The sequence below is a fragment of the Emys orbicularis genome, chromosome 1, assembly GCF_028017835.1.
Source record: "Emys orbicularis isolate rEmyOrb1 chromosome 1, rEmyOrb1.hap1, whole genome shotgun sequence".
NCBI lineage: Eukaryota > Metazoa > Chordata > Testudines > Emydidae > Emys > Emys orbicularis.
In genome coordinates, this window is record NC_088683.1 from 99,834,039 (window position 1) to 99,903,864 (window position 69,826).

The 69,826-nt window shown below is 47.8% G+C and overlaps 3 protein-coding genes across 6 annotated transcripts; all 3 read left to right on the top strand.

Moving 5' to 3' along the window:
• Positions 1–3,576: 3,576 nt before the first annotated feature.
• EIF3D (eukaryotic translation initiation factor 3 subunit D) lies at positions 3,577–14,044 on the top strand. 2 transcript variants are annotated; one of them, XM_065400349.1, is made up of 15 exons: positions 3,577–3,691; positions 4,716–4,849; positions 5,289–5,334; positions 5,760–5,896; positions 5,998–6,083; positions 6,580–6,652; positions 6,847–6,962; positions 7,176–7,308; positions 8,066–8,213; positions 8,459–8,589; positions 9,519–9,604; positions 9,924–10,053; positions 10,501–10,643; positions 12,469–12,749; positions 13,888–14,044. In XM_065400349.1, exons 2-15 carry the CDS (start codon positions 4,727–4,729, stop codon positions 13,899–13,901), a joined length of 1,647 nt encoding a protein of 548 aa, XP_065256421.1. In that variant the 5' UTR covers positions 3,577–3,691; positions 4,716–4,726; the 3' UTR covers positions 13,902–14,044. The 2 variants fall into 2 exon arrangements, with proteins under 2 accessions (XP_065256421.1, XP_065256429.1); XM_065400357.1 differs by having other exon boundaries at positions 6,850–6,962.
• A 4,038-nt stretch (positions 14,045–18,082) lies between these two features.
• FOXRED2 (FAD dependent oxidoreductase domain containing 2) lies at positions 18,083–28,816 on the top strand. Its single transcript, XM_065421254.1, has 9 exons — positions 18,083–18,242; positions 18,853–19,410; positions 20,615–20,866; positions 21,740–22,009; positions 22,657–22,823; positions 23,548–23,713; positions 24,251–24,492; positions 27,617–27,787; positions 28,554–28,816. The coding sequence occupies exons 2-9, from the start codon at positions 18,872–18,874 to the stop codon at positions 28,814–28,816; spliced, it is 2,070 nt and encodes a 689-aa protein (XP_065277326.1). The 5' UTR covers positions 18,083–18,242; positions 18,853–18,871.
• Positions 28,817–34,290: 5,474 nt separating this feature from the next.
• On the top strand, positions 34,291–47,236 carry TXN2 (thioredoxin 2). 3 transcript variants are annotated; one of them, XM_065413616.1, is made up of 4 exons: positions 34,291–34,325; positions 35,080–35,348; positions 40,375–40,498; positions 46,578–47,236. In XM_065413616.1, the coding sequence occupies exons 2-4, from the start codon at positions 35,080–35,082 to the stop codon at positions 46,692–46,694; spliced, it is 510 nt and encodes a 169-aa protein (XP_065269688.1). In that variant the 5' UTR covers positions 34,291–34,325; the 3' UTR covers positions 46,695–47,236. The 3 variants fall into 3 exon arrangements, with proteins under 3 accessions (XP_065269688.1, XP_065269680.1, XP_065269671.1); XM_065413608.1 differs by lacking the exon at positions 34,291–34,325 and adding an exon at positions 34,338–34,378; XM_065413599.1 differs by lacking the exon at positions 34,291–34,325 and having other exon boundaries at positions 35,035–35,348.
• The last annotated feature ends 22,590 nt before the right edge of the window (positions 47,237–69,826 follow it).

A 69,826-nucleotide genomic window follows, 5' to 3' on the forward strand; every position in this document is an offset into this window, starting at 1 on the left:
CCCCATGGAGAGGCGTGGCAATTGGCTGTCAACCAGAGCAGGGGAGCATGTAAGATGCCCCCATACTTCCACCCAGGCTGGGAGGTAAACTCTGCAGATGAACTTCTGAACTCTGGGGGCTGCACTGATGAAGGACAGAAACTGTGGGAGGGTGACTTTTGGGTTGCTGGCCTCAAGAACCCCTCTGGGGCTGCACTGACCAATGTCAGAAACTGTGGGTGGGGTGACTGTTGGGTTGCTGGACTTAAGACCCTGAGGAGAGAAGGACACTGCCAAACTTACTTGGGGGTGGGTCTTTTGCTCATGGTTTGTGTTATGAATCCTGTTTGTGGTGTTTCCCCAACATAATGTTGCATTGTTTCCCTTCTTTATTAAAAAGCTTTTGCTACACTCAGACTCTGTGCTTGAGAGAGAGGAAGTATTGCCTTTTAGAGGCGCCCAGGGGGTGGTATGTAATTGTCCCAGGTCATTGGATGGGGGCTCGAGTCGGTTTTGCATTGTGTTACTGAAATGGAACCCCTAGATACTGAACCCAGCCTTTGTTGCTGCCAACTCTGATGGGCAGAAGGGTTACACAAGTGTGAATATTTATTTTATTAAGCAGAGTGGATCAGCATTCTTTGTTCTGTTTGATTTTAAACAGAAAAGGGTGCCCTGGGTACTATCAAGAAAAGCCTCAGTGCAAAAAGCAATCTTCTTGAGATCAGAGGGTAAGCTGAGTGCTGATCAGGTAGAGTGCCCAACACCTTAGAGATAATAAAGAATATATGGGACTAATTTACTACTAGAGCACCAGTCAAAAGCCAGACCCCCACATATTTTCCTTCAAGTAGCTAAGAGGAGAGGGAAAGAATGATTTAAATTAAATAAACTTTATTGCTATGACAAGGGATACAAAAATAGCAGAATAAAATAGAGCATAATCCCAAGTGCCTGCACAACATAAACAATGGGTTTTTATACCATGTGGAGATTCTCCCCTCCTTTCAGCAGGTAAGACTGGGAGGAGAAAGGAGATCCACACATGTCCTCTAAAGTACTGGAAGAACTGCTCTGAAGAATTCAGTAGTGTAGGTAGTGGGAAGAATAATTAGAAAATTAAGGAAAACCCAGATATTGCAGGAAGTTGATGGAGGAAAGGTCATTGATAATAAGCTCTTATTAAGCACTTTTCATCAGTGCATCTCAAAACTCTTTACAAAGGAGGTAAATATCTACTAACTGTGGTATGTAACCTATTGCTTAAATCAGCCTCCGTACTAGATGACTGGAAGATTAACTTTTTTAATAAGACTTCAGAGGCAATCCTGTCTATTGCAGACCGGTAAACCTAACTTCAGTACCAAGCAAACTGGTTGAAACTATAGTAAAGAACAGAATGATCAGACACATGGATAAACACAATATGTAGGGAAAGCATCCACGTGCCTTTTGTAAAGGGAAATCATGCCTCACCAATCTATTAGAATTTTTTGAGGGTGTCAACAAGCATGTGGACAGGGCTAATCTAGTGTATATAGTGTACTTGGACTTTCAGAAAGCCTTTGACAAGGTCTCTCACCAAAGGCTGTTAAGCAAACTAAGCAGTTATGGGATAAAAGGGAAGGTGCTCTCATGGATCAGTAACTGGTTCAAAGACAGGAAACAAAGGGTAGGAATAAAAGGTCAGTTGTCAGAAGGGAGAGAGGTAAACAGTAGGGTCCCCCAAGGATCTGTAGTGGGGCCAGTGCTGTTCAACATAACTGTAAATGATCTGAAAAAGAGGGTGAACAGAAAGGTGCCAAAATTTGCAGATGATACAAAATTATTCAAGAAAGCCAAGACCAAAGCTGACTGCAAAGCGTTACACAGGGATCTCACTAAACTGGGTGACTGGGCAACAAAATGGCAGATGAAATTCAGTGATGATAAGTGCAAAGTAATGTACATTAGAAAAAATAATCCCAACTATACATACAAAATGATGGGGTCTAAATTACCTGTTACCATTCAAGAAACAGATCTTGGAGTCATTGTGGATAGTTCTCTGAAAATATCTGCTCAATGTGCAGTGGCAGTCAAAAGAGTTAATGTTAGGAACCATTACAAAAGGGATAGAAAATAAAACAGAAGATACTATAATACCACCATATAACTCCATGATACGCCCACACCTTAAATACTGTGTGCAGTTCTGGTCACATCTCAAAAAAGATATATTAAAATTGGAAAAGGTACAGAGAATGGCAATCAAAATTATTAGAAATATGGAACCATTTCCATATAAGGAGAGATTTAAAAGACGGGGACTGTTCAGCTGAGAATTGGCAACTAAGGTGGGAAATGATAGAGGTCTATAAAATCATTAATGATGTGAAGAAATTCAATAAGGAAGTGTTATTTATCCCTTCACAGAACACAACTAGGGTATGAAATTAATAGGCGGCAGGTTTAAAACAAACATAAGGAAGTACTTCTTCACACAATGTACAGACAACCTATGGAATTTATTGCCATGGGATTTTGTGAAAGCCAAAAGTACAACTGGGTTCAAAAAAGAATTAGATAAGTTCATGGAGGATAGGTCCATCAATGGCTATTAGCCAAGATGCTCCAGGTATCCCTAAATGTCCAACTGCTAGAAGGTGGGACTGGACTGGGGGACAAGAGATGGATCACTCAAAATTGCCCTGTTCATTCCCCCTGAAGCATCTGGCATTGGCACCTGCAGACGACAGGATACTGGGCTAGATGGACCATTGGTCTGACCCAGTATGGCCATTCTTACCAATATCTCCACTTTATAGATGAGAAACTAAGAGGCCACCCATCACCCACCCCAATGAACTAATTCCTGTGGCAATTCATGTTCCAGCATGGTACCAGCAAAAGAGATGCACTACTGGAGTTCAGTTTTAAATAAATAACATCCCCCCCTTCTTTTCTTCAGATGATGCTCTCCATGTTTCCTGCCCCCCTATGAAGCCCACAGCACATAGGTGGGGTGAGGAATATTTGTTGTCCTGAGCAATGCCCTACAGGAACAATGCATACAGGTGGTAAGGCCTAGCTCTGAGACACAAGGATGTGGTGGCACCACACTTATGGGTCCCATCATGGGGCCTTAGATTAGGCCCTCACTCCCACAGCTTGGGTCCTAGCTCAGCCTTCCAAGGGCACATGGGCCCCAAGCAGCCTCAACCCCCTCCAGCTACCCCGCATTGCAGGACTAGCCTGGGCAGGTGTAAGGGAAGCAATGCATTATGGGACACTGGGGGATATGCTGGGCGCAGGGCAGGGCTCGGTGCATTGTGGGAATGGATGGTGATGACACGCAGTGCACTGTGGGAAATTGGGGGACTGACTGCGCTCTCGCTCTCTCTCCCCCACTTGGAGTCAGCCTCGAGACTAGGGTGGTCTTCCTAGCCTGGCTCGTGGCGAGCTCTCGGCGCTCTTTGACGTCCTACAATGACGTGTGCTCTTTTCGTTTACGACAGCCCTGGCGGGCTTTTGTGCTTTACGGTAACACTGTCTCCCCACCGAGCGGGAGCGGAACCGCCCTGTCTGCTTTTACGACAGTTCGTCCGGGGGCGGGCGTGGGGTGATGACGTGTGTGACTGTGTGCGCGTTGCCCAAGCCCAGTCTTTCCGGCAACCGGCACCCCCGGCCCGCTCGCATCTGCCTCCATCGGGACCCGGCCGGGCCCCCGCAGGTGAGGGGGGCGCGCAGGGCTCCGGCCGGGACAGGCGCGCGAGGCCCCACGCGCGGCTCGGAGGCTGCCGGGCCCGGATCCGCCCCGGACACGGGACCCCCGGCCCAGAGGCCGCCTCCCGCGGGGAGCCCAGGCCTCGCCGGGCCTGCTGGGGCCTCAGCCCGCGGGACGGGACCGGCCCGCGCGGCTTCTGCCCTGGCTGGGACAGAGGCCCGGCCTCCCCGCTGGGCTGCTCGGCTGGACCCTGGTTCCCGGGCACGGCTCCCGCACACGCAGAGCCGGGCCCTGCCGCTCCGCTGAGCCGAGTGACCATGTGCGGTGCGGGGCTGCTGGCTCGTCGCTTGTCACTAACCAGCGGGACTCGCTGCTGCGGGACCTACCCATGACCCAACATGTAGGCCCATATCCTCGAAGGTGTTTAGGTGCTTAGCTCCCGCTGATTTGAGTGAGCGTTAGGTGTCTAAATACCTTTGAGGATCTGGGTTTTAGTGACACAGGATTAGGTGTTTCTGTGAATAAGGATAGCTGCTTCAATGACACTAGCTAGGACAATAAATAACTATAAGGACAGTAGATCCCCAAGCATAAAGGCATAACGTGATCTCCAGCTGTGGTCAGAAAGAAACATCCATCAGGGGAAATAATTGTGCTATTATGCACAGTAAAGATAGAAATTAAACCTTTTTTTGGTTACTTGACTATTGATCAGTTTTATCTAACAGTTCAGTTCAGGTGATAAGATTCTTACACAGGGAAGTAATTATTACATTACATACTGACAATGCTGTCAGCTCCTGAGACCTTCATCTTTTCCTTAACCCCAGAAATTCTGGGCAATGACCCTAACCCTGGAAACTTTTCTGTGTGTGTGGCCTCATTAAAAATCTTATCACCTACTCTTGTCTTTTGAATGGGCATCATTGCTCAGTCAGTGTCAGATTAAGTTTCCCAGCAGCCTCATCTTCAGTCTTGTAGGGTTAAAATGTTCCTAACACTTGACCATCCCCACCCCATTTTTTTAAAGGATTTTAGAAGATGGCTAAATTCATGACACCCGTGATCCAGGATAATCCCTCGGGCTGGGGTCCATGTGCTGTTCCAGAGCAGTTCAAAGATATGCCATATCAGCCCTTCAGCAAAGGAGATCGTCTGGGAAAGGTACCTGTGCTAATGCTGCTAAATGAATCACTGGAGCAATCAGTTAATGCCCATGGCAATTCCTGTTAGCTGTTCTTGACATGTTGGCGGTCTGAGTCCTGTACTGTTCCTTACAGTGCCCCTACACACACACTCACACACATCATTGGTGCTCTGCCCCTTATAGCTTCATTATCCTCTATTGCAGTTGCTACAAGAAGTGGTATATGAACCGTGACCTCTTGATAGTGTGTGTAAGCAGAGTGGGGAATTTGAAAGAATATTGATAGTCATAAAATGATTGTAAGTTATGTTCTGGAACATAAAGCACTAACTGCTCTCGCTGAGTGGCATCCATCTGCATTAAGAGATTATGAGATTGTGGGGAGAGTGTTTAAAATGTTGGTTGACACACACTCATCAACTTTGTTTCCTGTTGTCTTTTTTTTTTTTAAATTAGGTTGCAGACTGGACAGGAGCCACTTATCAGGACAAGAGATACACGAGTAAGTGCTATTTTGGTGGCTGCTCTTGTCTGAGATACTTCATATGAGGTTTCTTCAGTCATCATCCCTGCTTCCCTCTCTCATCACTGTCTTTAGTGGTGTCTACGAAATCTGTGTCCTACAAATCTCCATAAAGTGAGAGAAGTTTTTTGAACTCAGAAGTGTGCCCTACCCTTGGAGAGAGGCACTTGGGGCTGTCTCCATCCTTCGGTGTTGCTCCTGGCTTTGAGCTTCCTTGTGAAAGGGAACTTGTCTGGGAGGATGGGGGACCCTCCCCCATTGGGCTGCTCTAAGAGAAAAGCCCTACCTCTGGTTTCAAGATCGGGTGAGCCAAGTGACAGGGCAGGAGTGCTAACTCTGAGTTCTTCTCATGAAGCTTGGTTTGCAGACGGGCAGCAAGATAATTTGGGTCATTGTGTCCTCAGATAAGTACTCATCGCAGTTTGGTGGGGGAAGCCAGTATGCGTATTTTCATGAGGAGGATGAGACCAGCTTCCAGCTTGTGGACACAGCACGTACACAGAAGACGGCATACCAAAGGAATCGTATGAGATTTGCACAGGTATCTGGCACATTTCCTGAAACCTTTCTGAAACAGTGGAATTGCTGTAAAGATCTCATTTATAACCTGAACATCCGTTCCCTTCTCTTCCTCATTCTCAGAGGAATCTTCGGCGAGACAAGGACCGCCGGAACATGCTTCAGTTCAACATGCAGACCCTGCCTAAGAGCGCCAAACAGAAGGAAAGGTGAGGGCCCCAAACCTGAACTCGCTGCTGGTATTGGAGTCTATGATCGGGTGTCTAGATTTGCTAATTGGCTTCTGTCAATTGAGTTATTGTAACAAAAACCCAAGACTTCAAGACAGGTCTTTTGCTAGGCTCTGCTGTGGTTTGAAGTGCTGGTTTCATGTGATGATTGTGGAACCAACAGGGTTTTCTAAGCCAAACTCAGGAAAAGAAATTACTGTTGTAAAAGTAGCATGCGCACCTTCTGAATGCTGTGGTGCAATCTTCAAAGGCTGGGTTGTCCCACTGAAGTTGCCATTTTCAAAGAGTCATTGAGAGCAGAGTTCCTAGTTACAGTGCCTCAGCCAGCTGTGGGGTCCAATCGTTCAGCAGATGCTCTCAGTGGCTTGGGACCTGAGAGCCCAGTGGTTTCAGCAGTGACTTGGGAAGGTGGGAGTGCTGGGGACGCGCCGTTGGGACTATTTCTCATGAGGTTGTCACATTCCTCTATTTACAGAGACCGTCTACGTCTACAAAAGAAATTTCAGAAGCAGTTTGGGGTGAGGCAGAAATGGGACCAAAAATCACAGGTAAAGTAAACTGATTTTTAACTATACTGTTTGATCAGTTCCTCTGGCTGCTCTTATTATACAGACCTCGGTGTGCCCTGTTCTCTGTGGTAGCATTCCTCTAACCTGCTCCTCCTGCTGCTGTTCTCACACAAATCCTGATGTGCTGTGTCTCTCTATTTCTTTGTCCATCTGTCCTTCCTCTGGCCACACAGCAGAAGCCTCGCGATTCTTCTGTTGAAGTTCGCAGTGACTGGGAGGTGAAGGAGGAGATGGATTTCCCGCGGCTGATGAAGATGCGCTATCTGGAGGTGTCAGAGCCACAGGACATGTGAGTTAAAGACAGCTAGGGCCCCTGTGGGTATTTCTTTTGGCGTAATCTGTGTGGAAAGGGATGGGTACTGGCTTGTGATCCAGTTTCATGAAGTTCCTTTTGGAGGAGGTCCACAAAGTCAGTAGAAATACTCCTGCCCAGTCACTGTTGTCCCTTGACACTCCGAGATGGGGTTATTTGTGCTAGTGTCTCATCCCATTATGTCTTCAGAGAGTGCTGTGGCGCCTTGGAATATTATGACAAAGCCTTTGACCGCATTACCACAAGGAATGAAAAGTCCCTGCGGAGCATCAAGCGCATCTTTCACACTGTCACCACTACTGATGACCCAGTCATTCGCAAGGTATAATTGTCCTTCCTGCCCATCGGCTCACAAGATACACTAGTATGTATCTTACTGTGTGATATTCTTTGGACCCTGCGGTTCCCAGTCTGTTGTAAGCCAAGGGGTCCAAGATGGTCCTGCTTTCTGGAGCGAGAAGAGATTAACAGAAATAACCCAGGACCCAGCTCTTTAGACAACAGAAATTTGTGATCTCCATAGCAAAGGGAATGGTATTGGCCAAGGCAGGAACTCATTAACACATGGATAGATATCAGCCAAAGGAAAGCTCTGTTCTGGAAGGGCAGATAGGCAGACCTACAGGCAAGAAGTATGATGGAGAAGAAAAATGTCAGGGTCACAGATCTCATTCCCAAGATTTCTGGTCTTGAGAGGAAAGGATAACTCTTGAGAGTGTTGATGAAGTCAGGGACAGAGGATAAAGAACTTATTCTCGTCCTTGCAGATGCAGGTCTCCCTTCTGCTCTAAGTTCTGTCTTTTCTCCCCAACTTGCTTGGGCATTTTCAGGGCTGGATTTTCTGGGCAGCATTTGGCTGCCCAACTTGTTGAATGAGTTCAGATAGGATCAGTAGCATTTGACATGTTTGTGTCCAGATCTCATTGGTGTGCGTCAGAGTCTTGTATCAGCCCAGCCTCCAGAGTCCAGAAGAAAGGAATCCGTGTCTGGTTTGCTAAGGCTGCAGTTTACTTTTGGGTGGTGGGGGGAAGAATGTATGCTGTCTTTGCTCACACTCTTCCCTCTGTCTCCGTCTGCAGCTGGCGAAGACCCAGGGGAATGTGTTTGCCACAGACGCCATCCTGGCCACACTGATGAGCTGTACTCGGTCTGTGTATTCCTGGGACATCATTGTCCAGAGAGTTGGATCCAAGCTCTTCTTTGACAAGAGGGACAATTCTGACTTTGGTGAGGAGGTTGCTAGGATCAAGGTTGGGCAAGGGGACAAATTACAGCTTTTTGCATTTAGTGTTCCTTACCCCCTTTAAGTCAATATTACATCTCAAGTGTCCATGCTGTGTCTGGAGCAACTCAACTGCTGCACTACCTGCATGTGCTTTGAACAGATTTGGGGCACAGTATGAGGGTTGAGTGTCCGTTTCAGAGGGGTAACTATCCTCCTGATGATCGTTTGACCTTGGCTCTTTTCCCAGACTTGCTGACAGTGAGTGAAACTGCTAACGAACCACCACAGGACGAGGGCAACTCCTTTAATTCACCTCGCAACCTGGCCATGGAAGCAACCTACATCAACCACAACTTCTCCCAGCAGTGTCTGAGAATGGTAAGAGGCAAGTGGGCTTAGCAAAGCCTGTCATGCAGACAGTACTGTGGAAGACTGAGTCTGCAGGTCTGGAACTTACTATTAATATCAATGCTGGAGCAACCTCTTATTAGAGCAAGAGGCACCTTTATTGGCAAGGTTACTTTACATAGAAATAATTCCAATTTGGGGTGTGTGGATTAATTTTATGGAGATGGGGGGGTTTGTAGGGAGAACACCCCTCTTCTTCATGGAGCATTCCATGAACTGAACCAGTCAGGACTGTGACAGCATAGAGGCAAATTAAAATGCTCTGTGGAACGCTGGATGCTGATTGGCTGAGGGAAAGAGTCTCTAGTTCCAAGGGGAGAGGGGAGGGGAGTGGCTGATGGTGATGTAGACAAATTGGAGAAAGTCCAGAGAAGAGCCACAAAAATGATTAATGGTCTGAAAAATGTGACCTATGAGGAAAGATTGGCGGTGGGCGGGAGTGGATGGAAAAGAGAAAACTGACAGGGGACATAGTTTTCAAGTACATAAAAGGTTGTTATAAAAAGGAGGGTGATAAATTGTTCTCCTTAACCACAGAGGATAGGGTAAGAAATAGTGGGCTTAAATTGCAGCAAGGAAGATTTAGGTTAGACGTTAAGAATAACTTCCTGTCAGGGTAGTTAAACAGTGCAACAAATTATGTAGGGAGGTTGTGGAATCTCCGTCATTGGAGGTTTTTAAGAGCAGGGTAGACAAACACCTGTCAGGAATGGTCTACTCTAGATAATACTTAGTCCTGCCTCAGAGCAGGGAACTGGACTAGGTGACCTATTGAGGTCCCTTCGGGTCCTACGTTTCTATGATTTTATTATTCATATCTATGATTGTGTTTCTGATCAGCTGCCTTAATTCTCTCAAGTTGTTGGGCTTCTCGTGATCTGTCCTGGCTTTCTCTGCAGGGGAAGGAAAAATACAAGTTTCCCAACCCAAACCCATTTGTGGAGGATGACATGGATAAGAACGAAGTGGCCTCTGTTGCATACCGGTGTGTTGTTTGCTTCAAGCATGTGCATAGGTTTAGGGAGGGAGGTTCAGAATAGGGGTGGAGTGTGACTTCTATTAACAGCTTGCTAGTGGTGGTGTGACTGAAGTTTTATTTCCCATGGGCATTGCCACATTCTGTGATGAGAGAGATTCTGGGACTTATGCTTCAGGCTGGTATCTCTCACCTTCATATTGGGTTTGAAGGAAGAGGGGTGAAATCCTCACGGTGGGCTGATAGGGGAGGAAGGGAATGGCTTTTGTGAGTGCTGAAGTGGATCCAGGAGTGGGGGTGGAGAATAACAGAGATTCTTTGCTTGCAGGTACCGAAGATGGAAGCTGGGAGATGACATAGACCTGATTGTACGCTGTGAACACGACGGAGTGATGACAGGAGCTGGCGGAGAAGTGTCATTCATCAACATCAAAACACTGAACGAATGGGATTCCAGGGTGAGGGAGAACCAGATACCAAACCTCTCTAGCTCCTCCATTGATGTCTGATGTACCAGGTACAGCAGGCAAAACATGAGATAAGCTGCTTGCGTTACCCCATGTATCTGTTATGTCAGTACATTCCATCAGAAGAGAATGACTGCAGAGGACCAGCAGTGCCAGCTAAACTGACTCCGCATCTCCCAGGTGCTGGGTAGTCTGTTTGAACCCTCTTCCAGGCTCCTGCGTTCCATGTGATAGCCAGTCCGATGGAGCTCTCCCTTGACTTTTTTCCCCAGCCAGCACCCTATATACTGGCCAATACTCCAGAATCAGGAAGTCCTTTTAAGCTACCCATCTCTTCTCTGCATAGTATCATTGGGTAGCTCACTATGTGTTCTCATCATAGTTGCAGAGATAATTGCACCCATGGTTTGTTGACTGTGGTTTGACCTCTCTTTTCAGCATTGCAATGGAGTAGACTGGCGTCAAAAGCTAGATTCTCAGAGAGGAGCTGTGATTGCCACCGAGCTGAAAAACAACAGTTACAAATTAGCCCGCTGGACATGTTGTGCGCTGCTGGCTGGATCAGAGTATCTTAAACTTGGGTGAGGCCAATATAAGATTTGCCTGTCAAGGACCTTCTAAGTGCTTTTGCTGTTGTGTGTGTGTCTGTGTGTGAGTGAGAGAGCTGTTTTTAGGAGCTGTGTAATCACAGAATTCCCTCCCATTTTTATTCTGTTTGGCAAACCAAAAACTTCTTTTGAATATATTTTAGCATTGGTGACTGGGGCAGAATGGGGTACAACGCAGACTGTGATTTGGGGCAAGCTGCTTCCCCACAATGTCCTGCTGACTGACCTGGAAAGACCACCTGTACATGTGATAGTGGAGTTCAGTCTCCATGGCCCATTCAGTTCTTGGCTTCTCTGCTGAACGTGAGAAATAATTATAGTGATTAATGTGGTACCGATTTAGATCTTGACTGAGACCCCCGGCACATTCTCCAGTGATGTATTGGCGGGGGCCTGTGACTTGAAACTGGCAACTTAAAAGTGAATGGCCCTATGTCCCATTACTGATCTCCTGAGCAATCCATTCCTGATGTTAGCCTCTCCTTCTTCCAGTCCCCAAAGCACCTTAGCCAAGTGGCTTTTTCCTTGTTTGCTTCATAATGTTGGCATGGAGTTGATGCAGTTCTCTTAATTAGAACCCCCTCTGCTGGCCAGCCGACCTAGTCAGCTGCACAACAGAAGCTGTGGGTGCTGGTTTGTACCATGTATATTTCTCTTTCATTAACATTTTAAATCAACTTTGTTGCTGCGATACACTTTCTCTTTAACATTTTTTTAATTGCTGGTGACTGGGTGTTTAAAATAAGATGCTTGATATTTTAAATCTAGCTTCTTTGCAGTCTCTCTGGTTTCTGTCCATGTGACATGCAGCTGCCTCAGACTAATCTGTTGATTGAATCAGAACTCCCTGTTAATGACTCCTTATTGTTAAAACTCTTAAGTCTTTCCTGTTTGTGGGACCCGGGAATCATCTCCTTTATCACCTCTTTTGTCTTGGATGATGGAGGCTTAGCAACCCTCTGTTTTACTCTGACCTGGTCTACATTACAGAGTTGGGCCTACATAAGGCATCTTGTGTTGACCTAACTCTATAAGCATCTACACTACAACGTAGCTCCCACTGATGTAAATCGCCCACTATATCGCCTTAATAACTCTACCTCCGTGACAGGTGTAGTACTTAGGTCGATGTAGTTAGGGTGACACAGTGTCCATATAGACACTAAGTATCAGATGGGTAGCCGTGTTAGTCTGGATCTGTAAAAAGCAACAGAGAGTCCCGTGTCTGACGAAGTGGGTATTCACCCACGAAAGCTTATGCTCCAATACATCTGTTAGTCTTAAAGGTGCCACAGGACTCTCTGTTGCATCATATAGACACTGCGTTACTTACATTTCCTCTTGACTGTCAGCCCCACCAGGAGCCCCCCTGCTGCTGGGGCTGACCGCCCAAGCTGTGAACCCTGAGGTCGTGGGGGGGGGCTCCAGCCTGTGGGGCGGTGGGGCTCCAGCCATCACTGCCCCACACAGTTACGTCAATGGAAGTGCTCCTGGTAAGGACACGCACCGCCGATAGAAGGACCATAGTGTGGTGTGAAACACTGCTTAATTACTGCAGTGGCTGTACATTGACTTGACTTAATTTGGTAGTGTAGACAAGCCCTCAGTTACTGTCTGAGACACAGGAATGGCTCCCCACCAGGGAGTCCTGTCCATTTTCCCCTTTGAAGTGGGGGGTTGATTCCTGCAGCTCAGCCCAGAAGTTAAAATCTAAGTGATCACCTCATTTTGGAGACTTCCCTGTGAAGTCTGGGCTGGGGCATTGAATTTCCTGACCTTTTTTGCCTTTCCTCCCCAGGTATGTGTCCCGTTACCACGTAAAGGACTCTGCGCGCCATGTGATCTTGGGCACACAGCAGTTCAAGCCTAATGAGTTCGCCAGCCAGATTAACCTGAGTATGGAGAACGCGTGGGGCATCCTGCGCTGCGTCATTGACGTCTGCATGAAACTGGATGAGGGCAAATACCTCATCCTCAAAGACCCCAACAAGCAAGTGATCCGTGTTTACAGTCTCCCTGATGGTACCTTCAGCTCTGATGAGGAGGATGATGAAGAAGAAGAGGAGGAGGAAGAGGAAGGTCTGTAGAATGCTCAGGGGCTCTGGTGCTCAGTGACTAAGGCCTGAGAGAAAGGGGGTAATGTAACTGGGGGATTAGATCTCAGAATTTCCAAGCTGCCTATCAAGGTGAGAGGTGGTGTGTGGAGAGTACAGTCACTGTGGGTCATTCGATCAGTGGTGAAAGCAGAGTAAAAGTGTTAACTACTCCCAGAGACTGGAAGGATAATGAAATAAATACAAAGGAACCTAGAGATCTAAAAACATGAGAAGACAGTTGCGACGAGTCTCACCATGGGGGGAGGGGAGGGGAGGGAACTAATTAATCTGAGAGGAAAACATAATCTGAAACACTGAGTGGAAGAGGGAGTCACTTGGAAAGGAAAGCTCAGCTCAGTAATACTGTGACATTGGGGGGGTGGTAGTGATTGATTTCAGCACAAATGGCAGGTGCTCAGTGCTACTGAGACTCAAGCCATTATCATGACATTTTAGATAAAGAGGAGGAAATCCAAAGTGAGACATTAAAAATGAGTGGCTAGACCAATTAAGCTAATGAGTCCATTTCAAATGGATGACTGGAAAGCGAGTGCGGATGCACTAGTCATGCAGACTGGGAGACTTTCTATAAGGAAGGAAGATCCAGACCCTTGCCTGGGGCAAGTGCTGGCTTGCTTCTCCACTACCTGAAACAATCCCTGATCTCTGGCATTTGCCCCTCATGTTCTATCTCCACTGTGGGAGGCAAGCTGACTTGAAACTCATGTTCACGGGATAGTTAAAAAGGTCTTAATGCTGTTTGTAGACTTGGGCAAATCTGTTGGACTTGGATCTGTTCACTTTTTGAAGGTTTTCTGAACAGTCATAATAGCTAGAGACATTTTTTTTAATTAAAGTTTTTAAGATTCTCAAGTGAATCATGCAGCAACAAAAATCATCTGTAGCAATTTATGTGGTCATGTGATTTTACTGTAGATGTGGCCCTAATGAACAGTCTTGTACTGGGTGAAAAGGGCAGGCAAGATTGTGACATGAAGAGTAAAAGATATTACATGTCTTTTTATTATATTATTTTTTATTATTATTATTGTGGCATTTTCTCGGGGGAGGGGGTGTCTGCTGCTGCATTGTTCCACTACAACCTCTTTTCTCTCTTTCAGAGGAAGAGAGCTAAACCCTGTGGTCAGGGAGCAGGGGCTTCAGTGACCAAATGCTCATCTCACCCTGTGTTGTTGGTGGGTGGAATCTTAGCTGACCCTTTGCACCGTGCTCATTTACAAGTATAACAAACGGAATAAAGAGTTTTGTTCTGTTTAATGAGTTTGTTGTTCATTGTCTTATGGATAAATATGTTGTACGCCAATACATCTACCTTACAGATGTGGTGTGAAAAGAAATCCTGGGACGAAAGCAGCCATTGAAATGGCAAGTGAGCTGTTGTAATAAAGTATGCTGCTTTACAAAAAGTTTACCACTTCCAGCTATTTTTTTTTTTTTTTTTTTGTCTTCTCTGCCACCATTTTGTGCTAGTGTTTTCCTGCTTCACCCAGTTAGGAAGAGGTGAGCATTCTTCTCTACTGCAGTAAAGGAAAGAGAGGTTAAACAGTTTTTCCTTTTCTCCCTGGTACAATGAGTGGTGATATCAGAGACCTGAGAGCATCTGAAATATGTGTAACTATCGGTCCCCCTTTCTGACTGAGAGCATGCTGGTATAGAGCCACTATGAGTATTAGCTCCTCTGACAGCTTGTAGTTTCGGCACATCAAAAAGTGCCCTAGATTGGGGTTTCTCCCATGAAGGAATTCCCAGTCAAGCTAATGTAGATGTCTCAGTTGTGTGCAGATGGGGTTGGTACTAATAGTTTTGGCAGGCTGAACTGGTTGGATGAGGGTACTGCAGGGTTTTCTCTATCCCACCAGTTCCCCTGTGGCCTTATGTCTTATCTGGTGCAGGGAAAAGAACGTGCTAATCTTCAGGTTGTAAGTGTAAAAAAATGGGGAGTGGTTTCAGAGGGGTAGCCGTGTTAGTCTGTATCAGCAAAAACAACAAGGAGTCCTTGTGGCACCTTAGAGGCTAACAAATTTATTTGGGCATAGGCTTTCATGGGCTAAAACCCACTTCATTAGATGCATGGAGTGGAAAATACAGTAAGCAGTATAAATATTACAGCACATGAAAAGATGGGAGTTGCCTTACCAAGTTGGGGGTCAATGCTAACGAGGCCAATGCAATCAAGGTGGAAGTGGCCTCTTCTCAATAGTTGACAAGAAGGGGTGAATATCAAGAGAGGGAAAATTACTTTTTGTAGTGACCCATCCACTCCCAGTCCTTCTTCAGGCCTAATCTGATGGTGTCTAGTTTGCAAATTAATTCCAGTTCTGCAGTTTCTCGTTGAAGTCTGTTTTTGAAGTTTTTTTTGTTGAACAATTGCCACTTTGAAGTCTGTTATTGAGTGTCCAGGGAGATTGGTCACCCTACTAGGCGAGCACTTCAGACAGCAAGTGTGAAAAATCGGGACGGGAGTGGGGGGTAATAGGCGCCTATATAAGACAAAGCCCCAAATATCGGGGCTGTCCCTATAAAATCGGGACATATGGTCACCCTATCTCCTACTGGTTTTTGAATGTTACAATTCTTGATGTCTGATTTGTGTCCATTTATTCTTTTGCGTAGAGACTGTCCGGATTGGCCAATGTACATGGCAGAGGGGCATTGCTGGCACATGATGGCATATATCACATTGGTAGATGTGCAGGTGAACGAGCCCCTGATGCTGTGGCTGATGTGGTTATGTCCATGATGGGGAGTTTAATTCCAGGCTACTGTCAATAGGTTGCTACTCCCCTGCCTCCCAATGTACTGGTGTATTAGTGGAAGGAGGTACTAAATACCATTTCATTAGCACTTTTGATCCCAAAGTGCTTTTCAATTTAATACATAGCACTCATTTTGCCTGCCACAGAGGCCTAACTGCCTCTGCCATTCAAGAGTGCCACACTCTTAATAATGCAATGTATTACCAGTCCTACTTTGGTTAGTGTGTCTACAGCTGTAATAGTGGAACCTCTTAGGGCAAACTACTTCCCCTGAATTTGCTGCCAGGTGTGTATACAGTACTTCCCTTGCTTTAGATCATACAGATGGAATGCTGGCCTGCTCTTCTCTCCCTGCACCAACCTCTTCCAGCAAGAGTTACTTCTCAGCCTCCTGCAAAGAGATTTCACACAGGCCTGAAATTCAGCTCCCTTCCAGATGCATCAGGCTGTGCCCCCTCTCCATGAGTTACCCTAGACTCCTCTTCGTCCTAGAAAGAAGAATTTGCCCCCTTAGCCTTATTGGTTGGGGTCAGTGTTATGCAGAGGCCTGCACTCTCAATTGTCCAAGGTATCAAAAGTCCAACTCGCCCCGTTACATACAATTGTTTACAAGTCAGCAAAGTTGGACACGAATAGACTAGTACAACCTGGCTTGTTTACATTATAAGAACTGTGATAAGGGGTCAAGTTGAGGTAATAAGAGAATGAGCAAAGTCTAGAAATTAGAGAAAACATTTATAGTTTAGTATCAGAGGGGTAGCTGTGTTAGTCTGAATCTGTAAAAAGCAACAGAGGGTCCTGTGGCACCTTTAAGACTAACAAAAGTATTGGGAGCATAAGCTTTCGTGGGTAAGAACCTCACTTCTTCAGATGCAAGACTGAAGAAGTGAGGTTCTTACCCATGAAAGCTTATGCTCCCAATACTTCTGTTAGTCTTAAAGGTGCCACAGGACCCTCTGTTGCTATTTATAGTTTAATCACTGATGTGTTTTGATTGGTTAGTGGTAATGGGAGGAGGTTGCCATTCCTTTGACATTGTTTATTTTGGGGTTCACTAAATGAGAGCAAGCAGGGGAGATACAAGTACTGGAAGAAGTGAGCTTTTTGATTGTAGATGTCATTGTCTCCTAGGCTTCACCATTACACCATGTGGCTTTCTGGATCTTGAGGGACTTCCAAACTGGGCCAGAAAGTGGGACCTAGATGACATGACTCCCCTCGCCCCACATACTTTGGCTAGAGCTAAATCCCAAACAACACCTGGAATGTGAGGCTAGGGCTCCTGCTGTCACCCCCACCCTCGTATCGTATTCCTTACCCACTTGATTTCTTCTCTTTCTCAGCCTTCTGTCTAAAGAGAATCTGGTTTAGGCAGTGGAGGCAATTCCATCTTTTGCAACACTGTTGCAACCCTGTGACTAGAAAGGCAACTAAAAGCAATGCCTTAAAAGCCTGTCTCACCATTGCTGATGACACTGTGCTGTGCCCGTGTTTCTGCAGCAGTGAGGTTGCAAGTGAAAGTTGGCACCAGAAACAGAAGCTGCATTGTCTTATTTTCGCTGCTATTCTCCCCATTTGTGTGGTTGTCTTATTTTGTTTTAAAGGAAACAGGATCAGACTTCAGCAACAACTCCAGCCCATCTCAACTCTTTCCCATTTCCCCAAAAAGGACACTTATTACCATGTCTAACACCAGCTAGAGATAGGTTCACACTTACAGTGGCATGTACTGTACAAATACTGCACAGCCAGCTTGCACAGATACAAAGAGCAGTGTGGACAGTGGAGCACGGCTTAGGGGAGTAGAGTGCCCTACACACCTGAACCCCAGGGTATATACCCTAAATGGCTCTCTGCACACCCAAGCTGTGCCTCCCATGTATACACTGCTATTGGTGACAGTGCAATAGTGCCCCACTGCCTACCCTGCCAGAGCCTTTCCCCTCTACAGTGCACAGCTGCCAGAGCCTTTCCCCGCCCTATGGAGCTGCACTCTGCAGCAACAAGTGGGGGCGCAGCCTGCCTTCCTCTGTGGCAGGTAGCTGCAGTGGTAGTGCTGGGACTCCGCATGCCACCGTGCAGAGGGGATGGAAGCCTGTCAGATGGGGGGTTTCCTATCACAACACTGGGCAGCGAAAGGAAAGGCGGAGAACTGCAGCTGTTTTAGGGGAAAGGTCTGGGGGACTGGCTGCCCTGGGGATAGCTCAGCCCTGGCTGCAGGGTTCAGCCCTGTGACAGTAACCCAAGGTATCAGTGCCCCAGGCTGGAGCTCACCCGGGCACCTCCTGGCCCTGGCTCATCCCCCACCCCAGGCGCCCTGGGCTCTGCCTAGCCTGACTCAGCTCCCCGGCCTCCCAGCCAGCGGGGGAATTCATCTGGGCCTGCCCCTTTAAGACTCCCGCTGGGAAGCTTCACCCCCGACACGTGACACGGGTGTGACAGCGCGGCTCTGATAGGAAGCGAATCGCCTATATCACGTGACACGGCTCCGCCGGGCAGCTAGTAGCGCCGAGCCTATCTCAGTGCCCGCCTCCCCCTCGGGAGGAATAGCCGCTCTTGCAACTTTTCTCGCTGGTGGGGTATAGTCTATCCGCCGCAGGAGGACCATAGTCGCCAGGACTCTATGGTCTGAGTTTGGTGTTTACGGGGCAGCCGGACGGGACCTGCCTGGATCGATTCGCTACAGCCTGACGGGTCAGGTGTGTTAATACGTCACATGTTACGCACCATACGGACGCTGGTCACGCCTCTTTCCTTATTGGGCGGGGGGGGGAGTCAGTGGGGTTGTGCCTATTGGCCAGCAGTGAGGGTCGGGTCACCTTTTCCCATTGAGGGAGCTTAGTGGAGCAGCGGCACCCCATTTCCCTATTGGCTGGAAGCTTCACGTCCCCTTTCCCCATTGGCTGGGATGGAGTGGGGCGCGGGGGGGGGGTGATTCACCCCATTGACTGGAGGCTTCACATCCCTGTTCCCCATTGGCTGAGGTGGAGTGGGGCAGTGTGTGTGCAGGAGGTGTGTGACACCCCCTTTTCCCTTTGAGTGGGGGGAAGTTCACTTTAGGGGGCGGTGCTCCCTGGTCATGTGGAGTCTGCCAAGATGGAGGAGTACCAGGGAGGGGCGAGGGTTTAGCACCAGAGACTGGGCAAGGAGGTGGCAAGATGTGGACTAGGTGCATCCATAGCAGTGCCTGGTGGGTCTGCAGTGCCCGTGCAAAGGTGGATTCACCCCAAAACTGAGCGCTGGAGTGATTTCCTTGTAACCCCACTGGGCTCTTGCAAGTTTCTTGTGACTGGGTTTTGTTTTGAACAGAGCTGGTCTCGCTGTTCCCATGATGGCCCTGCCTGCTGCCCAGTGTGCATGGGGCCTGCTCCTAACCTTTACCTTCTACATGGGCTCTTCCTGCACTGACGGTGCCTCCGTCCTTAAACACCACAACTATTGCATCATTGGTGCTGGCCCCTCAGGCTTGCAGATGGCCTATTTCCTCCAACGTGCAGGCCGGGACTATTTGGTCTTTGAGCGTAGCCATGCGCCTGGCAGCTTCTTTGCCCTTTATCCACGCCATCGCAAGCTCATCAGCATCAATAAACGACACACTGGCAAGTCCAACAGCGAGTTCAATCTTCGCCATGACTGGAACTCCCTTCTCAGCCATGACAGCCGACTGCTTTTCCGACACTACTCTCATGACTTCTTCCCTGAGGCTGACACCATGGTGCATTACCTTGAAGACTTTGCTTCTATGTTGGAGCTCCGGGTTCAATACAACACTGCCATCATCCGTGTGAGACTGGAGAGGGACTCACAGGCATGGAATGGCCATTACTTCATTCTTACAGACCATAACAGCCAGAACTACAGATGCAGGTAACCAGCAGAGTGGGCCTGGTCGGCTATGCAGCTTTCCATGAGCCTAGTACATAGCTACCTGTTGGGTTGTAGGTGACATGACATAATTCTTGAAAAAGTGCCACCTTCCTTGAGCAACATGCCAACAGAAAAACTGTGCCGCCTGTTTATATCCAAATCATTAATGAGAGCATGAGACATTATTTTATAAATGTCCAACTGACTCAAGGCTTTAACCAACTTCATCAGTGGCTTACAGCCTCTGCGAGAAAATGTACTTGGCTACACATAGTTTGCAGAAGTTTGACGTGCTGACAGGGGTGTTATTTCTATTCCTGTGGTAAAGCAGTTTCAGTAAACAACCATTTTGGCATAAAACCATGAAAGTTTTGAGTCTGAGATGGTTGTATTCTAAACCCTATTATATGATTCCAGATACTCGTTAGGAGCCCAGAACTGGACTAGCAGGTCAGGACTGAGGTGCATTGTCTGAAGGATGGATTTGGGGCAGAACTAGAATAATGGGGTGCTACCAGTTAGGAATGAGGTGCTGTCATAGAGTTGTGTGGACAGCTCAGAACTGGAACAGTAGACAGTGCTGCTAGTCAGGATTACCTGATATTCCTTTCCACCTCTTAGATGTTGCCCTAACATTAAATAACAGTTGGAACAGAGGGCCTGTGAGATGATTCTGCTTGCTTTATTATCATCTAGTTTATTTTTTGAAATTGAGATATTTTCTGTCCCATAATAAAATGACATGGAGCACTCCATATACTGTATTAAAAGGCAACACATTTAAAATGTGTAGAAGGAAATACTTTCCATGCGCCATTTAGTTAACCTGTGAAACTCACTGGCACTGGGTTTTTTTAATACAAAAAGCTTAGGGAGACTTGGAGAAGATTTGACATTTATGCATAACATCTGCAATGGCCTTTGGTAGGATAAAATTACAAGGGTTATTGACCCTCATGGTATGGAGAATAAGCAGATCACTAATTGAAGTTGGGATGACACTTCCACCCATGCTATGTAGTACTGAGCAATGAAAATGCATTAAACAGCTGGGTCAGTATGGCAGGCTGCAGAACATTACACTGAACAAGGTAGCAGTAGTGTAATCCTGTACTACAGGAGGTGAGATGGTGGATGAGATCTTATGTGGCAATTCCTATGTTCCCTAATGTTGACAATGCTTTCTCATCATGTCTCTTTGCAGCCTATTGTTGGTAGCCACTGGAACATGGGTTCCCAATGTGGTAAACTTCCCCGGCTCGGAATATGTTGAGGGCTATGAATCTGTGTCCATCAACCCAGAGGACTTTGCTGGCCAGAGTGTGTTGATCTTGGGTCGGGGAAACTCTGCCTTCGAGACAGCAGAAAACATTCTGGGCGTCACCAATTTCATACACATGGTGAGCCGCTCCCGCGTTCGCCTCTCTTGGGCCACCCACTACGTTGGAGATTTAAGGTATGAGGCTGCTCTCCTTCATGGTTTTAATGTGAAGTGAATATTAACCAAGTGAAATTGCCATTGGCTGATGAGACTGGCCAGATTGGTGCAGCAGACTAATGGCTTGGAGAATTAGTAATGGGATATGGGCCCTTTCACCTTTAGGCCCATGTTTTAATCCAGCCCAGGTTTGCAGTTACTGAAAGTTGTCTATTTCATGGCTGTGAAATGAGTTGGTAGGGGGAGTCTCTGACAGTTCCTAATGGAAACAATCATAAAATCTGTCATCATTACAATCACTAATTGGCCTCTTGCTTGCTATCTCAGAAGGGAGGCCCAGGATTGATTGGACCATGGAAGGATAGTCCAGTGGTTAGGGCACCAGCTCAGGAGACCCAGGTTCAATTCCTTGCTCTGCCACAGATGCCCTGTGTGACCTTGAGCAAGTTTAGTCTGTGCTTCGCTTCCCCACCTGTAAAATGGGGATAATAGCACTGCCCTACTTCACGAGGGTGTTGGGAAGATGAACATGTTAATGACCATGAAACACTCAGATACTCTGGGAATGGGGGCCAAAGATAGAATGGAGACTGAGCTCTCCTTTTATTGTTGTGAGGTGTACTGGTGAGGCAGTATGAAGAAAGCTTGCATTGCCACTATCTACGTTGTACCTGCTTGGGTGGTACATAAAGGATGCCTGTCTCCAGCACTGTCAATCTGGCACATCTCACCAGCACCAAATTCCCACAGACACAAAAGGCACCAATTGTGGGATAGCTATCGTGTGCTTCGGGACAGAATCGTAGGAAGCGTAATACACTTGTCATGTTTCCAGGAGCAGTTTTTGAACCCCAGATCCCTCTTCTTTCTTATATTCTCCCTGTTCCTCAGAGCAATTAACAATGGCCTCCTAGATACATACCAGCTGAAGTCTTTGGATGGGCTCCTGGAGGGTGACTTGGAAGATCTGGCTATTGTCAAGGATAAAAAAGGGAAGCTGCACATCACTCTCAAATTCTATCTGGAGAACAGCAACAGCAGTGCAGGTGCAGAATCCATCACTCTCCCACAGGATGAGCTGGACAACTTTGCCACCCGGGCACCCTACGACCGTGTCATCCGCTGCCTGGGTTGGAAGTTTGACTTCTCCATATACAACAGGTGAGGGTGAACCGGGGCCTGGAGGAGGAAGGAACAGAGAAAGTGAGATTATGTATGTGGGTGTGTGAGAAAGCGTGTACCACTGCTCTCTACCAGATGGGAGGTCAGACCTGAGTGAGTGGAGTTGTTTGAATTTGCAGACCTGCTTCCTTGGCTCCCTGGGGAGAGGCCTATGTCTCTGGAGCTGAAGGCCCTGAGTCCCTGATGTCCCGTGGGTATTGTCAGCTGGTGACTGCATCAGTGGTGTACAGATCCAGATCCATACAACGAAGCTTTTTTCTAGTCTTCATCCCTCAGCGCATATTCTCGTCACTTTCTGCCTTGGCTTGTCTCCTAATACAGACTGGAAATGATCTCAGTAACTCTGCTTTCTTCTTAAATGGGAGTGTTACTGTGTCAAGTGGCTCAGACCCAAATGTGACCCCACCCAAAACCACCTGAAAATGGATACTCTTGGTTTCTAATAAAATTCCCTCAGTGTGCTCCTGGCTGGAGAAAGGAATGAACCCTTTTGAGGGCAGTGGAAGCAGGAAGCGAGATCTTTCAAAATGACCAGAGCATAACCTATGCCCCTCCAGACACGCTCAGCCACCTACCCTCAAATCTCCCCTTCCTGACTGGCTTAATCTGCTCTTTTGTGCACCCAGATCTCTTAGACTGATGCCAGGGAAAGGGAATAAGAAGAAGTATCCTCTGATCAAACCCAGTTATGAGTCAAGAGGCACCCGGGGGCTCTTTGTTCTGGGCACTGCTAGCCACTCTATCGACTTCAGGAAATCTGCTGGGGGCTTTATCCATGGATTCCGATATACAAGTGAGCGTTGGATGTACAGAATGGGCAAAAGTTGGGAAAGAAGGGCTGAGGTGGGAAGGAACAATTCACAGGCTAGTAGTGGATTAGTGAATGTTACCTGATCACCTTCAGTCTTTAGTATATCACACAGTCCTCATTGTGAGAATGTGATATATCCAGTTTGCGATTGCATAGCAAGGTATGGGGTGAAGGACAGGCTGTGGAAAAGATTTTGGCCCATATCTGTTGTCTTTAGTTATGTCATTTTTTGTTTTGTCTTTGTTTGCGTGTTTGTCTTCCTATCTCTTGCCTTCTATCTCTTATTTATATAACACAATGCATAAGTTCTTGCCATCACGTATACTGTCCTGTGAGTGGTTGTGGGTGAGAGGTCTGTTTTGTGGAGCAGAGTTTTGGACAGAGGCCTTAATATTTTTTGAAAATTCTTATACTTGAGAGAGGCTGCTGCTCTGGTGAAATGATTCACAAAGAGAACTCCCTTACTTTCCAGATGGTTAGGATCACCTCAGATTTCTGAGGACTGTCCACTCAGTGTGAGCAACCCTGGGGAGAATTCTTAGTGCCGATTGGCTGAGGTGGAGATCACATGATTTGCTATAGTCTAGTATCTATCTTGTCTGTCCTGATGTTGCTTGTATGTGTCTCCTTGTTGTGCAATTCAGTATCTTAAAGGTGTGAGCTGTATTTTAAAGTGAGCCTTTTCTTTCTTGACTTGCTGTCCTAGCTCGTGCTGTCCATCACTTGTTGGAACATCGTCATCACGGAGTCCCCTGGCCATCATCAGTCTACCCCATTACACAGCTGACAAATTCCATCATCAAACGGGTGAATGAGGCGTCTGGACTATACCAGATGTTCAGTGTCCTGGGTGACATCATTCTGCTGAGAGAGTGAGTGAGTAATTATTCCCGGCACTCTGCTCCATCAATAAGTCCCTTCTCTTTAGGGGCTAAAACAAACCAAAAACTCCTGCTGAAGTCAAAACTGTATTTCTGGATTCCCCTTTGAATGTCCCTGGTAAAAAGCTTTCAACAAGATATGCTGTCTCAGTTTTGGATGGGGAGAAGCAGGGCTTAAATTCTCTCCAAATATTTCCCGGAGCCCCAGGGATCAGAGCTCCAGCCCCATGGGGTGCACTGGGACTCTGCGACAGATGGCTTCGGCTGAATTTAAGCCCTGGGGAGAAGGGTCCCTTGGTCTGGAAATAAGGGAGACTTGTAATAGGATATTGAGCTTTTTAAATCTCTACATCACTAGGTGTGGTCCAAACCAGATGAATGATGACTGAAAGTCATTACCATCTGATGGTGTTCAGTGGCCTCAGCCAATGAGGATATATTGGGTGCTATGTATTTGCCTTAACCCCTTGTTGACTGGTTAGATTGTTCCTTGTAGAAAGATCTCATGAATGTGGTTGTGACTCCTAGGAATGCCACGGCATTTGAGTACCTGGAGGAGTATCCAGTCGGGATCCTGGCAGAGCTGGAATTGCACACAGGGAGAAAGGCCCACAACGGGCTCTTTGTTGTCATCATGGAGTATGGGAAGAATTTCTCTGGGGCTGACAAAGATGTCTTCTACTACAACCGAGCAGTGGGGGAGGCACAACATGCCTGGCAGTCTAACTTCCTGCATCCTGTTATTTATTACTACAAACGACTCCCCACAGGTAAGCTGACAAGCATCCCTCCTCACCCTTCTACCCTGATTATCCCATATGTACAAGATGGAAAGTTAAGGATGGTTCAGGACAAGAGGAAATTTTGAGTCCATCCTAGACATCTTCCCCTGCTTCTTTGAAGTTGTTCCCCTGTGGTATACTAGCCACTGCTGTAGGTGCTCATGGTGTACTTGTAACCGACCCACCCCATCAGTGTATATTAATTTGTTGTCTCTTGTCTGATCCTTGGAAGCCTCTTGGGTCAGGGATCATCTGTTTGTACAGCACCTGGCACAATGAAGTCCTGGTCTAGGACTAGGGCCCCTAGGCCCTACAGTAGTACAAATAATAAGAATACAAAATAAAGAAATGGAAGAGGGAAGGGAAGTTCCTTTGGAACTCATCAGCGCTGCTCTTCAGTCATCCAGAAGACATCACTGATGAGTGGTGTCAGATATGGCAACTTCCTGCAATATCTTTGGACTACAACAGCTTCTCCAGGAAGTGAAAACAGTAGAGGATGATTTAGGGAAATCCCTGATTATAACATCTCCAGAGAAGTAACATTTCCTGGGAAGGCTCACATATTCTGGTTCAAATCCACTGACCAACAGACAAATAAAGGACTTTTGGATAAATAGCCCAAGCTTAAACCGATTCAGGGCCTTCATTCTGGTCTAAAGACTGATATGAACTGGTTTTGGGAGCCAGAAATCTTTAAGTGGGTGCCCTCGAGGGACCACAGAGAGGGAAATACAGGTGCGTTTACCCTGAAACTGTGACAAGTGGCCAGGTGGTGGTTGAAACCTCAAGTTGGGGGCAGAAAAGGGGTGTTGGGGAACATTTCAACTGTCCAGAAGAATCCAATATCCTATGGAAGTGATGTGCATGGTTTCCCTTTGCCTGGTGCCATGTGTGATGGGTTGGATCACAGAAACCCCATTGGGAACTGCCAACTGATGTGCCAAGACTACTTCTGCCCCTGCTTTCCTGCCTTGTCAGCCTGGGACTCCAGCACCCTGTCTTGCTGAGCCAGACACGCCAGTCTGCTCCAACACAGACCCAGGGTCTGAACCACGTGCCCCAAAGCTGCAGACTTAACTGAAAGCAACTTACAGAAGTGTTCCTGTCTTTAACACTCAGATGCCCAACTCCCAATGGGGTCTAAACCCCAAATAAATCCGTTTTACCCTGAGTAAAGCTTACACAGGGTAAACTCATAAATTGTTCGCCCTCTATAACACTGATAGAGAGATATGCACAGCTGTTTGCCCCCCACAGGTATTAATACATACTCTGGGTTAATTCATAAGTAAAAAGTGATTTTATTAAATACAGAAAGTAGAATTTAAGTGGTTCCAAGTAGTAACAAACCGAACAAAGTGAATTACCAAGTAAAATAAAATAAAACACACAAATCTAAGCCTAATCTAGTAATAAAACTGAATACAGATAAAACCTCACCCTCAGAGATGTTTCAATAAGTTTCTTTCACAGACTGGACGCCTTCCTAGTCTAGGCACAATCCTTTCCCCTGGTACAGCCCTTGTTCCAGCTCAGGTGGTAGCTAGGGCATTTCTCATGATGGCTCCCCCTTTGTTCTGTTCCACCCACTTATATATCTTTTGCATAAGGTGGGAGTCCTTTGTCCCTCTCTGGGTTCCCACCCAGTAGTGTAGCTGGAGGGGAGCAGGGGAGCGGCCGCTCCCCCACTGAGCACAAGTGGCGCCTTTTTAATTTTACTCACCCGGGAGCGAAAAAAAAATAAAAGGCACCACCCGCTGCGGCGCTTTTACTGACGGGGCGGTGCTCCGGGTCTTCGGCGGTACTTCGGCGACGGGCCCTTCACTCGCTCCGGGTGTCTTTGGCGGCACTGAAGCTTCATCGCCGAAACGCTGCCAAAGACCCGCGGAGCGAGTGAAGGTCCCGCCGCCGAAGTACCGCTGCAGACCCGGAGCGCCGCCCTGTCAGTAAAAGCACCGCAGCGGGTGGCACCTTTTATTTTTCCGCTCCCCCTGTTCCCTCCACCTGGCTACGCCCCTGTTCCCACCCCCTCCTTCTCACTGGAAAAGCACCAGGTTAAAGATGGATTCCAGTTCAGGTGACTTGATCACATGTCACTGCAAGACTTCATTACCCACTTGCCAGCACACACGTATACAGGAAGAGTTACAAGTAAAAGAGAGCCATCTGCAGTCAGTTGTCCTGGCTGATGGGAGCCATCAAGATTCCAAACCACCATTAATGGCCCACACTTTGCATAATTACAGTAGGCCCTCAGAGTTATATTTCATCTTTCTAGTTTCAGATACAAGAGTGGTACATTCATACAAATAGGATGACCACACTCAGTAGATTATAAGCTTTGTAATGATACCTTACAAGAGACCTTTTGCATGAAGCATATTCCAGTTACATTATATTCATAATCATCAGCATATTTTCCTAAAATCCTATAGAGTGCAACGTCACACCATGTGACTTCTGAGTTGTGTAAGTACTGCGGTGCCTAGTGTCATTGCCAAAGTCAACTGCTGTCCTGTGGTGTACCCATCTCTGAGACATCGTATACTGACAGGAGAACCCCCAGCTCTGATGAAAGAAGCCAAGAGCAAGATTTAAAAGCAGCATAACATCAAAGCAAATAAAAAAGCACACACAATGAATTTCCCTGGGAGGATCCAAAGATTAGAGTGTTGACATTTCACCTCCAGGGACCTAGCTTCAAATTCTGGCATGGGTCACAAGGGAAGTGAGTTTGGTTAATAATAACATAAAGCCTAAGCACAGTTTGGCATGACTGGCTGGTTCAGAGGGATCAGAGCTAAAATAGTAATGGTGGGTGTCGTGTGTGCGTCCATCCATCCAGGATTGGAAAAGCAGGGGGTGCTGCAGGGCAGGAGTGAGGGGCATTGACAGAGCTGAGAGTCAGTCCAGGACTGGAATAGCTGAGATTCGTGCTGCAGATCAGAACGAGGTGCAGTGTCCGAGATGTTGAAAGTTAGGGGGGCCAGGACTGGAAGCTGGAATAGCTTCCCATCTCCTTGAGCTCTTCCGAATTCCATTTTGATTCTGGAAAAGGAGGACAAAAGCACATTTTCTCCTTGGTTAATATGATCTGTTCTGTCAACAGTGCGTGAGATGAGGCTTCGTCCTCCAGACTGGCCTCTCCCCCGCCCGGATGCTGTCCATCATATTGTGGAGGATTTCCTGACAGACTGGACTGCCCCAAACGCCCATATCCTCCCACTTAGACGCTTCCTGGAGAATTGCCTGGACACTGACCTGCGCAGCTTCTTTGCAGGTAACCTGGACTCTAACTGGAAATGGGGGATGGGAGACATATCTGACTGAGATAGGATTGTAGCAGGCCAACGGTTTAGTTAACATGAAAGATCCCTCTGACTACTGGGCAGTTGGGAAATCTTACTACTAGTTGGATGCACTCCATGAAACAGGAAGAAGTGCTGGGTCATATCAGGAGCTCACCCATTCCAAAATGGCCTCTGATCTTAATTGCCCCAAGAGGCGGAGGGACAGGAGGGTGCCCCTTGGCAGGTCCTGTCTCCTGGGAGTGTATTGCTAGGTCTTGATTCAATACCCCACAGGCTGCAGCTTCCCCACTCCTCCATCTGAAATGAGATTTGTGCTGACAAGTACCACAGCTGCTTTCAGTTGGAAACAGTAGGGACAGCTTGTGGGATGAGAGAAAAGAACTCTGTGATATCAAAGCTGGAAAACTACAGTCTCTCACCTCCTGAGCTGGAGAATGGGTTAGGAAACCTATATATGAATTTCATGGGGCCACAGAGGGAAGCACTTCTGAGCTACCAAATTGAAGAACCAGGTTTCAATCTCAAATTCTGTTCGTCCCTCTCTGAATTTACATATTCTGCGGGAGACAATTAATTACTCTGGATTAATCAAGCCAGGGTGCTTGCTGGAGAAGTACTGTCACTGTCCCTGACCTTTATCCTGTTAGTTCCGGATGATTGACTTGTTGGGAGACCCTGAATTATTAAGCATTTACAGAGCATCTCTACATAATCTTGTTTTGGTTTTATTTGTAGAGTCCTGTTTCCTGTTTGCTCTGACTCATCAGAAGCTGCCTCCCTTTTGTCAGCAGGGATACATGCGAATGCAAGGGCTTGTGGGTAACGAAAGACTTAGGCACCATGCAGTGGAAGCCGGCCTACTGGAGGACCACACTGTTATGCACTTTACAGATGAACTGCTTGGTGGCCAGAGAGGTTCACGTGACCAGTTGCTGAAGGATCACGTGATACCAGGTAGCCCCCTACATTATCTTGTGACTACCAAGGATGAACTTTAACCTTTCCCAATTCATACTGAAACCCATGGGGACTGTTGTGACAATACCGTAACACACATCTGCAGCAGGATTCCAACCTCTTTCATGTGCCACTGGCTTCCTGCCCATCCCTCCAGCTGTCCACATATTGCCAAAGACCTGCTCAGATCTGTTGTGGCTGATGGGACCGATGTGCTCTGGAGGATAAGTGAGAAGCTGAGATTCAGTGAGGCGGAGGCTTCTCCTTTGTCCCTGCAGAGCCCACAGTGCTTGAAGACAGTGTTGTATTTATCTTATGGACCAATGTCTGGGGTAACATCTAGGGATCACAGGTATGGGGAGGGAAAGAGAGAAGAGATGCACAGATGGCTTAACATGAAATATTTTCGGTTTTGATGTGACACAGTCACATGTCTTGAGGGCAGGTTGGAGACTCTGATCATTGGATGCTGTGTCCAGTACATTCTTGTTTATACTTGAAGATTTGTATGTTCACTGAATTCAGAAGCGGTACCTTCAGAAGCAAAATTTTTCATGCACTTTGATGGAGACAATGAGGTGCATGCCAGTATATTTAGTTTTAGTGCAGGGTAATATAATGTCACTGCCTGGACAGGGGTCCCAAAAGCCACCTCCCTCTTTAATGGTGAGCAGCTAGCCTAGGAAGCTTAGACCCAATGTGAACTGTCAGTAGATAGGGTAGCAGGGCCAATCCATTCCTTTACTTGGTGGAGTTGGTATTCTTTGCCAGCTGCTCCTATTTAGAAGGGATAGTCCCTGTATTCTTTAGCAAAATACCTGTCCTATTTGCACTATGTCCTTCCAAAAAGCTTCCAGTGCATTTCACTCTATTTAAAATGTGTATTCCTAGTTTTCTTCCCAGATGTTCCTATTGACAGCTTTCAGATGTTGTATGGTAAATTGTCTATCTGCGTTTTATTGCTCATTATCTGATAGGCATAGACCTCTCACTTCTTGGACACCACTAATCAGGGCAAGGAGTTTGAGTTCAGTCTTCCTATGTCCCCATGATTTCTGAGAGGTAGAGGAGGGGCAGGTGGGAATAGTCTTCCTGCTCTCCCCATATCCATGAGAATACCTTGCATTTGTGCTTCCTGGTAAAATGGGTGGAGGAGAGGGTGGACCTGAATAATCCCTCCCTATTAGCTGATCCCTAAGTAGCCTTTCCCAGGGACCCCTTAAATTTTCTTGCTCTTTCTATAAAGACCCAGTTCCTATAGCTCTTTGCTGCTAGAGATTGGGGAGCAGTTGAGATGAGTGAGGGATTGGAAGGGGTGTCGTTCTTAACTGGGAACATTGGTGAAAATGCTGCTGCTGTCAAAGGATCCTCTTAGTAGCTGCTACCGGGAGAAACAGGGTTGGCGTCTCACCTGGTGTAAATTGGTATTGCTCCACTCCCTTTAATGGAACTACATCCGTTTGCACTAGATGCAAATCTGGCGCAGAGGGAGATGGTTGAAAAGTCTGTATTCACCAAGCAGCCCACACAACTCACCATGGGCATCCTACATGTGGACTATCCAAGGGGGGTGGAATTAGGAGGGCTAGTGAGAGCGCTAACCAGCCTGTCTGACCTAAAGGTTCAGTTTCATTGTCTATGAAATACTAAAGCCAAGAGTAGGCCCACTGTACGTACACACATGCATGCGTGCGCACACACACAAAGCACCCTCTGTAATATCCACACACAAGATCGTGAGACTGTAAATTCCTAGTATGTGGGTTCCCTTAGATTGCAGTTCTGCTCTGAAAAGTGACTACAAATGACACCTTCTTCTTCACCAGTGTGTGCTCCCTGTTGTGTGTCCGAATCAGATCTGTTAACTTCAATGTCAGAAGGTTTTACTGTTTACTCCTGCCACCCATGCAGAGCCAGAACAGCTGACAGAATGAATCATGCTCATTCCGACTCACATGTAATCAATAACATTTGTTAAATTCCAACTTCATCTTTGGTGGCACTTGAACCAATCCAAATCCATTGTCCCTCTGGAATCCCAAGCAGGGATGATAGTTAGGAAAACCATTCTAATTGTAAAGCAGACAAGTTGGATCTGGATGTCACAAAGGAGCAATAAACACAAACTCTCATGGTGCCATTTTTGTAATGACTTTTCATAGCAGAATTTCATTTTAATACTGATGCCCAATTTAATTTTATTGTATCTCCTGTTGAAGTGGATTGCTGCCTCTTGTAATTGGTTGTATATGTTTTGTATGGTTATATTCTTCCAATGCAGTATAAAAAAACGTTTACATCGCTCCCACTGTTGGCTTTTTAACCCTTTGCTCAGAGGGGATAGGTATACGTGCACGTATGGCCAAAACCATGAGCATCAATAGCTTTTCTACAAACTTCAGTGAGCTTTGGATCCAGCCCATAAAGGGAGTAAGGGATTCAAAGTATGCAAAGGTAGACTGACCACTGGTATGAGAAAAGCAATTAATAGCAAAACAAGCCACTCTTACATCCTACCCCCTATATGCTTGCCATGTTCGATCCTTCTTTAATCCAGTCCAACAGGTTTTGGACAAAAGGAGCTTGTAGGACAAATAAATTGCAAGGCTAATACTCATCTGACCAGTGCCATTTACCCTAATCACAGCACTGCCTTTGCTCTCACCCTCTGGGACACAGGAGCAACACAGTCTTCACCCAGCACAGTCTTAATTTGGCCCACACACAAACACTGTGCTCTAGAACAGTGCTCTCCAAAGTGGGGTGTGCAAGAGGATCCTTGGGGGTGCGCAACGCAGTAGGAGGAGTTTTTTGGTTTTTTTTTTTGCTTCGTCAGTTCGGGCGGGAGTCCGAGCGGCTTTTCTTTTTTTTTTTTTGCTTTGGCAAAAATGGTAGAGCCGGTGCGGCGGGGGGTGCGTGCTCAAAATTTTTTTTTTTTACTGATAGGGGTGCGCGATCAAAAAAGTTTGGAGACCACTGTTCTAGAAGGGGGGGGGGGGTGTGTGACCACTGCTCCATCTGAGACTAAAGAGGTGCCTTCAATCTTCAAAGCTGTTGATCCAACAACACCTTTCATATAAGCTACATGTTTTTATAAAGCCCTTCCCCGCCATGCTGTGAAAGACACTTCCCACCCCACCTGCCCTTTGACAGTTTTTAGATCTTTTAGTTTAACAAAGACAGAGAATAGATTGTGTTGTTTCCAAAGTAGTGGGATGCTGCTGTATTGCAACTAGCAGGGACTAGTTACTTATGGATTTGGGCTCACTGCACAAAACTGGGATCACTTTGCTTTGTTACTACCCCAGCTTGTACCCACTGTAAAGCAGTGGGCAACAAAAACAATAGGTTAGGACAGTTCTTGCCATCTGTCAGGTGAATAAACAGGGATAGATGAAGGTGCCACAATTAGCAAGGTTTTATTTGTGGTAATGACTATCATTGGCTTGAAATTTTTTGCCTTTTTGCACCTTGTAGCAGAAGTCACTGCAGGTGGCAGCCTCAGTGTACAGTGATGTAGTAAGCTAAGGGTTGGCTTATTAGTCTGTTGGCACAAAGACAATAGGCAGGATAATAATCATCTGATATTTACATCATCCTTAATTTTCTTTTGAGCCTGTAGTGGAGTGGCTCCCCCACTCCAGCAGAAAAATGGTTGTCAGCCCTGGGAGAAGGTTGTGGCTGAGAGCTGCTAAGCTTGGCTGACTGGGGAAGCAGCTGCAGCTGGCCTATGCCCCATCCAGGCCATGGCCTGTATAAAAAGGCTGTGAGCCAGAGGCCCAAAAGAAGTTTCTCTCTCTCTCTCTCCAGGCTGGGCAAGAGCAGGGCCTGGCTGCCTGCAGAAAGGGTACTGGGAGTGAAGTAGGGCTGGGGCGAGCCAGAGGAGCAGGGGAGCTCCAGGCTGGCAACTCCCCAGGTTGCAGGGCCTGCTCCAAGGCCCATAGAGGTACTGGGAGGCAGAGGAAGGCAGTAGGTCCAAACCCCCTTGCCTATGATGAGTGGCTTTTACACTGCAGTCTGCCCCAGGGAGTGGGGGCTTGATGATAACTGGCAGTAGCCCAGACTGAGGCAAGGTGGGGATTAGAGTGTGGGGGTTTCCCAGAGAGGGCAGACCCATAGAGACTGGTGGGGGTATTGCCAGGGGGCAGCCCCAGGGTAAAGGGGCACTGGGGTCCAGGAGGGACACGGGGGCCAGTGGCAAGCAGGACACTGGCCTGCAAAGGGCACTCCAGAGCTAGAAACAGAGCTAATTCCCAGGAACCAGCAGGAGGCGCCGCGCCTGTGAGTCATCGCCCCGCTACAGAGCTGATCTGAAACACACTGGCCATTCTACACTTGTGATGCTGCACACCACCGTGGTGGGGTACTAGGTTCTGTATTGACACATAAGGAAGAATGACACTTTTGGGTTACCAACATCATTTAGCGTGGGTTTCTATGGAGGTTTTGTTTTTCTTAAACCTCCATCTCCTGAACTCAAGAGTCTGCATCAGAATTGCAGCATACTTTTTAGTCAGTGAAAGTCATAGTTGTGAAGCAAAGCTTGAAAACAAGGCTCAGAAACACAAAGGGAAATAAAAAGAATCCAATATATATTGAAAAACAAAAAACTTGGGATTGTTAAGCAACTCTTATTATTTTTAGGACCTGACTCATGATTTTGAAGCACTTGAATTTGACAATCTATGTTTGTACATCTAGCACAATGGGGTCCCCGGCCTGACTGATGCATCCAGGCCCACATTTCTAGGTCTAAATATTAAAGGAGGAGCAGGGTGAATTAAGCAACAGCAGCAATGCATCTGCTCCTCTTTAAGCTGTTTAGTCGTAGTGACCAGGGACCATTTGTCAAAAGCCTCCTGGATTCACTGACCCATCGCTCTGAGCTGGTTTGCACTGGCCTCAGGGGGGCACAGTGTAAGGTGACCAGACGTCCTGATTTTATAGGGACAGTGCTGATATCTTGGTCTCATGTAGGCGTCTGTGTTACCTCCCACCCCCCGTCCTGATTTTTCACACTTGCTGCCTGGTCAGCCCAGCAAGGTGTCACATGGCCAGGTCCACCCCAGGGCAGGGTGTGCGCTGTGAGGCCGGGCAGGGGGCACAAGCTGCGCTCTCCCCCCTCCCCTTCCGTGCAAGGTCTGCGCGCAGCGGCTGCAGCCTGCGCGCGCCCTATGCTCACGGGGTGGGGGTGAGGGAGGCACTGCCGAGCTCGGCAGTTCATGGGCGCAGCTGGTGGAGGAGGGTAGAGGGGTCATGCTATTGAACAGCCCTTCTCAGCAGCCAATCAGCACCCAGGAGCCCACCAAGGATTCTGAAGATAGCCAACCAAAGCCTAGAACTACGCGCAGGGTCCTGAAGGACATCTTCGCCAGCCAATCATCTTCCAGACCTAGAAAACAGCGGCCCGAAGTTGCTGTTCAAGGGCCAATCAGCGGGAAGCCGTGAAAAAATCCATTTCCCCAGCCAATCCGTTTTTCAGGGTCGTCCTCCGCCACCCCAGCCAATCAGCTCTCCGGCAGCGTCTGCGTCACCTCCGCTGCCGGGAAGGTGAGTGGGGGGAACCCGGGGACAGCGCTTTGCCGCCGGGCCCAGCGTGCGGGGTGACTGCGCCGGCCGCCTGAGGGGCGGGGGACACGGGGGGTAGCGGGGAGTGAAGGGCTGGCACGGTGGGGGAGGGGGAGCGCGGAGCAGGGCTGGTACGGTGGAGGAGGGGAGCAGGGCTGGCACGATGGGGGAGGGGGAGCGCGGAGCACGGGGGCAGGGCTGGCATGGTGGGGGAGGGGGAGCGCGGAGCACGGGGGTAGGGCTGGCATGGTGGGGGAGGGGGAGCGCGGAGCACGGGGGCAGGGCTGGCATGGTGGGGGAGGGGGAGCGCGGAGCACGGGGGCAGGGCTGGCATGGTGGGGGAGGGGGAGCGCGGAGCACGGGGGTAGGGCTGGCATGGTGGGGGAGGGGAGCAGGGCTGGCACGGTGGGGAAGGGGGAGCGCGGAGCACGGGGGCAGGGCTGGCATTGGGGGGGGAAGGGGCTGTTATGGTAGGGGGCTGTGGATAAGAGGGAGGAGCACTGGGAGGCTAGCATGGCACAGATGGGGTGGCAGGGCATGGAGAAGGAGCACTTGTGGGGAGGGATGGCATGGAGGGGCATTGGCTGAGCTGTAGGAAGCAGGAGGGAAGCAGCAGTGGAATTGCTGGAGCTGGAGAGCTGTTCAGAAGCATAATATCCAGAAATATTCCTTCTCTGCTCTCCTTTACTCTATGGCATGGGCTGATCCAAAATGCCTTTTCCCCTTCATTATACAGATGGCCCAGAGGCTCGTGCTGAGGAGGTTTCTATCCATCTCCCCCCAAAAGCTCTCTGTGCCACTTGTGTCGATCCTCTCCAAGGTGTCGGCAGCACCATGCTACCCTAGATCACTTGTCCCTCTTACCCAGATCACTGTGCCTGCTTCCATTAGGACGTTTTCTACCACACCTGTCTGCAGGGCCACCTTTAACATCCAGGATGGGTCTGACTTCCAGGACAGAGTTGTGAACAGCCAAAAGCCGGTGGTGGTAGATTTTCATGCACAGTGAGTATTGCAGAAGTGGGCAAACTACAACCTGCAGGCCACATCCGGCCTGCGGGACCATCCTGCCCAGCCCCCGAGCTCCTGGCCCAGAAGGCTAGCCCCCGGCCCCTCCCCTGCTGTCCCCCCTCCCCTGCTGTCCCCCCTCCCCTGCAGCCTCAGCTCGCTCGCGCCACCACCGGGTGCAATGCTCTGGGCAGCGGGGCTGTGAGCTCGTGGGGCAGCACAGCTGCAGAGCCCGGCCTGACCGGGTGCTCTGAGCTGCGTGGTGGCAGCGGCATGGCCCAGCTCCAGCGCTGCCAGCCACCAGTGCTCCAGGCAGCACGGAGCGGGGGGGGGAGGTTGGATAGAGGGCAGGGGAGTTCGGCGTGGTGGTCAGGGGCCAGGGATGTGGATAGGGGGCGGGGTGGTCGGGGGGGAACGGGGTTGAATGGGGCAGGGGTCCCGGGAGGGGGCAGTCAGGAAGGAGGGGGAGTTGGATGGGGTGGCAGGGGGCAGTCAAGGGCAGGGGTTCCGGGGGCAGTAAGGGTACAGGGAGAAGGGGTGGTTGGATGGGGCAGGGGTCCCGGGGAGGGCCATCAGGAATGAGAGGAGGGGTTGGACCTGGCCTCATATAGAACTACACTTACTCAAGTTTGCTGGTATAGCTATACCAGCAAACCCTCTTAGTGGAGAGACAGCTTCTATCTCCACAAAAGCACTTTTGTCAGTATAGTTCATACCGGTTCCTAGAACAGAATAAGCCTTGCCAGCAAAAGGTTACTGTGTGCCCCTCGTTTTCCTCCCCCAGCTCTCTGTTCCCATTTCCCTACATGGCAGACACTCTGTATGGCCCCTTTTCTCCATTTTCCCCCATTCTTCCCTCCACCCATTCCAAAGCATTCCACAGCCTCCCCCTCAGCAGGGGTTTTGTGTGCCCCCCATCACTCTCTTATCTATCCTGCAATATCCCATTCTCCCCCTATGGCAAGAATTCTATGTGGACCCTCATTACCCCATGCTCCCTATTCCCACCCAAACTAGGGGTTCTCTGTGTCTCCCTTTCTCCCTCCCCACATACCAGGGTCCCCCACTCTCCTCCCCCACCATGCCAGAGGCTGTGTGCACAGCCCTATTTCCTCCACCGTTATTTTTCTTTCTGGGAGAGAAGTCATTCAGGATGTCAATGTGTTAAATTCTATTGGGAGAATGAGCAGAGATGAGACAGGGTATGTTATGCTGGAAGACATTAATGCCTACCATCAACCAGTTCTTTTGAGCTGTAGATAATTGCAGAAGTGGTTGTGACTGGGCTAAAGAGCTGACAGGGCTTCATGTGTCCCCCACATTGCCCCTTTTGGTTTTCTGATTTTTTTTTTTGTTTTTTACCCCAAAATCAATAGGGTTCTGGCCATTGATGTTTAGAACGTCCCCTGGAGTTTTGGAATTGATCAAATGCAGCGTTCAGAAGCTATTGTGTGACACAGAGAACTAAACTTTGTCTATGCTTAAAAGTTATATCAGCATAGCTGCATTGCTCATGGGACTGGAAAAGCCACACCCCTGACTGACACACCTAAGCTGACAGAACCTCCAGTGTAAAGGCAGCTACGTTGAAGGAAGAGTTTCTCTGTTAACATAGCTATTGTCCTATTGTCAGGAGGTTGTGTTCCTACACCACCAGAAAATCTTCTGTCATGTAGGCTGCCTCTGCACTAGGGATTGTGCTGGCATCGGCTCTGTAGTGCAGACATAGCGAAATACTCTTGAGTTTAGTATAAGGTTTTAGCAAGTTTGGTCAACAATACAGAATGCTATACAAAACGTAACGCTTATGGTATTTCACTGAGATGTTAACACAGATTGTGTAATTGTCATGGATCCATGGGATCTGTGCTATGCCCCAGCTTTAAACAATCCCTTGCAGCCAGAGATGACATATACCAGCTGATTGGGGGGGGGGGGAGAGAAAGACACAGTTTGGCTGCCCCAGAACAGCTTGAGTCATGACACCCCACCAGGCAGGTGTCCTCCCTCCCTCCCCCCCAACCTCAGCGGCCTCTCCCTGCAGCTCGCAGCTGTTGCTCCTGCCTCTCCCCACAGGGCTCAGCTCACTGGCTCCCCCAGCAGCTGCCGGACAGGGAGGGGGTCCAGCCATCCCATGTGACGGAGCAGGGCTGGCAACCCCTGGCAGAAATATGGGGAGGCACATGATCCTGCATTGTTTTCTCTCTTCCCCCCCCTCCCCCCCACAGGAACCTTGTCAGTGTGCCAGATCCCTAAGGGGGCCCATTCTTCCTTAAAGGTCGGCCACACAGCTTCAGCGTCTCCAAAACTGAGTGTCTGGGCTCTTGAGTTCTACTCAGCAAGTCCAACTTAGATAACTCCTTATCAGAGCCATTTCCTGTCTTCCAGGACCAGTGCACCTCAGCAAGTATTTGCAGTGACACCAAACAGAGTAGGGTTTATTGGTCAAATGTAACACAGCACTGGAAAGTCCTTAAGTTAGCATAGAGACTTAAAGGTTAAGACATAATCCATACTGGCCAAGCCAGTGCAATCAGCCAGCAAAGCAGCCGTGGAATCCGTTTCCACTCTCTCCATGTTTTTGTCTCTTTGTCTGTCAGTCCCATGTCTCTCCAAAGACCAGCTTGTATCTTAGCATCTTCTCATCTCTTGGTCCATTGTCTTCCTCTTGCTGAGTTCACATGTTCCACCTGCCGGAGTTTTGTGTGGAGTTCTCTGTGGATCACTGTCAATTGTTCAGTTGTTGGGATTCCCATAGTCTTTCTGGATCCTCCAATGATATGGGTCAGTCCCTTCAAGGACCCATTCATACTGCCCCAGACAGTTAGGTGACCCAACACCTCATATCTCCTGCTCTACACCTATAGGGTGGCAATCCCTAGTCAAGTAAGTCACTGCCATGCATATCATTCATAAGAATATTACAGAAGATTCCCACTTCATCACAGTAACAGAATGAACAAGCATAAGAACCCTGGTCTTAGTAAGCCTTTTATTTACTTAATATTATTTTGGCTTCCACCTTTTTCAGCCCACAGTCTGACAGCGACAGAATCTATTTTATTGCTACATTTTACTGCCCTACAGTTCAGCTCTCTCCCATTATGGCTCATGAGGTTCTCTCCTTACTGTGTCATAAGGATAGTTGCTAGCATTAAATGTGCTGCACAAACTTGTTATGTTTTCTTTATTGACATTTAGGCCCAAACAGACAACTAGAACAAATTGCTGCATTAAAGCTGTGTATTACAAGTGATCTGTGTCCTCCAAATTAATCTCCATGCAATTTTTAAATCATTCCCAAATACTCCTCTTGTTACCTTCATGTTTTCTTTAGCAGCTACTAGTTCCCGGGTGACCAGAAGTAGTTGCTGAGAAGTTCATAGCTTCATCTATAATCAAATTAGATAATGTCTGTCCCATTTTTTTTGAATGCTGTTTACACTGGGGAAAGACTTTCACCAGTAGCAATGAGTTGTTAGCAAAAGCCTTTGCAAATACCATCAGCAGTTGGCATTGATAAAGATTTTGCCATTGACTAACAACGAAAATATTCCAAGATTTTATCTGCTAAATTATAGTAATAGTAATTTTCTGTCTCATTTGTGTCTGGTGGCACCTAGTGCCCCCAAGCAACATAAAGGCCCCCTTTGTGCTTGGTTCTGTACAAATACAGAGCATAGAGTCTGGAAAACTCTCAATCTAAATGGACAAGAGCAACAGACTGAAATAGAAACTAATGATGACTGGGGCCATGAGAAGGAGGATCAACTTGTATGTCTGCAGGTAGAGAGACCAAGAGCTATTGGGAGTAGCATAGGGAGCAAAATCAGCTGTGGTTTCAATCTAAAACATGATGTAAGGGTTTGGGAATTTATTCTTCTTTTCTTTGTAAGGATAGGTGGGGTTGAGATCAATGTAAGTGGGGCAGTATGACTTCAAGTGCAGTTAGAGGAAGAACTCAGCACTTTGATTAGCACCAATGCCTTCCATTCAAACTCTTCCTAATACCAGAGTTTGGTACAGGTAGTGTCTGTTGTTGTTTTTTTTTCGTTTTTAAATAGATACAGCCTCTCCGTGACAGTGATTTTGCTGTGGAAGAGAGCCCTTAGGTAAACACAGCAATCACTTTGGAGACTGAGGTGTTTCAAGAGTAATGGGCTAACACTGAATAGCAGCCTCTTCCCACCCTCCCCTGATTTAATAATGCCTTTCTTATGGAAGCCTCTCTCTAAACTGTGTTGCAATCCAGGCTTGGTGTATGCTTAAAAGTTCCATTGGCATAGCTGCGTTGGTCAGGGGTATCAAAAACCCACACCCCTGACTGGCATAGCTTTGCTGACAAAATCCCCAGTGTAGATGCAGCTATGTCAACAGAAGCGGGCTTTTGTTGGCATAGCTGATGTCATTCAGGGAGATGGTGTTCCTACACCGGGAGAAAAACTCCTTTTCTCAGGCCTGGTCTACACCTGACACTTAGGTTGACCTAGCTACATCATTCAGGGCTGTGAAAACTGTCACCCCTGTGCAGCATAGTTAAGTCGACCTAACCCCCACTGTAAGACACGGCTAGTTTGATGGAAGAATTCGTCCATCGACCTAGCTACTGCCTCTGAAAGATGGATTATCTACGTTGGCAGAAAACCCCCTTCTGTCCATGTTGGAAGCATCTATGCTACAGCAGCAACACTATACCTGTGCCGCTGTAGTGTAGACATACCCTCAGTGTAGGCTGTGTCTATGCTAAGGGGCTATGCCAGCATAGGCTCCATAGTGTAGACAGTCTCAGAATCTGTGTTACTTTCGGACTGTGATTCTGAGTCTAACAATTGCAAAAGTGGTTGGTTAATGTTCACCCTTGGTGTTTAAATTGTGGTAATTTCCCATAGTGTAAAGGTCAGTGTAAGGAGGAGGGGTTAGGTGGTGATCAGGTTGCCTCTGAAATACCATGAATGGTGTGAATCCAAACTGTGGCTGCCCGGCAGTTCCTTGTGTAACGCCTGCTTTTTTTCTCCCCTGTGAGGTGGTGCGGCCCCTGCAAGATCTTGGGCCCCAGGTTAGAGAAGATGGTGGCCAAGCAGCAGGGGAAGGTATTGATGGCGAAAGTGGACATTGATGATCACACAGACCTGGCCATTGAATATAAGGTATGGGCCAGGAGCAGGAGGACTTTGTTCCAGCGGTGGCTAGGAGGGGGCACGAGGGTATCTTTATAATAAGGAAAGGCTTGTCAGTAGGGCTGTCAATTAATCGCAGTTACCTCACGCGATTAACTCAAAAAAATGAATCGTGATTAAAAAAATTAATCACAGGTTTAATCGCACTGTTAAACAATAGAATACCAATTGAAATTTATTAAATATTTTGGATTTTTTTCTACATTTTCCTATATATTGTAGTCTGTGTTATAATTGAAATCAAAGTGTATATTATTTTTGATTACCAATATTTCCACTGTAAAAATGATAAAAGAAATAGTATTTTTCAATTCACCTCATACAAGTACTGTAGTGCAATCTTTGTCGTGAAAGTGCAACTTACAAATGTAGATTTTTTTTTTTTGTTACATAACTGCACTAAAAAAACAAAAAATGTAAAACCTCAGAGCCTACAAGTCCACTCAGTTCTACTTCTTGTTCAGCCAGTCACTAAGACAAACTTTTGTAGCCAGCATTGCAAGGTATTTATGTGCCAGATATGCTAAACGTTCATATTCCCCTTTATGCTTCGGCCACCATTCCAGAGGACACACTTCCATGCTGATGATGCTCGTTTAAAAAAAAAAAATGCATTAATTAAATTTGTAACTGAACTCCTTGGGGGAGAATTGTATGTCCCCTGCTATGTTTTACCAGCATTCTGCCATATATTTCATGTTCTAGCAATCTCGGATGGTGACCCAGCACATGTTGTTCATTTTGAGAACACTTTTCACTGCAGATTTGACAAAACGCAAAAAAGGTACCAATGCAAGATTTCTAAAGATAGCTACAGCACTCGACCCAAGGTTTAAGAATCTGAAGTGCCTTCCAAAATCTGAGAGGGACGAGGTGTGGAGCATGCTTTCAGAAATCTTAAAAGAGCAACACTCTGATGTGGAAACTACAGAACCCAAACCACCAAAAAAGAAAACCAACCTTCTGCTGGTGGCATATGACTCAGATAACGAAAATGAGCATGTGTCGGTCCGCACTGCTTTGGATTGTTATCGAGCAGAACCCGTCATCAGCATGGACGCGTGTCCCCTGGAATTGGTGGTTGAAGCATTAAGGACATATGAATCTTTAGTGCATCTGGCACATAAATATCTTGAGACACCAGCTACAACAGCCCCATGAGAACGCCTGTTCTCACTTTCAGGTGATATTGTAAACAAGAGGCAGGCAGCAGTGTCTCCTGCAAATGTAAATAAACTTGTTTGAGTGATTGGCTGAAAAAGAAGTAGGACTGAGTGGATTTGCAGGCTCTAAAATTTTACATTGTTTTATTTTCTAATGCAGTTTTTTTGTATATAATTCTACATTTGTAAGTTCAACTTTCATGATAGAGAATGCACTACAGTACTTGTATAAGGTGAATCGAAAAATACTATCTTTTATTTTTTTTCAGTGCAAATACTTGTAATGAAAAATAAATACAAAGTGAGCACTATACACTTTGTATTCTGTGTTGTAGGGACCTGGTGTCTCCCCTTCCCAGTACCTAGTGGACAAAGAACACTGCTGCTGTATTCTACAATAAGACCCTGCAGCAAAAGGATTAATATTCACTCTCCCCTTGGAGAGGAGAGCTGTGCTCCTTCCCCTTAGGGATTAACACCGGGGCAGGCAAACTTTTTGGCCTGAGGGCCGCATTGGGTTTTGTAAATTGTATGGGGAGCCGGTTAGGGTAGGGGGGTCATGGCCCGGGCCCCACCTCCTATCTGCCCACCCCCCAGGACTCCTGCTCCATCCAACCCTGATGGCCCCGGAGAGAGGTTGTGATTGCTTAAACAGTGCAATGAAGTATTTGAAGCCAAGAGATGTACACCAGGCACTGGGTAAGGATTGTTCTGTCCACAGATAAGAGATTAGGGATCAAATAGGTTAATCATTATTGTTCCAAGCCTTGCTATAGTAACTGGTAGCACTTCTGCTACAATTATAGCAGAGCAATCCCAGGCAACTGGAAAACCAGTATTTAAAGGCACTAGGAAAAAGGCTGAAAATTACAGCGCTGTAAGTGTTGTTCCTCTAAGGGAAGTTTGAGGGATGAGAATTGTTCAGTTTAATGGGGATTTAGCCCAGGGAAATCTTGTCAAACAAACTGGATAACTGAAATGATCATTTTAGATTTGCAAATAACCCCGTCGGGGAGGATGTAAGCAGTATTCATGCTGTAGTCAAGGGCTGGATTATAGGGCCTCTTCCTGAGCCTTAAATGTAGACACAGGCAAACTCTGTTAAATTCCCATTCTGCAGAAAGTGCTGGGGATCCTGGGTCCCTGGTGGACCTGCACCCTGTGCTGTCCAGATGATACACCTCTACTTTTGTTAGTGCTTCAGACTCCTCGCTGGGCAGCAGTGGGACCATGGTGAAATGGAAATGCTACGGGGAGTTTTGTTCTGATCCTTACAGTTTCTGGCTTGCTTTTTTGAGGAGGACATTTGGTTCTTGGTTTGTGTTGTCCTGAGCTCAGGGTTAGAGTAGCTTCGTTTTGCTCCTCCCTCTGAAGAGTTGCTAACCAAGGCAGTGAGAGTGCAAAAGCTGGAGGGGATGGCCAGAGTGGCTCCATGCTGTTGTAGGTCCGCACAAAAGAAGAGGAGGCTATGGTGTTTAGAGTAGGGGGTCAGGAATCCACCTACACTGGAGCAGGAAATCTGAACTACCCTGCTAGCAGCATCGTCTTCTAGCAACAGGAACCGAGGGCCCTTCCACCTAGGATCCAGGATCTCAAATTGTTCTCTGCTTGTGTCCTGGGATTTTCAAGGCCCTTTTCTCACTCCCGCAATTCCCCTGCTAGCTGCCAGGAAACCAGCTTCCTCCCACGTTTCTCCCTCCCCTCCACACGCAGACCCTGGCCGACTGCCCAGCCTGAGATTGCACAACTTCCTCTCTGCGGTGGATTCTTTGGGGGGGCAGGGGATGGAGAGAGACCCCCTCGGAGAGCTTTGGAATGCCTGAGCATTCCTTCACATGGGTCTCTGCCTGCCCTTGGCTCCAGGCTGTCCCAGCAGAGCACGCGTCCCAGAAGCATTTCCTGCTAGAAACCTTGCAGATCCAGTTCTGCACAAGACAAGAATTCGTTCTCCTACAATTCTCAGTCCCTTCTCATCCAACACCCACTTTTCAGGAGGTCTCCCCCCACTGTCACTTCCCTTCTTAACCACAAGGGCAAAGAGAGGGGAGTACTTTGGCTTTGTTCTGCTCTGTGTGGGATTCTCTCAGCTTCAGTTGCATTGGCTTGTTGCCAGCATGCATTTTAATCCTATCTGGGAAATCGCAGTCCCTTCTCCCATGCTGCTGCTGGTCAATGCGTAGACTGGCTGGTGTGGTAGTTTTGGAAAGATAGCAGTGGGATTCCTTTGGCTGGAGACATCTCAGCAGTAGTAGCTTGTTCCTTTCTGGAGTTCCCCGCATTGTTCCTAAACTTACTGGTGAAATCCTCACCTCTTCTCTGGCCTCTCTATGCTGCATAAAAGTACAGGAGTGGCGTAAATGGGCCCTAACAGGCCTGGTTCTGTCTGCGGGAGATTTCCGCTGGTGCAGGCAGTGCAGAACCCAAGGTGTTCCTGACAAACCCTGGCATGGGGCTGCCCATAGGACATCCTGGGATGCTTAAAAGTTAGCTTAAAAAAGTCCCATGGGACTGTCTATGCTGGGGGCCACTCCGCCCCCCTGGAGCAGTTCAGCATCTGGAAGCACAGAGTAGCTGAAAGCCACTATAGCTGTCCCCTTCCTCCGCCTGAGCGCGTGTGTGTGTGGGAGGAGATGGAGGGCTCAGCCACAGGTGCACGTGAGGTTCATGCTGGCCCACGCACACAGGCTTGTAACTCAGCATTAAGTTAATGCTCCTCAACTCTGGAGGCGGCTGCTGTTCCGCACTTGGACCAGTGCTTGCTTTCATCATGTGACCTTTAAAGCAGATGGTTGGTTACCCAAACTCATCTATAAAATAGCCTCACGTGTAACTCCACTTGCTGTTTAATCTACATTAGAGGCATGGGGAAGATATCCCTGAAAAATAACAACCACGTTGCCCCAGGAGGGCATAATTAAGGCGAGCTCAGTGCTTCCTCGTTATATCCTTTCTTCCTGAAAAAGAAAAAAATTCACACACAGGCACATCAGCTGCACCATATGTGCAGTGAGCAGCTTTCCAGGGCTACACTGCACTTCTGCAACTAGTCACTAGGGGGTGCTAAAGAACACAGATTAAACAGGCATTGGGCAAGTGGCAGGAGGAGCCCCAGTGCCTGAATTATCTAAAACTGGTCTGTATAAAGCTCTGGAGGATATTCGTAGGGAACAGTTCTGGATGGGCGAGGGGAGGGACAGGGTGAACAAAACCTCTTTCATGTCAAACTGCTGGTGAGAGAGGAGCCATATCTCTAAGGGATTTCCTGTGGGGAGGATTTGTGTGGGTGGCAGATCCCTGATGGCAGCAAGAGACAGTGCAGCTGGGAATGTACTCGCTGAGTGGATGCATTCCCAGGATGCATTCCTACAAGATAAGGATGGGACACATTCCAGGAGATAAGCGCTATACAGATATGGGCCATGAAGTAGCAGGAGGCATGTGCCTGGCTGTTCTAAAATACTACCAAATTCTTTCCCTTGCCATTCCATGCTGGTCTGAGTCTCGTTACGCCTTCCCCAAAAGATGGCCACAAGGTTTCTTCATCCCCCCCCACCGAGTCCCCGGGGAGTTTGCTTTGATCCTGAGTGCCATCCTTTGCACTGTTACTTCCTTAGTTTTGAACAAAGCTTGCAGGGGATCGGCTGAGAGAGTAACACCCAAAGCACTGTAGCTGGCTGCCAGCTCAGTTTGAGGGCTTTCCTTCCCCTACCTAATCATCAAGGCTCAGCAGGTGGTGGTCTCTGACCGTGCTGTCAGTGAAGCCATGAGCAGGGAGAAGCAAAGAGATGGATTTGGGGGGGAAGGGGGAGGAGGCGGGACAGTCTAGAGCTAACATAAGAATATTTCTCCAAGAGTGGAGGAGGACAAGGAATCCTTTCCTACCTGGGGAAAGGTGCAGTTCCACTCTGGTCCACATTGAATTGTGGGGAACAACCACCCACTGTAAAATATATTTTAAAAGTGCCCTATAAAGTATTTCTAAACCATTGGGTTTGCTCCCTCCTGCACTGCCTTGTGATGAGATAAAGGGGGGGGGGGGAAGAGGTTACTATTTTTATTTGGGGGGAAAATGGGTATTTTGTCTGCATTTTTAATCTTGGGTCTTGTCTAAACTACAAAAGCTGCATGGATTGATTTTTAGTTAAGTCAGGACATAGATAAGGATTGAAAACATGAGCAGCATCGATGCCTTCCATGGTTTTGCTGGAGGATGTCTCGGACATTGTTCGTTGTTAGCTTTTACCCCTTAATTAAAGGGCTGAGCAGGTTCTCCACCTGCCCTAGGGTCTTCTAAACCAGGGGTTCTCAACCTTTTTCTTTCTGAGTCCCCTCCCCAACGTGCTATTAAAAACTTCAGGGCCCACCTGTGCCACAACACCTGTTTTCTACATTTAAAAGCCAGGGCTGGCGTTAGGGGGTAGCCAGCAGGGCAATCGCCCAGGGCCCCACGCCACAGGGGGCCCCACAAAGCTAAGCTGCTCAGGCTTCTGCTTCAGCCCCAAGTGACAAGCTCAGGTCCCTGGGCTTCAGCCCTGCACAGCAGGGTTTAGGCTTTCTGCCCTGGGCCCCAGTGAGTCTAATATTGGTTCTGCTTGGTGGACCCCCTGAAACCTGTTTGCAACCCCCCCAGGTGGCCCCGGACCCCTGATTGAGAACCACTGTTCTAGACCAGAGAGGCCCTGAATTTCTAATGTCAAAAGCAAGCAGGAAAAATAAAACCCTGAAAACTTTTCAGTCCTTTATGAATTATACAGAAGGGCCCAAGCCTTTTCTTTTTTTATTTTTATTTTTTTTGCTTTGCAGGTCATCCTTCAAAGCCATTGTGCAGCTGGGCTCCTTCCAGCATAGCTTATTGTGTGTCTGTTTGCGCCCTCTCTGCCTTCCAGGTCTCAGCTGTGCCGACTGTGCTGGCTATGAAGAACGGAGATGTTGTGGATAAGTTTGTGGGGATAAAGGATGAGGATCAGCTGGAGGCCTTCCTTAAGAAACTCATTGGAGCCTGAACAAGAGAAACCTGCACCCAGGCCTCTGGATTTGGTCATGTTGCGTGTTCTCTTGCCAGGAGAGGCGTGAAGCAAAACTGAACTGCCTTGTAGAACCTGTGCCCTTTTTTGTGTGTGGGTGTGGCTCACCTTCTTCTCTTGGGCAGCAGTAGTCCTGAGCAATTCTGAGGGTGGGAGAAGCTGGAATTGGGCTTCCAACTGTCTGCAAAGAACTGGCAGTGGGGAAAGCAGGACGACTGCTGAATTAGAGGTGTGTTTATCAGTGTCTGTCCTATCCAGACCCAGAGCAATGGGTGGTTACTCTCTGCAGGATGTGGACACATATTTGCTCTGGGTGGGTTTGTTAAAATCGGGGATTGCTCTGCTTCATCCATGATACCTGCATCCTTGTCCTCCTGTTGCTGGGACAAGTATGAATCCTCTGTGGCTCCTTGAGCCTATGCCACACTCTCCCCTGCTGCTGATTTATGAAGAGAAACATTTTTTTGTTTTTGGGGTGGGGGTGGGGGGGGGGGGTTGTAGGTCTGTAATAAAGAGAACTTTATTAATCACTTCTGTGTAATTCTGTAGAAAAACCCCATCTCTGAAATTGTGGGGCAACTCTCACCTGCCCACCAAGGAGGGAGGAATCGTAAGGGGTGCTGCTACTGTGATAGCTGAGCATAGATAAGGGGGCTCCCCAGGTGGAAACAGTGGGGCAGGAGTGCAGGGTGGGATTTAAGAATGTTGGGAGTGTCTCATCAGGATTAAAACTTAATGCACTTGCTTGTTTTAATACCATTATTTCTGTGCAGCTCCCAGCACAGCTCCTCTGGCTCTATGGACTAGTCTGACTTGTTTCAGGTGCTGCTGGATTCTGAGACCCAGAAAGTTGATGCATATCCTGATTGAGGAGGAACATTGGATCCTCCCAGTAATGAACCACAGCTTGTTCTCACCCCTCCTCTACTCCCCGTCTCATGAGCAATCTGTGAGAGCTTCCACTCCTGTTTGCATAATTGAAGCTGTTCTTACCACTGAACTCTGGTTTAAGAGGCTGCAGAGATTAGGTGCTGAGAAAAAGGTTGGTGGTGTGGAGGGAAGCTGAGGGGTCTCTACCTTTGGACTTTAACTAGCCTGGCCTTTAAATTATGGTAGTGAGTTTATACATTCATAACTCTAGTTGAGTGCAGTTCCTCCCAGCTGCCTCTCCCCACCCTGCTTGCCCTTTCTGCTTGTTCCTTACACCTGCCTCCATCCTACCTGCTTAGCAGCAGCTGCTGCCACCTTCCCTAACCTCTCCCCTCAACTACTCCCATCCAACATGCCTTGGAACAACTGCACATTAGTGTCCTCAGGGTGAAACCCATTGCCACTGCCTGGCTTTTCCTTTATATCAGAGAGGCTTAATTTCAGTGCATTTATGCCACGCCCCTCAGAATACTATCAATATTTAATGCCTTTATATGTGTTTTGTTTCTGTTTGTCTTCAGTCTCCCTTACCCTGCCTTGGCTCTGAACTCCATCTTCTCCCAGCACTTACGTTATTACAGCCGGATAAGGCATTTTCCTCCAGCTGTGTCATTACAGTTTATAACCAGCAGTAAATTTTAAGGAGGGATGATCAAAGTCTGTAGGTGCTGGGCTGTAGCCACAATACTGCTGGCAGTTTTGTTCTTATCTCAAAGCTGGGCAACACTGGCTGGTCCACCACAGGAAGTGATACCAGTGGCCCAGTAGGGGGCACTCTTCGCTTTGGGCCAATGCTGAAGTAATGCTCTGCTGTGTTGCTCTATAGCTCTGCTGCTGGAGCTGACATCTTTTGAATGAGATTTAAAACAATTCTTGGCCAATTATGATCATTAAAGAGCCCCTGCCAACTTTTTGAAATGGAAGGGTTTTCATCCTGGCAATAGTGCCATGCCTCCTTAAATTCCCCTAGCAATTCACTACAGTATTTTCACTTCTAGTAAAGACTGTCCATTTGCCAGCATATGCAGGAAAAATGGGGGAGCAACATCATATGTTCCTACAATAGTTAACTTTCATGCCTTACCACCACCCTAGAACAGGAAAAAACAGACTTTAACAAAGTGTGACTTTGCATTGTGTGTATAGGAGACAGTATAAATTAGCTATTTTATCACTTCCTTCCAAGGGAAAAGTCTAGCTTGGGGTTTCTGTGGTATTCCAGTATCAAAGCACAGAGTTACTGGCAAACTTTAAGATGGGGGTATATGTACAATTGCTTCTGTAACATGAATGCTGAGTACCCAAGTATTTGATGTGCTCAGAGATTTCCCTCTTTAGCCATCCCTAAGAAACACCACTTTCAGTGGCGGGAAGAGGGTAGCGTTTTATGTGCATCTCATTCCCCTTTGAAGTCCCAAAATGCCTGGGCACACCTCTGACACAGTAGAAAAATAATGAAAGGGGCAGAGAAATGCAAGGATGTTTTAGGCAGCAGGGCCTGACCCCAAAGGTATTTAACTTCCATTGACATTGATGCAAGTTAGGAGCCTAAATACCTTTGAAGATCTGGGTCTAGGACTTTAATTTTAATCCCTTTTTTATTGTCTCTGTTACGTGCTAATAATAATCTCCCTACGTTGGTGTCATCAGGAAGGTTTGCACATGGTCTGATTCAGGGTGTTCTATGGCAGTTTTCACACACATTAAACATGATGGTCTGTTGCAATGGGGCTAATGCAAAAGGCTGTTCCACAGCACTAACAGCTTTCTCCATATCAGTGGTTCAAATGCTTCCCTTTGTTTCTATTGCAGCAGGGATACTGTGTTCTTCACTTCCTGTTTTGAAACATGCCGGGTGTTGCTCTGTTCTCTTAAACCTTTGCTGTGCTCTGTCTTACCAGTGGCTGCACCACAGTGGTGTGTGTATGTACTATAACTATACAGATATATTTAAAATACAGGAGTCATGGACTTTAAATTAAACCCTACATGAGTGTCTCTCTTTACATAAAATGTTTCTGTCCTTCCCTTCTTTAAACGCTGTCCCCTGGTCATCTTCCACCCCCTCTGGGCTCTGTGGGAGGCTGCAGGACAGGGAGATGTTTATCCTCTCAGCATTCCTGCCACCTAGTAATAACACTTAGTACTTTGTGGGTTACAAAGCAAAGGCTGAACAGAAGAGACCAACGCCATTTGCAAAACTCTGTGCGATCTGTCCTGTGATGTAGGTAAATAAATATTATCCCCATTTTACAGATTGGAAAACAGCTACTATTAGTCCAGATCTGGCCAGGACCTCAGCCTTTTACTAACCTTCCCTGGAAATTACTGTTCTAGCCTGTGGCCTGGGGCCTCCTGAAAGCTCACCTGCAGTTATGGTGTCCTGCCACAAGGAGCTGCTGTGTCTGGGAGTGTGACTCATTTCCCCCACATCTGCTGCTCCCTTGTGAGTTCAGAGGAGATGAATCAGAGTAGTAAGCAGTTGCCTCTGTCTTGTCATTCAATGCAGCTTCAGTAGTCAGGGTCATGGGAGCCAGGGGGACCCAATGGGATAGGAGGAGGGAAAGGCAGGTAGAATGGCAACACCAAAGAGGAAAGCCTCCAGCCCTCCCCTACACCTAGAGGAAATGAATGGTGGAAACGTGAGGCCTCCAGGAGGGGAGACAAGCCTGAAAATGTGCTTCTCCCCCCACACACACACACCCCAGAGAGCAAGAGTGCTGGAGAGAGGCCGCATGCATCCCTCCATCTCGCCTCGTTCTTGGGAAGAAATGCCCTTTAAGGATGCTGGGGAGGGAGCCAGGCCTGCCGTCCTTCCATGGAGATGCTGGAGTAAGGGAATAGCACTAGCAGCCCACTGGGCAGCTGCTTCCTATCTTCAGGTAGGAGGGAGTTTGGGAATTTGTCACAGGGGATTGTGGGGCTGCTCCTACAGCTTCAGATGAACATGTCAATTTCTAACTACTGAGCCAAACCTTCTGAGACCCTGATGATTAAGATATTTGTCATAAAACTAAATTAAAATGCATTAGTCTCTGCCCACAACCCTCTGGCAGCTCATGGCCCTCTGCTTTTATGGAGGAGTGTCCCTGGAGCTCTCTTTTAAACAGTAGTGACTATGGGGAAGCGCACAGCCATTTCTACCAGTGGGTAGAGCAGCTGCAGTTGATGGGAAAAGAAGAGGTGACCCCATCCTATTTGCCTCCTTTCTTGTGGGAAGATCCATCTCCTGCCAGCTCGTCTTCTGTGGGAGAACCGTACTCCCCTCCCGTACACCAGCTCCGTCTCCCCCAGGGAGAAGGACAGAGAAGGAATACATCAAACAAGGTTTTTGCATAAAACTTTTTTTTTTTTTTTTTTTAATCAACTTAACATTGTCTAAAATGCATCAGCACTTTCCAGGGACGATGCCCCCAGACTTCCTAGGCTTGTTTATATTACATCAACACAGATTCTCTGTCCTGCTGGACACAGAGATTGGAAAACTACTGATGTTCCCAAACCAGTTCTGCACAAGGAGCACAGGCAGCCTGATGGGGCCTCCTGGGGGGGGGGGACACACGACAGGAACTTCTTTTGGCTACATTTGTTCTCTTTCCCCTACTGCAGGGCAGGGCACTGCTGCTTCACCACTTAACACCCAGACCTGTGGTGACAAGAGAGTGGGTGAGCTCCCACTCTGGCTTTGATCAGCTTTAACCACTGGTTCAGAGCGCATGGCCCTGCACAGATAACTGGCTCCACAGTCCTGGCTAACAGGGCAGAGTCACTGTTCATGGAGTGTTATACGGCGCACATGCTGGAGCGTGTTTTCTAATGTTTATATAACTGTTGTTTCTTTTATCTGAATTTTTAAGCAAATTGCCAGAGCCCTTTCTGCTCATTAGGGCCGCTTCTTACGCCAAGTTTAATCTTTCAAAGTTTAGCCAGTGTTGAGTGATGCTGGAAAAGAAACAGTTGTAACAGTCCAACATATTTTTTTTATATAGTTGTGCAAAAATGGCTTTTTTTTCACCCTGCCATAACTCAGAAATGACTGAATAGTTTTGGCCCAAACTTTCCATCAATATTCACCTGTGAGGAGAAACCAAGCATAGCAAATTTCTGCCCATAAAATGAATGTTTTGGAAAATTTTGATCTGAAAAGAAGACGTATGTGTGTGGGGGGGATATAATGCAAACTACTTTGCAACCTTAACTATTACAAGCATGATCAGTGGCCGCTAGAATATATTTGTACAGTACTTTGAGTCCCCTTTGTCCTGAATGGGGCTATTACAAATCAAATAATTTCCTGGCTGGGCAATCTGTCCTGCAGCAACATTGTAACTTGGGTGTAGGGTGAGTGTTTCCAGCAAGGCAATGACAAACATGGGTGAAATATTCTCTGCAGGAGGCTAAGAGTGATTCAGGATTCCTACAGCAAAGCACCTCCTGCTGCTCGGAGCAAGATATCTGAAAAATGAGAACACACAGCATAAGAGGCTAGCACATCCTCCTCTCTGACAGCAAGAGCTCAGCTCTGCAGGGGACACAGGATTATCCACCATGTAAATCGTGCAGATAAAAAAAACACCCAGAAAAAAACATGCACAGTCCTTGTTGTCCTTCAACTCACTGATTGCCGGAAATTCCTCAGGTAGCTGCTGAGACGTGAGGGGTTATTGTTCTGCGTTATGATTTTTACAGTCTGGCCAGTGGCAGGAAACAACCAAATAAAATTTCCTGTTAATTCTGCTTTCTTCTTAGCAGGGCTTCAGTCACAGGTCTCAGGCCTAGCTGCAGTCTAGCGTTCGTGCTCTGCGCTGCCATGAAGGAGATCTAGAGTCATTTTCCAGGTCTGATCTCTTCCTCCCAAGGCCAGCAGGGGCTTGGCCTGCTGCACTGGGAAGGCCCGATAGCCTTGGGGTTAGGACTCAGCACTGCTATGCAGGCCGATTCAGGCTTTATTCCCAGTCCAGCTCTCCTTGGCAGGAGGTGGGAGTGCTGCACAGAGAGCATGCTGGGGGGAGGTGATTCTTCTCCAGCTGGGGAGGTTGTAGACTAATATTGATGAGGTCCTTGGCCAGAAGGATGTAGCCCTTTTGAGGGGGACCCTCAGAGCTCCATTAAAAAATACCCCAAACCCACTCAGCGGCAGGGAATTACGTGAGCGGCTGCCTGTATGTGTGTGACCTGGAAATCTCTTCTTGATGCCAACTGGCAGAGGACATGGGGTGCATAGAGTTTTACAGGGAACCCCTTGGTCAGTTATATACATACTAATTCACTAAAGGGTGGCATAGAGGTCTCTGCTGAGAGCCAGTAACACACTGGGCATCATAATCCCTGCAAAACGTATGTACGGATAGTATGTGAGGAGTTATGTACCTATACTAGAAATTATGTTCTTAAAGTCAGTGAGTTAAATCAGGTCACCAAGAGGTGACAAACGTCTTCCTTTCAGACAGGCAGGAGACGTTTATCTATCTGCCTAGTAATATCGAAACTGAGCAGTGTCTACTTCAGTGGTTCTCTATCAGTGGTACGTGTACCCCTGGGGGTACACAGAGGTCTTCCAGGGGGCATATCAACTCATCTAGATATTTGCCTAGTTTTATAACAGGCTATATAAAAAGCACTAGCGAAGTCAGTACGAACTAAAATTTCATACAATTACTTGTTTATACTGCTCTATATACTATACACTGAAATGTAAGTACAATAGTTATATTCCAATTGATTTGTTTTATAATGGTATGGTAAAAATGAAAGTGTAAGCAATTTTTCAGTAATAGTGGCTGTGACACTTTTGTATTTTTATGTCTGATTTTGTGAGCAAGTGGTTTTTAAGAGAGGTGAAACTTGGGGGTACACAAGACAAATCAGACTCCTGAAAGAGGTACAGTAGTCTGGAAAGATTGAGAGCCACTGGTCTACCTCACAGTGGATACCTATGTGCATACAGAGCCACCACCTAGTCAAAATTAAGTAATTAACAAGCGATTGCAAAAAAACCAGCAGGAGTGTGCTGGTTTATGGATAAAAGAGCACAGGATTGTTTTGACATATCTGGGGTTGCAAAGGACCACCCTGGTGTGCTTCCCCAGGGGGTCAAGCTGCCAGCTGGCTTGTTTTATAAAAGGTGGATCACAGCCGGTCTGGCTGTTTGACGCTGGGAAAGGAACTTCGGGTGAGTTAACCTTTACCAGAGAGGGGAATGCCTTGTTAGTTAAGTTTAGGCTCTAATGTACATGTTATTCTTTTATATGTACCGTATATACTCGTTCATTAGCCCACTCGTTTATAAGCCGATCCCCCAAGATGGATAGGTAAAAATAGCAAAAACTATATGACCCTTTCGTAAGCTGACCCTATATTTCAGGGTTCGCAAACTTTGGCTGCTGGCCCGTTAGAGTAAGCTGCTAACGGGCCTGGACAGTTTGTTTACCTGGAGTGTTCGCAGGCACGGAGCCCTTCAGCTCCCAGTGGCCACGGTTTGCCGTTCCCAGCCAATGGGAGCTGCAGGAAGCAGTGTGAGCTGAGGGACGTGCTGGCTACCACTTCCCGCAGCTCCCATTGGCTGGGAATGGCGAACCGCAGCCACTGGGAGCTGAGGGGCTCCATGCCTGCGGATGCTCCAGGTAAACAAAATGACAATGTATTAGATATTCAATTCAATACTTCCATAGAGCTTACAATCATCAAATTTTGATGTAGACCCGTTGATAAGCTGACCCCCACTCTTTGATGCTTCACTTTTTTACCAAAAATATTTGACTTATGAAGGAGTATATACAGTAATCCTTTATTTCCAGTATTTCTGCTGCTGTCATATGAGTCTCTGTTCTTTGTTAAATAAACGTAGACTTGTTTTTGCTATAAACAAATCTCAGTGCTGTGTCTTAAGCGGAGCTCTGTGGTGGAACTGGTAAACTGGAGTGTACTATTCTTCCTCTGGGAGTAGCAGATCTGTGGATTCCATGAGTGTCCAGTGGCCCAGGGACTGGAGATGCTTGGAGGACACGGGGGTTAGAGTGAGCCTATTGCTAATCTGTGAAGAACGAGCAGGGCCTGCAGAGGCCTAGAGAGGAGTGCTTGTGTTGCCAGAGGCTGGTGATGTTGGGGAACAGAACCAAGGCCAGCACAGACACTGGTTCTTCACACTAAGGGCAGGTGGTAGTGAGGTCCCCAGGGTCCCCCTGGGAAGTGGCACAAAATGTGCCACAAGCAGATACCTTCAATCACTCTCTCTTCCCTGTATCTCTTCTCTCCTGACTTCTTGCTTTTGCTGCTGTTTCACTGGCAATGTTTTCCACAGCCTTGGGGAAGGATCTGCCTGCTGCTTCCTGTTTGTGGGTGGGAGCGAAACGTAGTTGTGATCCAACAGCACAACCTCCAGCCCTGTTCTTCCCAGCACAGCAAGTGCACTGGGGGGCATCTTGGCTGAAAAAAGCAATCTCTGCCCCCAGCAGTTTTCACTCCTGAGTCTGTTTCTGTGCCTCCTTTTCCCCATCCCTATTGAGGAACTAGAGTGTTCACACCCAAGGACAGGAACGTAGGTCACTTCCCCTCTAAGGAATGGCCACGCAGTTTTGTTTCCTGTGATAGAGGCAGCGCTGGCTGTTGGGAAGGGCGTCTTCCTCACCAATGTGCCCACCTTCCTTTTGCTAAGATTCCCACCGCATCGGTGGCGTGCAATGCACATAGGATTGTAGGTGATGGGCATGGCTAAATGTGTCAGCCAGGTGGTTTGCGGACACTGGATATCAGCAGGGAGCAGGCTGTTGTAATCCCACACAGAACTCCCTGGTGCGAATTCAGCCTTCTGGGGCTGACAGCTCCTAACTCACCTGTGATCTCACTGGGTTTTGTAATCTGAGGCTGAGCCTAGCCAATACTTGGTGGAAGATCTGCAAGGAAAACTCAGATGCTGCAGGAAATGCGGGTGATTCAGTAGGAGTGTCTCTCCCTATTGAGTCAGTACTTATGTCCCAGCATGGTGCTGATGTGCCCTACGCTGCATGGGGTGCCAGGCTTCAAATGAGTCATAAAAACAGGGACCTGTGACCACTTGCAGTTGTTACAGCTCCTGCGACACTTTTTTGGCAAGAGGTGGGTGTGTTAACCTTGTCGTCCTGGCTAAGTTTCAATGTGGCTATTTAGATCCTGCCTCCCTAAATGCAAGTGCTTGTGGATCGGGTGGTGGTCTCTCCCTGTGTGTGCTGTTACTGTAGGTAGTTACACAGCTGCCTTGTCTCCCCCCCCCGAGTGGTGCCCGTGCTACACTGATCAATGGAGTCATTCCTCCAGGTGTGTGTCTGTAGTTGCTACTGTACATTGAGCTGGATGGCGATACAGAAACGTTAACTATTATCTCTAAGGGGAGCAGATGAGAGAGAAGGGGGAGGAGAGGACGGTAAAATGGTCTCTTAGGTACAGTCTAATGAGATCAGCCCAATCACGGGAAACCCTGCCCTCCCATCCTCAGTCCTTGTTCATGCAGAACCAACAGGGGTCCACTGCACATTGGGTTTCTGCAGACCCCATCAAAATAATGTCTCTTGTTTCTCTTGTTTTCTTCAGGACACGAGTGATCCATTCTAAGGACAAAAACAGCTATTTAGAGCCAGAAGGGGCTTTTTCTCCCTCTCCTGTAAAATGATAAATTAAACCTGTTTTCTACATGAAGGGAAGGAGGTGATAAAATAACATTTAGCACTGACCAGTGGTGTGCAGTATCACCCACTAATCCCCCCAACACTCCTGTCCGGTAGGCTGAGGCACAGAGAGATTAAGGCCCCGATTTTTAGAAGTCTCCACTCACTTTGGGCATGTCCAGTTTTGGATGCCCCACTGGAGACACAAAGACCAAGATTTTCAAAGTGACCCTTGGTTCTGGGTGACCAGCTTGAGACAACTCAGAGATCTGATTTTTGGAGGTGCCAAGTGGCACCCGAGAAACCTGAACCAATTCAGTGAAATCGGTTTGGAGATGCATTTAGTTAACTCGGTGCATCCCACTTGCGTGGAGGCTCTGAGGCCTTGGCTAGACTCGGGACTTCCCAGCGCTGCCGCGGCAGCGCTGCCACGCTGTAAAGCGCGAGTGTAGTCACGCCGCCAGCGCTGCGAGAGCTCTCTCGCAGCGCTGTATGTACTCCACCTCTCCGAGGGGAATAGCTTGCAGCGCTGCGAGCGAGCGTGCAGCGCTGCAGGCTCTGATTACACTGCCGCTTTACAGCGCTGTACTCGCTGCGCTCGGGGGGGGGGGCGTTTTCACACCCCTGAGCGCAGCAAGTTGCAGCGCTGTACAGCGCCAGTGTAGCCAAGGCCTTATTTTGGTTTCGCTTACCTCAGTAAGGAATCAGCTTATGCTAAACAGATAAAGCATTGCTGAACAGAAATAAGAGCATTCACATACGTGGGTTGCACTTGTAACCCTTCTGCCCATCTAAGTTGGCAGCAACAAGGGCCGGGTTCTGTATCTAGGGGTTCCGTTTCAATAACGCAATGCAAAACCGGCTCGAGCCCCCACCCAGTGACCTGGGACAATTACATACCACTCCCTGGGCGCCTCTAAGAGGCAATACTTCCCCTCTCGCAAGCACGGAGTCTGAGTGTAGCAGAAAATGTTTAATAACATGAGGTAAATGACATCAGCATTAAATTGGAAAAACACCACAAACAGGATTCCTAACACAAACCATGAACAAAAGACCCACCCCAGCAAATTGGGCCGTGTCCTTTCCCTTTGGTTCTTGAATCCAGCAACCCAAAAATCACCCAGAGTCCAACACCCCCAAAGTTTCTTGGGTCCAGCAACCACCCAAAGTCCCAAAAGTCCAACAACCCCCAAAGTCTCTGTCCCTGGTCAGTGCAGCCCCAGAGTAAAAGGGGGGCACGCAGGGTGTTAAGGGGCACCTTACATGATCCGAGGCCGGCCGTCTCTCCGTGGGGTTCCGCCGCAGCCTTCACCACGAGCCAGTCCACTTCCTGCCGTCCCACGAACTGCTCTGCTCTACGAGCTGCTCCGCTCACCGACCTGTGAGCCACTCCAGCTGTCCCCGCAAATGGCTCCACTCACCGACCTGTGAGCCACTCCAGCCGTCCCCACAAACGGCTCCGCTCACCGTTCCTTGGGCTGCTCCAACTGCCCCCGCAAGGCTCCGCGCTGCTCGCTGCTCCTCCAGCCGTCCCCGCAAACTGCTCCACCAGCTGCTTAGGAATATAGCTTCAGGCTCCCCCACTAGTTAACACAGCACTCAGTGATCACAGTTCTTAGTAACTTTAGCTCTTTTGTGATTTCAGCTCATAGTAGGGGAGCCCCAGTGCTGGTGCACCAGTGGCCCAAAGTGAATTCAGCTCAGCAGCCTGTAACTAGACTCCTAATAGAATCAAAGTTAGCTCTGACATTCAACAGTAGAGAGAGAAGATGGTGCAATTGGTGTTTCAAGTCCTCAAAGGAAGGCCCCATACCATCACATACAAATACCTATCTCCATCTTCTCTCTCTCAATTCACTGGGTTGTGGAACCCATGTCCCTTGTCTAGCGAGTGCTACTTAGGTGATGGTGAGACACTCTGTCATAAAACAGTTTCATTGTCCTTGATTCACATAATCAGGGTAACAACACTTTATTCCTCCTGCCCCAATAACAGAGAAACTGGGGATCCCACCCCATCCAAAGTAACCACTATCAGTTGCTGTTGTCTCATGCCAGGTGGGTGGGTGTGCCTATGCAAACAAGATCAGCCCCTGGAGTTCTTTTCCACACTCGCCATAATTCACCACCAGATGTCAGGGTAGAGCTCATCCTGACTCTGTTTACACACTGATTCAACTGAATCACATTTTAAACTGACTTAGTTAAATTGGTTAAATTTTCTTGTGCAGACATGGCCTGAGGCACTTAAAATGGGTGGCCACTCTTGCAAAACTGTGAGCCCTCGGACCTGATTTTCAGAGGTGTTGAGCACTAGCTGAAGTCAATGGGAGCTGCAGGTGCTCAGCAACATGGAAAATCAGGCCTTAGTACCTTGTATACACTAGTGTCCCTCTAGTCCAGGAATGGGGCAACGACACTCGTGCTAGCATTAGTGTAGAAAAGCCTCAGGTACTTCTGCCACCATGTCATACAAATCTGCTCAGATTTTTGTGCCATGATTGGAAAATTAACCTTGGCCCTGTCTGAACTAGTGCGTAGTGCCCCTGCAGCTGTGCCGTGACTGGAATAGATATGCAAAGGTCTCTAATTCATACACACCCGGAGGCCAGAATTTTCCAAAGAGCTCAGCTCCTTTTTAGGCACCCAAAGACGTGGTCAGGTTTCCAGAACAGAGCAGCATGTTGAGAGCCGAGCACTTTTGAAAATGTGGCCCTTATTTTGGTACCTTAAAGGGACCGGAGCTCTTTTAAACATCTGACCCTACTTGTGGGTAATGAGCATTTGAAGAGTTGGCCCCAAATGTCTTAAGTTGGACACAGGGCCGGCTCCAGCGATTTTGCCGCCCCAAGCGGCGGGGAAAAAAAAAAAAGCCGCGATCAGCGGCAATTCGGCGGCAGCTCTACCGCCGCCGCTTCGTTCTTCGGCGGCAATTCGGCGGCAGCTCTACCGCCGCCGCTTCGTTCTTCGGCGGCAATTCGGCGGCAGCTCTACCGCCGCCGCTTCGTTCTTCGGCGGCAATTCGGCGGCAGGCCCTTCCCTCGGAGAGGGACTGAGGGACCTGCCGCCGAATTGCCGCCGAAGAGCCGGACGTGCTGCCCCTTTCTGTTGGCCGCCCCAAGCACCTGCTTGCTGTGCTGGTGCCTGGAGCTGGCCCTGGTTGGACACCCAAAAATAGTGGCAGCTTTTGAAGAGTCGGGCTGGAGAGATCTGTGGCAAAGCCAGAGTTAGGAGCTCTTAGTTTCCACTCCCTTTTATTACTAGCCCTCCTGTCTGAGTGCATTTCTAAATTATAGTTGCAAACTTGTGCCTCACCCTGACTGTGGGAAACAAGAGACCCTGGGATGGGGGAATTCCACTGTGAATGAGTGTCCGTCTCCCTCCCTCCTCCCCTTGTCTGAGATGGCTCTGCCCTCTCCTGTGTTTGGGGGATGGGACAGGAAGGCCCTCTCTGCTGGCAGCCCACTAATTAGATAGGAATGTCATCTCCAGCACAGATGTCGACTCTGACCTCCCTTTAACCTCAGTGAAAATCAAAACAGAGGCAATGGAGCTTGGTTTTTAAATAATAATAATAATAACAATGGGAATTTGGGAGAAGGGGGAATCTGGCTCTCGGATAGAGGGTGGGCGGGCTGTACAGCACCCACTGTTACTGCCTGAGCTGCAGAATTGGAAGGGGTTGGCTCTAGCTCCTGACCCCCTCCCCAGGACAGGGAATCAGCACCGTCAAATGTTCTGGTGATGGCTTCCAAGGACTGGTTCTGATGGCTGGGTCGGTGTGTGGCCGCTGCCCTCTCTCTCCCAAACTGCCATCCTGGTGTAGTCACCCTCTGCAAGGGTTCCCCTGGTTTGTGGTTATTGTGCAAATACTCTGGCTCCTGCTGTCCATTTTCTGCAACAGAAGTTGCCCAAGGTGGCTCACTGTGGCCTGAAGTCTTGCATTGATCCAGCCCTCCACCAAACACAGTGGACCTGGTTGATCCAAGACATGGGACAGCGTGGGCGTTTGGAGCTAGGAATTCCCTCTGTGCCCCACATTGTTGCCGGTTAAAGGTTCTTGGTGTGAGGCATATGGCCACGGTGCCAGGCTTCAGGTTTGGCATTTCACACCTGAACTGCGTTGTTACTCCTCCCTCTCCACCCAAGCTGAGCTGCCACAAATTCAGCTGCCAGTGTTTCTAACATGTCCGGATCAGACTAGAATGAAGCTGTTTGCCTGCACCCTGAAGAACTTCCCTGAGTCACTTGTAAAACCAGTGCCATGTGACTTAGCTTTATTGCACTATTGTTTTTCTTCTACAGAAGCTTCCTATCCGTTCTTTTCAGTCTTCCTAGGTCTGAACTGGCCAAGAGCCTGACATGCCCCACCTTGCGCTCCCAAGAACTGCGTCCCTGCATCCTTTTAGAGGCCAGTTTAACCTGGTTCTCATTTTTAAACGGTCCCCGCTTCTGCTTGGCTCTGAGCTCCAGGTAACCTCTCTACCCCAGGACCCTCTATTCCTACAATCCCCTTGCCAGCACTTTGGTACCAGTTTGCTCTGATTCCAAACTCCACGTATTCTGAGACCTGTAGTCTCCCTGCCCACGTCCAGCCTCTGCTCACCTGGAGAGACAATCTGTACCATCTGTCTAGTTCTATGCCACGTCCATCCCCATAGTATCTAACAGCCTACAATCCCCACTCTGCACTCCCTCTGTCCTTCTCACCCTGTGCTTCCCTTGCCCTGAGTTCCAGCTCTGAGCTCTTCTCAGCCTTCCCAGTTCCCCACTTTGTCCTCTCTTGCCCAGAACCTTGACCCGAAGCCTTTCTCCACTGATCCCACAACCTTCCCCTTCCCTTGAGCTCTTTTCACAAACCCCAAGTCCCTCCCATCCTTAGCTTCCCTGGGGTCAAATTGCCTAGGATTCTGCTAGAGAAATGAGAGAAAAATCTTTACGATGACGTTGTAAGTGTTTGCTTTTCAGACACTGATCAGTAGTAGCTCATTCTCTGTGCTGCTGGGACCAGGACATCACAGGAAGCACAACTGCTTTGCATTTATTTATCCCACAGCCTCCCCGCCCGGTGAGTTAGAACCTGGGACAAGTTCTGGGTTCTTTCTTTTAAAATAATGGCATTGAAATTATTAGTTACTCCATGAATCAATGCCCCTCTGCCATGTACATTGGTCAAACCAGACAGTCTCTACTTAAAAGAATAAATGGACACAAATCAGACCTCAAGAATTATAACATTCAAAAACCAGTTGGAGAACACTTCAATCTCCCTGGTCACTCGATTACAGACCTAAAAGTCACAATATTACAACAACAAAAATTCAAAAACAGACTCCAAGGAGAGACTGCTGAATTGGAATTAATTTGCAAACTTGACACCATTAAATTAGGCTTGAATAAAGACTGGGAGTGGATGGGTGATTACACAAAGTAAAACTATTTCCCCATGTTTATTTTTCTCCCCTACAGTTCCTCACACCTTCTTGTAAACTGTTGAAAATGCGCCATTTTGATTACCACTACAAAGTTTTTTTTCTCTCCTGCTGGTAATAGCTCACCTTAACTGATCACTCTCATTACAGTGTGTATGGTAACACCCATTGTTTCATGTTCTCTGTGTGTATATGTATATCTTCCTACTATATTTTCCACTGCATGCATCCGATGAAGTGGGTTTTAGCCCACGAAAGCTTATGCTCAAATAAATTTGTTAGTCTCTAAGGTGCCACAAGTACTCCTGTTCTTTTCATGAATCATTTGTGTGTCTTCTATGACATCACAGCGGTGATGTGTCACTCTCCAGTGACACCATGCAGGGAAGACTGTTCTCTCTCCCCCCATCCCACCTCCCAGCCACAGTATGGCATGATCTGTCTCTCTGAGCTTCAGAGTTGTTGGACCACAGTAATAACTGACAGGTGAGTAATTGAGAAGTTACCTGACTAGATCTTAGCCCGCATGGAAACATGTCCACAGGTAACAAAAGAGAACGGGATCTCTGTGTGTTCAGCTGCAGAACAGCCTGAAAAGAAACAATATGCATAGACATTCATATATGCACATACTGAAATACCGAATGGATTCACAGCACCCATACAGCCAACGCCTCAGCTGGTATAAACCAGCACACCTCCACTGACTTCAATGGAGCTGTGCCCTTTTACAGCCGCTGAAGATCTGGCCCAAGATTTACAGTATATCCACAAGCACAGACTCCTACTATATCAAGACGGACACCTGTATAATATATACAAATAAAGAAACACATATACATACACACATACAAATACTGTGTATGCACACATTCAAACATATTCACAAAGACACACTCATGCACATATACAGACACATATGCTGTTAGGCAAGAGGGGATGTATACCAAAAACGATTTGCGCCACTTCTCTCGTTTTCTCTTCTCGCAGAATGGTCCTTATATTTCTCTAGCCCCATCTGTTTGGCATTAGACTTTCCTTAATTCAGATATGGGTCTCAACACCTTTCCACTCCAATGCTTCCATGAACAGCTCTGGGGCTACAATCCACATTTCCACCTGCAGAATTTGACTCTTTCTATCATCATCGGTGACAGCACTGTTTGAAGGTATTTACTCATGATGCCTCTGGAAGGCATGCCACCGTAGTGTATCCACTGCAGGTGCCTCTTAGCCTTTATTTGTTAGAACACTTGAAGCACAGATTCATTGGTTTAAATTTAAACCAATCCAGGTTATCTGCAACCGTGGCGTGTAAACCTGGGTATCCATTAAAGGCTACAGCCTGTATCATAAGAGCAAGTCCTGGACAGATGTAGTGTTGAGGTAGCTAGAAGAGAAGTCTATGATAGCACTTGTACTGTGCTTCAGTTTCCCCATCTGCAACATGGGTGCTGAGGATCAATGAATGTTTGTAAAGCACTTTGGCTGGAACTTTAACTCCGTCCTTCTGCTGGCCTTCCCCTACCGCCTTTACCAAACTATCCCCACCAAACATACTAGACCACCCTCAGACTCCCCTTCTGCACAAGCTTTTCACCACTCTACCCCCCCTACACATTAAGTTGTGGGTGTTTGGTGTACTAGTGTAGGCTGGGAGAGGGTCATTTGGTACAGCTAGGGGGGTGAGTTAAGGCTGCAGTGTGAGGTTTATAGCATACAATAGTTATGATAGGTGTGTGCCTGCGGGTGGAGGAGTAGAGAGTATGTACCGTTGAGGTGGTTTAACTTTTCAGTCTTTGCTTTTGTGCCAGGCACAGGGTTGCCAACATTGCATTTCAAAAATAAGGGACTGTTTTCATAGCACCCCCATCCCACACCGCCTCCCGATATTATATTATTAATAATAATAATGGGCAATGTGTAATGGAGGTGCGGGGTAGCCAAGCCTCCCCAAATCTCGCACCGCTGGGGGCGGGGCAGTGGCAGATTACCGCACAGGCCCCAATTTGGGGGTCCAGGAAAAATCTCCCCTCGCCACAGCCCTGGGGCTGGAGGAGCTCTCACACAGAGCTTTTCCAATCTCAGGGCTGCAGCAGGGAGAGCCCTGGGGGGGAGGAGGAGGAAGAGGGGGATGGGATGGGGGCGGGGCCACAGGGGAAGGGGCAGAACGGGGCAGGGCCATGGGCAGAAAGGGGGCGGGGCCGCAGGGAAGGGGCAGAACAGGGGAGGGGCTCCGAGCTTGGAACGCTGCTGCTGTGGCCCCTGGCCAGGGGGAAGGGGTTCCACCACCCATGATAATAATCATAATGAATTAATTGATAAGCAGTCCTCACCTACATTTGCCAGGAGTATGTCTTGCTGCTTTTCGCAGCACTCAGCAACTCCTGATCTTGTTGGACAGAGATAAAAATATAAAGGACGTCCCTTGTAATGGGGGACTGTTGGCAACCCTAGTCAGGCATGTTCTGCATGTAGCAACAGTACCTGCTTCGCTATGACTGTTGTCTTTGTATTTATTTGTAACTAGTCTTTAACACAGTTTGGTCGGCCAGCAGGAACAGGGTCAAAGTAGGCATAATGGCAGATCTGGCCGGGGAGATCATGAGGACTCTGCAGGCATGTGCCAGGAGGGGTGGATCAGCTAGAGAGCGGGTATGTGATCAGATTGCCAGTTGCAGCTCTGCACGCTGTCGCTAGTGTCTAAAGAGTAAAGTTTTCCTTCTGATTGTTAACCCAGTATCACGACCGGATGGGAATTGGTTTCCGATTTCTGATGCTGGGGGCTCTCCAACCCACTTCCCCAGATACTGTGCAGGTCACAGATGAGGTCATTTTGCTGCTATGTAGCTGCAGTCTGCCAGAGGTATGTGGGGGAAGAAGGAGGGGAAGTAGGGGTGGGTGGTTTCTTTGTACTTTCAGAGATTTGAACAGCTGGATTCAGTGAGGGTTCCCAGGGCTTCTCCCGGGAACGAGGTCAGTGGGCTTCTCAAGCATGTAGCATGGGAGCAACATGTACAAATAGTGGCCCTCGCGGCTCCGCCTCTGCTGAGCTCTGTGAAAGTCTCCATTGCCCATATAAGGCTACAGTTGTCACAAAGAACCATGAATAGTTGTGTTGTCATTACCTGCTGCCTCATGAGTATGTACTAACCAGGGCACCTTTGCAAGTCAGGTCCTCCTTCCTGTCTGGAGTGACTAGGGTGACCAGACAGAATATGTGAAAAATCGGGATCGGGATGGGGGTGGGGGGTAATAGGAGCTTATATAAGAAAAAGACCCAAAAATCAGGACTGTCCCTATAAAATCGGGACATCTGGTCACCCTAGGAGTGACCTAGTCTCCTCTCCCCACCCATGCTCCCTGAAGATAGTATTTTCCAAAATAGCATGGATGTCTATACGCGCACACACACACACAGAGCCTGATTCTCTGTTCCCTTTGCCTTATGCAATCCATTTCTCTCTCTCTCTCTCTCTCTCTCACACACACACACACACACTGATTCTCTGTGCCCCTTGTGCAATCATTTCACACACACACACACAGAGCCTGATTCTCTGTGCCCTTCGCCTTGTGCAATCATTTCACACACACACACACACACACACACACACACACACACACACACACACACACACACACACACACACACAGAGCCTGATTCTCTGTTCTCTTTGCCTTGTGCAATCATTTACAACAGAGCAAAGTAGATTTAAAACGCTACCAAATCAGCAGGCGCACTGGGGTCAATACGACAAGGTGGAGACTCAGGCCCCCACTCTCTCACAGGGTTACTGTGTTTTTATTCAGCGGCTGCCGTGCCTGTTGCCCTTTCACCACTGGCAAGGATGGCGCTTTTGTTCTTTAAGTGAGCTGTTTTACTTGTGGGGGAGGGGACAGGAAGGGAAAGGAAAAAGCTCAGCAGGCACAAAATTAAACAGCAGAGAAGAGAGAGAGAGAGAAAATAACAAGCCCTTAAGTCCTGCAGAGGAAAATATGCTCCCCAAAGGCTTATCCCTATTTTGAAGATGCAGTGTGTTCCTGGTAGAGGTGGCCAAGTACAGAGAAGACCTCCTATATGCATGGAAGGACACACTCCAATAAAGAAGATGGTCAGTGGTTAATGCAGTAGCCTTGGGCCTGGGAAATTGTTCAAATCCCTGCTGTACCACAGATGTCCTGTGTAACCTTGGGCAAGTCACTTATCCTCAGTTGTCCATTTGTAAAATGGGCTAATAGCACTGCCCTACCTCACAGGGATGTTGTGAGGAGACAGGCACTAAAGATTGCAAGGCACTTGGATGCTATGGTAGCAGTCAGGCCGCCGAGAGCGGGTTCGGCCCCGGTGAAAAAAAAATTTCGGGTCCTCCAGCAAGGGCAGACCGGCTAAACAGGGCCGACGGGGGGGGGGGGGGGGGGAGCCGGGGAAGCCAGGCCCCGGGCCCCCTTCCGGACCGCCGGGCCCCGGTAATTTGTATCGGCTTCCCCCCCCCCCCTCGTCGGCCCTGGTAGCAGTGGCCAGATAAGTGCCAGATCCAGAAACAGAAAGGCAGTGTAGTCTGAGAATCAGTGTGGTCTAGTGGACAGGGCACTGGACTGGAAGTCAGGAGACCTGGTGGGCCAACTCACTGGCCAATATGTCAAATATCGTTCCCAAGAGCAGCAGAACTTCTGTCCTCTTCTTTGGGGTTTCTTTCTGTAACAAAACAGTGTCAGCGCATCTCAAAACAAATCTTTCCAATGCCAACTGTGTCCACATATCTATTCAAGACACCATCATAGGACCTAATCACATCAGCCACACCATCAGGGGCTCGTTCACCTGCACATCTACCAACGTGATATATGCCATCATGTGCCAGCAATGCCCCTCTGCCATGTACATTGGCCAAACTGGACAGTCTCTACGTAAAAGAATAAATGGACACAAATCTGACATCAGGAATCATAACATTCAAAAACCAGTGGGAGAACACTTCAACCTCTCTAAACACTCAGTGACAGACTTGAAGGTGGCAATTTTGCAACAAAAATCTTCAAAAACAGACTCCAAAGAGAGACTGCTGAACTTGAATTAATATGCAAATTAGATACAATTAACTTAGGTCTAAACAGAGACTGGGAATGGTTGGGTCATTACACTAATTGAATCTATTTCCCCATGTAAAGTATACTCACACCTTCTATAAGTCATCTCGATTATCACTTCAAAAGTTTTTTTCTCCTGCTGATGATAGCTCATCTCAATTGATTGGCCTCTTACAGTTGGTATGCGTACTTCCACCTTTTCATGTTCTCTGTATGTATAAATATCTTCTGTCTGTGTGTTCCATTCTATGCATCCAATGAAGTGGGATGTAGCCCACGAAAGCTTATGCTCAAATAAATTTGTTAGTCTCTAAGGTGCCACAAGTACTCCTGTTCTTTTTGCGGATACAGACTAACACGGCTGCTACTCTGAAATCTTTCCTAGACTTTCTAATTCCTCCCTGAAAGTCAGGGCCTCCTGCCTGATCTTTCCAAAAGCTCTTCTGGATCCTTACCCCAGCTCTGCATCTCCTTGCCACCAAGCTGTCAAGTGACCCCTGGTTACCTCACTCAGCCAGTCAGTCAGAGCCTTGACCAGGCCGCTGGGTCACATGCATGTGTGTCCCATGATCAGGGCACTGTTACACCTGGGTGGTATTCCCAGCTGTACTTATGTCTTGCTGTGTGACCAAAGGCAAGTCACTTCCACTCTTTGTGCCTCTGTTTCTCCTCACACCCTTTATCTCTCTTGTCTGTTTAGACTGTATACTCTTTGGGGAAGGACTGTTCCCTCACTATGTTTGTACAGCACCAAGCACAATGGGGCCCTGATCTTTGCTGGAGGGTCTCTATATGCTAGTGTAATACATATAATACTACAAGCAGGGACAGAAGTGCTCCTGTCATAGGTACCCTAATACAAGGAGGAATGGGAATGCTCCTGATAGGGGGAGGCAGTGGGTCGACCTTCTGCTCAGGGAAAGGCAGGGATGTTCACAATGGGACATACCCCAACTAGAAGGAAGAATAAGGATGCTTCTACTTGGGAGTTCTGATGTTGTGGATGATGGGTTTGCCCTAACCTTAAATAATAATCCTTTCCATATCCTCTTGCAGTCCAGAAGCCATAGACCCTATTATGACCCAGTGTCCTTAAACAGGCTGAAGGCCCTATTGTGCTGAATGTTGTGTACACACACACACACTCTCTCTCTCACTCCTCCCCTGCTTTCTGGGCAGCTGCATGGATGCAAAGGGAACTTTTTGAGCCCAAAAACTCAGATGTGGGCACGTTGCATCTACTTGTGCTGTTTGGGGCACCCACATACAGGAGTCTTTGGAAACGTGTCCTTAGAGGAGTTGGGAAGCAGGGTGTGGTGCTACACGTCCTCTCTTCCTGACTGAATCATGAAGCGGCTTCCTCATGATTCTGGGTCAAAGGGCATCACTCCACCTTTCCTCATAAACCAAGGTTGGAATACACCTAGCATTAGCTGCTTTCATCCGGGTTTCCTGGCTTTGGAGTCACTGCAGCAGGGCACTGCTTTCAGGTGAGGGGAGAAAAAATCCCCTTTGAGCCCACAGGCAGCCCCACCCTCTGCACCACTGTGAGCCCAGTAACTCCCTTGGAGGGCGGGGAGGTGCTTATGTGCGTGTGTCTGGCACTTCTCTCCTTAGACGGTCTGGTGCCAAACGGTGAGGTCATCGTTGGTTATCAGGATTAAGCATTAGTTTGCAGGGGGAAGGCAGAGGCCACTCCTTTCCCTGCTGGAGCTCTATGCTGCTTTGTGCCTGAAGGCGTGCCGAGCAGCCACTCAGAGAGCAGGGAAGATGAAAGGAATACACTGGGCGCCAAGCAGGGCACTCTGCCTTACCAGCCAAATTAATAGAGAGTGATGGGAGGGGTCACAGCTCTCAGCCACCCTTAGTTTTCTTCCTCTCCTCCCAGGGGGCTGCACCCAGAGTCCATCCCAGGCGCACAGAAATCCAGTTCAGGTTCTTCCCTTCCCCACAGAGCCCATCCCAGGAAATACAAAATCAGGATCCTCTTTTGAAAGGAGACTTTTAAAGGTGGCCTGCAAAGAACCTGAATCCTTTTGTGCTTCTTTATGTTGCAAAAGGGAATTTTTCTGTCCTTTCTTTTTCTGCTTGATTTTTACATTACAAATCCCGGTCTTGTCTGCCCTTGGAGACTCTATGGTGTGTGGAGGACTAGTGGCATAATGGCATGACAAGAAAGTCAAAGTTAAGCTATTAAGAGGGGAAAGGACACTCTTTAAGAGTCTTTGGGTATTTGTTAATTCCAGTGCCTAATTAACACTCCACAAGGAAGCCTTGTTAGAGGTTCCACACCCCACCTGAACATGCTCCAAAATATCCAAGAGATTGTCTAGCACAATGGTTTTCAACCTGTGGGCCGCAGACCGTTGGGGGGTCCACAGACTATGTCTAAGATTTCAAAAGGGGTCTGCACCTCCATTTGATATTTGTAGGGGTCCGCAAATGGAAAAAAGTTGAAAACCACTGCTGTAGCGAAACCAGATCACAGCCTCGGCATTCCTAATATTCCTAAGGTAAAAAAAGAAGCGGAATCCACACACACTTTTTTTTTTTTTTTTTTTTTACAGGGGAGGAAGAATCCTTTTAGACCTTTGCTTTCTTAAGCAAAAAATGGCACAACCCCAATGTTGAAATGTCTCTTGCGGGTCCCGTTTAACACTAGGCTCATCTGTGATGTGTAGGAAATCACACAGTGGGGGGGGGGGTGTGGGGGGGGAGGGGGCTGTAGACAGTTTTCTGGATTGTGGTGTTTGGTAGGAGAATCTTTGCGGGAAAGTTGAATCACTTGTTTTCATCTTTCTGCTTCTTCCCTCCCACATCTAAAGGGGTAGTTTTTTTAAATTCAAAAGCTGTGCAGCAAGACGATAGATCTTTATCCATCTACATTCATTTATGAAGACTCAAAGAGCAGCATAGGCCTTTGTGAACTAACAAACCATGCAGGTACTTAGACTTCATAGTTGTTAAACTGCATCTATAGGAAGCAGAGCAGCAAAATAACGAGTGGTTTCAGCAT

Excerpts from the sequence above, each read along its gene's own strand:
- FOXRED2 (XM_065421254.1), top strand. The coding sequence starts at position 18,872 with ATGATGGCCCTGCCTGCTGCCCAGTGTGCATGGGGCCTGCTCCTAACC. Across the intron at positions 23,714-24,250 it reads GACATCATTCTGCTGAGAGA|GAATGCCACGGCATTTGAGT; the intron begins GTGAGTGAGTAA and ends TGTGACTCCTAG. Across the intron at positions 27,788-28,553 it reads CCTGCGCAGCTTCTTTGCAG|AGTCCTGTTTCCTGTTTGCT; the intron begins GTAACCTGGACT and ends TTTTATTTGTAG.
- TXN2 (XM_065413599.1), top strand. The coding sequence starts at position 35,035 with ATGGCATGGGCTGATCCAAAATGCCTTTTCCCCTTCATTATACAGATG. Across the intron at positions 35,349-40,374 it reads GTGGTAGATTTTCATGCACA|GTGGTGCGGCCCCTGCAAGA; the intron begins GTGAGTATTGCA and ends CTCCCCTGTGAG. Across the intron at positions 40,499-46,577 it reads ACCTGGCCATTGAATATAAG|GTCTCAGCTGTGCCGACTGT; the intron begins GTATGGGCCAGG and ends TCTGCCTTCCAG.
- EIF3D (XM_065400349.1), top strand. The coding sequence starts at position 4,727 with ATGGCTAAATTCATGACACCCGTGATCCAGGATAATCCCTCGGGCTGG. Across the intron at positions 6,084-6,579 it reads AGCGCCAAACAGAAGGAAAG|AGACCGTCTACGTCTACAAA; the intron begins GTGAGGGCCCCA and ends CTCTATTTACAG. Across the intron at positions 6,653-6,846 it reads AATGGGACCAAAAATCACAG|CAGAAGCCTCGCGATTCTTC; the intron begins GTAAAGTAAACT and ends CTGGCCACACAG.